This window comes from Neltuma alba, unplaced genomic scaffold, assembly GCF_004799145.2.
Source record: "Neltuma alba isolate B1F8T4 unplaced genomic scaffold, ASM479914v2 tig00013798_pilon, whole genome shotgun sequence".
Lineage (NCBI taxonomy): Eukaryota > Viridiplantae > Streptophyta > Magnoliopsida > Fabales > Fabaceae > Neltuma > Neltuma alba.
This window is the reverse complement of record NW_021637916.1, coordinates 1-68,649: the sequence shown is the minus strand read 5'-3', so window position 1 is coordinate 68,649 and position 68,649 is coordinate 1. Positions and strand designations below refer to the sequence as shown.

Here is a 68,649-nt window from a genome sequence, read left to right as displayed (position 1 = left end):
AAGGAAGTTTTCAAAATGTTCCCATGAATCAAATCTTAATTAGGGAATTAATACTGTGTACAAACTTTAAAATGCCAAAAAACAAAATTGTTACAAACTTTGTTTGTCAAACGCATTTCAACCTTCAAAATAAACTATTCTATCAAGACTCAAGGTATGCTTGTGTGCTAAAAAGCCAAAGGAACTTGTCACATTTTAAATTTTAAAACAACTTTATAATTATATCCCGCTATCCCAATCAATAGAGGCAATAATTCGCCACAGATTTGAATACAACTATAAACAACCGCACTGTTTTAAAAAAATCTTTTAGCGATTTTTAATTTTTTCCATGGTTTGGATTTTCTGCCAATGTCTTGTTTTTTTATTTGAAGAGGCAGATACTAATAGACCAATGTCATAAGCCGAATAGGATTTTATCATTTTGTTTAGTTCAAATCTTTCACATGAAATTTACTAAAGATGTCATATTTCACAATAAATATTTTAAAAATTTTATATCCTAAATTAAATATAATAATAATATTATTTTTACTACTTTTCACCCCCTTTTTTTTTGGGGTATCGACTTTCCACCTTTTTAACGAGTTATTATTATGCCATTAGGCCTAAGGCCATTACTAGGAAAGATTTTACACTTGGACCTTATCTTTTGGGCGAGACTAATGGGCCATGGTCATAGCCCATGAGGTAGAAAGCTGGCATCTTTGCATTGTCTTTCTCAGCAGAAAAGGAGAAAATAAAATGGGCTCGTAGTCTCTTTCTTCCCTCCATTCGCGGTCCACCTCAATCTGATTCTCCAGAATTCCAATTGACAGAAAATCTCCGGCTTCAAACTCCCACGGGCAGTGAGGTCGCTGACGTCGCCGAGGAGGATTTTGTTTGTCCCAGCATCTCAGTGGTCACAACTTCCCTCACTTGACAATTGGTTTGGGATGCATTGGCGATCAAGTTGGAGTTCATAGTTTTTACGCCCTCCTTGAATTCTGCCAATTGGTCGAAACTAGCGGTTTCGGTAACTATTGTTTGCATTCGAAAGTAGCTACTGAAACAATAATCACGTGGTCGAGTGTGATTTAGGTTGGTGGCTTTTTTGTTTTTCCTATGATGGGTTCAGAAGGTTTGGATTTGGATTTGCCAGAAGGAGATGAAAGGTAAACTGAATGGTTTGAAGGTGCAATGACTGGAGAGTCATTGGGTCTACGGACAGGGAGCAATGGATTTCTGCAACAACTGCAGAATGGGGTCACATCCCAGATTCACACAGGACCTGTACTTGTGCGCAGACCTTCAAAGACGCTTCTTCATTCCAGAGAGAAAGAAAGGCCTTGCCCTTTTGTTTGCCGACTTCTTGGTCGACGGAAGGTGGCAGTGCTGCTGATGGTTGCCCTTGCTCTTTTTGTTTTCGTATTTGGTTCCTTTACCTCTGAGAAAGGTTAGTATTCCTGCTCCTTATCCATGCCCATGAAATTTCGTCATCTAAACTTTGAATGGGATTAGTGTGATCATGAACCCGCTTAGGCATGGCATAGTTCTTGAGTGGTGCTAATATTTTTCTTAGGCGGATAATACCTCCGTCCATTATAGATTATTATTAGTTATTCTTTCCGTTCTACCATTTCCTGTAAAACTTTAACTATACTGATTGATGCATATTTCGAGATGCCATGTTTTGACTCGAGACTCCCCATCTCTTCTTTTCATGTCTTTAACTTAGAATGCTTTGGATTATATGCAGCTTTGAGTTTGTGTATTATATTGGGCTTTTGGTATTGTTATGAACTAGGTGCAGACATCATCAGAGAGATTCAAGACTCGCAATATTATGCCTTGTCTCGTTATGAAATTTTAAATCCTCTTGAAGTAGGAGAAAAGCGGCAGGCCATAGATTATCCTAGTGGAAGTTCCTCTCCTAGAACACGTAAAACTTCAGTAAGTCCTCCTTCTCCACCCTCTTCTCACTCAACAGGCAGAATGGGACAGTTTCCTACGTTAGGGCATCCATGTGATCATTTTGCAATTCCTCCTCCACCACTGAGTGGTAGGAGACGACCTGGACCGCGGCGTAAGTTTGATTTTTTTTGCCCTTAAGTTTTATTTTCAATTGTGAACTTAAAAATTAAAACATAATATCTATCTGGGGTTTTTCCAATGATCTGATACGAGCAACTAATAGGGCACAGCATTGTAAAATTCTATTGATCAGGTTCCTGCTTACTTCTATTTCAGCTTGTCCCGTGTGTTATGTTCCAGTGGAGCAAGCTATTGCCAGTATGCCAAGATTTCCATCAGCATCACCTGTGCTTCGCACTTTAACATATGTTCATGATGAAAATCCGGTAAAAATTGAATCACATGCTGGCTCTGAATTTGGTGGATACCCTTCTCTGGAAGATAGGGATGCTGCCTTTGATATAAAAGAGACTATGACAGTGCATTGTGGGTTAGTTATTTTTGCTATTGTTAAATGATTTTTTTGGGGGTTTGTCGTGAAGTTTTATATTCCTAAAAGGATTCGCGAAATCTCATTGTCCACTTTTGTGTTCAGAGATTCCTTTTCACCCTCTATGAATCCTACTTCTTTCCCTTGTTTCCTCTTTTCTTGCATTTTCATGTCTGGCGTAAACTCTTACCAGATTTGTCAAAGGAGGCAGACCTGGTCACCAGACCGGATTTGATATTGATGAGGCTGATATATCGATGTTGGATGAGTACCATGACATCATTGTTGCATCTGGCATATTTGGTATGATTGATGTATTCTCTACGCTCTCTTCACTGTGTTGTTTGCTATTTCTCATAGTTTCACCTTTTGCAGGAAATTATGATGTTATACAGCAGCCTAAGAACATCAGTAAGGAAGCAAAGAAACACATTCCTTTCTATATGTTCATTGATGAAGAAACAGAAATGTATATGAAGAACGCAAGTATACTGGATAACAGTAAGAGGGTTGGGTTGTGGAGGATCATTGTCATTCGCAAAGTTCCTTATGCTGATGGTCGGCGTAATGGAAAGGTTGATTGCATGTTTTTCATTCTTTCTCATGATTGGTATGAAATCTGAGTCACAGTTCATCAGAACATTCTGCATTTTCTATAATTTCTATAAATATTTCTCTTTTCAGTTTGTTAAACCCCAACGGTTTCTACTGTCTTGACTTTCTCCCATGTTACACCATAACCTTCTCCTAGGAAACGGACGCACTAGCAAATCCTAACAACTTTGTTATTGTAACTTACTGATAATCAAGCTGGGGTTATGATTGTCCTTGCCTGATCAGAATGCTGATTTCATTTAGGGATTATTTGCTATGCACTTTACTGGAAATGGAAAAGCCTATAATGGTGGCCGTAATTTTAAAAAACTATAAACCATAAGCTTTATTTGAAGGTCACTGCTTTTTCCTAATACAAAAAGGTAACTTTCGAATTAGAATAATGCCTAAAAATATGTTGATCAGAAACTGAAATGTTTAACTAGATTGTGGTACTAATGTAGATGATGCTCATACTTTATGCCTAGCTAGATTAAGTCGCACCAAAAATGGGTCTTTAACACCTTTGATCATCCACTCCCTACAAAATTGGAGGTAGTTGATGACGAAAGGGATTTTTGGTTCTTATCTGTTGACCCTTTTGTACATATATGTTTGATTAATTAATATATAATTTCTGTTAAAAAATAGGATAATGTGATTTGACAACTGTTAAGGCTGAATTATGATTCTTGGTTACTCCTTTTTTTTGGTCTCTCCACTTGCAATTATTTGGTTAATAACTTATTATTTGTGGTTGGTATATGATCAGTTACTGGTTCCAAAATAATCAGCTCGAATATATGCTTAAATTCGTGACACTGAAATTCTGGGGAACATGATTTTCAGCAAATCGATGTTTTGTTACTTAGGTTTCAAACTTCAAAGTTACAGAGCAGTTTTGAGTCTTGACCTGTTTAGACCTCGATTAATGCAAGATTTAATGTAATTTGGGCATCCGACACTGGATTTGTTCTTCCTGTTTGACGATGCTTCATGGTGCTTCTAGATGGTCACAGCTGCTGCATAAAATATAAATTTCTGCTGTTGTCTGCAAGGAATTAGAAGGGATTGCGTCATCAAAATGAAGATTTTCTTTTAAAGCACTGTGATTGTGTATATGTTGACCTCATATGTATTTGTTGCAGATTCCAAAGCTGCTTTTGCACAGGATTTTTCCCAATGTCAGATATTCAATATGGATTGATGGGAAACTCCAGCTTGTCGTGGACCCATACCAAATTCTTGAGAGGTGTTTGCCTCCGCCCTCCTCCCTGTTATTTACTTTCTCTCTATAGTTTTTCATGCCTTCGGTCCATGGAGTGGGATTAGCTTTTCTGTGTTCTCATTTGATATTGATGGGACGGGCTTGATTTTTTACTATCCTCATGTTTATTACATATATGGTATATGCTAAGAGGTGATCGATAAGGGGAATGGACAGAGTAAAAATTTGATGAAAAAAGGTCTTGAAAGTAAAGAAACGAAAACACTGAAGGATTGAATTTGCAACTGAATTACTCATTCTCCTCAGAATGAAATATGGTAGGAGATTTTGTAAACCCCATCTACTTGACAAGCGCTCTATCAGGTTGTCTGCAGGGTTCAATTATGGTCAAATATTATGTTATCTTAATAGGGCTTTTTATTGCAATCTAATGCATTTTGAACTTCCTTTTGCATGTGAAGGCCTCTGAAGTATTGATGATGGTAACTAACTCATTTGCAATCCTCCCAATTCAACATCCTTCAAACTCAAAGATGGCATTTTTTCAAGACGAAAGTTCCAATACTTTGATTTTTACTGTTATCAAAAGTATCCTCTTACCCTCAAATTTGATTCTCAAATGTATTTGTAATTCTTATCAAAACTTCCTTTGTTTCAAATCCAGTGGCTTGCGAAATAGTGATAGAAACATGTAGTTAATGCCTGCTATGTTAGTGCCACAATTCTTTATTATTGTGGTAGTTTGGTTACTTTGACAAAGTTCACTCTTCATATTGCTGCATGCAGTAAACTTTAATATGCATTGCTTGCTTCACAGAGTTGAATAAATTTGAAATTTTATTTCATTGGCTATGATTTTTCCGTAGTTTTGAACATGGGTGGACATTTGTGTGTAGTACTTTAATCATTCCCCTTTATTTAACAATAAAATAGATGTTGTTTGTGATGTTCACTTTTACTGCCTTTTGTATTATCCAGGTTCTTGTGGCGATCAAATTCTACTTTTGCCATTTCAAGACACTATAGACGCTTTGATGTCTTTGTTGAGGCTGAGGCTAATAAAGCTGCTGGGAAATATGAGAATGCTTCCATAGATCAACAAATTCAATTTTATCAAAATCACGATGGTTTAACTCACTATTCAAAGGATAAGCTTCCTATAACTAGTGGTAGGTGCAAGGTTGATTCAATACATTTTTGCACATGTAAAATGCATGATGTATTGAGATTATGCTGTTTCGTATATTGGCTGTTTCCATTTAAAATTGGACTTGTCATTGGTGTCTGGCATTTTGCAGATGTTCCCGAAGGTTGTGTTCTCCTAAAAGAACATATTCCCATTACAGATTTGTTTACTTGCCTATGGTTCAATGAAGTTGATCGCTTTACTTCTAGGGATCAGCTAAGCTTTTCTACGGTCAGAGACAAAATAATGGCAAAAGTTGATTGGAGTGTTAATATGTTTATGGATTGTGAGAGGCGCAATTTTGTGATACAGGTTAGTATTTAAATGGCTTACATGCTTCCATGTATTACCAATTATATACATGAGATTTTAAGCTGCCCAAGATATTCTCCCTTTTATCTTTTGGTTTCCAAGAGAGGAGTAAAAGATGATAACATCAGGGTCATCATAGTCAACGCACCTGTCAGTGAGCATTTTTGCTTGGATATAAATATTCTAATGTCGGGCTCAAGCGCATGAAATCATTGTTACCCTGCATAAGCTAGCCCCATGAGTTAAATATGCCGTGCAGTTGAACAGTTTGAAACTTATATATGCATTTAATTACCTTTTGTGATAAACGTGATTTTATATCTTCTAGAATCTGTATATGCCTCAATTCTGAAACTAATCAACTTTGTATTGTTTTGTTATTATAATTTCAGACTTATCATAGAGATTTGCTGGAGCATATGCCTCCTCCAGCCCCTCCAGTTCGTCGGCTACCTCCTCATCGTCCACTTGCTCCTCCTCGTACGAATAAGTTTCACACAAAGAAGAGTCCAAGGCGCACCAGAGGAGACAGGAGATCAAGTTCAAAGCACCATCGCAAAGTAGGAATTGTTAATTTATAACCACGACAATTTTAGTTCTTTTTTTTCACTCCTTTTTTTTTGGCCCCCTTTTGGTTTCTTTTAAAATTGTAAATTGCATTCTTTCCTGACGTATATTACCATTTTGAAAATGTTGATACCCGTTCTTTTTAAATGGTAATATGCCTCGTACTTGGCAAGTTCGTTGGAACCTTCTCAAATTGAAAAAAGAAGAGGGTTATTAATTTAGAGGTAATCTGTCTTTACACTGATGGATTAATTTTGCTCCTCAAACAATGTATTGTTGTATCTGTTGTGCATGCTCGAGAGTTTGAGCAAAAGGGATACTTTGTGTGTATTTCCTGGGGTTGAAAGAAATGAGGACTCAATCCCAGTGGGTTTTTCATGCTTTGTATGACAATAGACAACTTTTCAATGTTTGCTTCTCTATCCTTTTTCTACGTGCGTAGGCCTAAGGATTCTGGATAATGAATGAGATGATCGAATAGAAAATTTCAGAATGGTTGCAAATGTGTGCTTTAAAAGTTCGATCCTTTCAACTTTATAATGCCAAAGACACGCCCGCTTCATTACTATTGCAGGAACCTTAAACACGAAGCACTCAATTATTCATAGAAATTGGATTTGCTTATAAATGTAAGATTTTAATTTATATTGTTTCAAAATATTCTTATTGATTGTAAGGTATTTTTATCAAGAGATAATTTCAATACAGATAATTAAAATGATAAAATAAAAAGCCAATGCATTTTTTTTTATTAGTAATCAACTTAATTAATTTTTTTAATTTTTGAAAATTTATATTTAAGTTTTATATTAAAGATCGAAGGTAGTATTAATTTTATGCATTACTCGGCAATGAATTCGTTATGATTACCAAAACTTGTAATCTTACCTCAAAACGTGAGCTCTTCCAATGATCAAAATTTCCATAGACCAATTGAGACTTCCGATTTCAGCATGAAGGAATTTCCCAGCCGGTTCGATACTTCAAATGGAGAACTCCTCCTCGAGATTTTTTCTGTTTGTATTCAGTTTGCGCAGAATCTGATGGGGCTATCCTACAGCGACGGTTTTGTCGTGCCGTCTAATAGCGTTGCCGAACAAGCGTTCCTTCCTAGGAACTAGTTTCCTACTTCCTACACTTCGTTTTCTTGAATCCTGTTGTTCAAATATCCATTCCCTTTGTTTTTATTTTATTGTCCTTTTCCAAATAATAAAAAAATTGTTTTAGAGAAAATTATCAACAAGTAATTGTTTGAAAATTATGTTATTCATAAGTACCAGTATTAATGATTTTGTACTTAAAAAGTATTGATACTCAAATTCACGTGCTTATTATAATTTATGAGTAATAACATTTTCAAACAGATATTTATGAATAATTTTTCCTTGTTTTTATTTATCTATTCTTTTAAGAATTTCAATAATATATTCATGATTCCTTTTTAATTATATTTTCATTTATACTTATATTACTTTAAAGGTTTAATGCCCAATGAATTACTAAAGCAAATTAAAATGGTCAAAATAGGGGAGGATCGCACAGAGGAGCACTAGGGAAAACTTCCAAGAAGTCAGCCTCGGAATCTCAAGAAGAAAAAATAAAACTACTTTAAAATTTTACTAAATCAGAAATTTGTCTTCACTAATAAATTTTAACTAACGGTACCTTATGCTGACAGATATATATATATATATATATATATATTTTTACATTCAGGATAAATAAAAGGGAGGAAAAAAACAGATTAGAAGTATAACGCTGAAGATGAAATGAACGGACGTGATTCAATCACCACAACGTAGGTTTGGCGCCTAAAATAGAGAGACTGCAGTAAGAAACGGGTCCATGTCTGAATTCTCTAGTCTCCTTTTATTGCTAAGTGTTGAAGGCGTGGTAAACTCACAAATTTAGTTGTTGTCTTCCTTTCAGATTATGGCCATGGCTCCTCCACTTCTCTCCTCCTTCCTTTTCTTTCTTACGTGTTTTTTCTTCAACGTCCACTCCTCCACTGCCTCGCCAATCCATTACAAAGGCCACTGTGCTTCTATAGTCCCTGAGGCAAATGTCCGATATTACAGGTCAAGGTTTATCTCCGTCGATCATCATTTACAGACAGCTTATTTCACCGGAGCCGATAGATTTCTCGGCGCTAATCCTTATTCTCAGAAAAACTCAATCTTTCTCCGGCTTGGGCGCTTCAGAGAGACTGATGTCGCTGGCTTGTTCAAAGTCAGAGGATCCATATCAATTACAAGCATCAGTCCCTATTACCATGTTGGAAATTTCAGCTATGGTCGCTCGTCGTATTATAGACGTCGTCGTAGTTCTGTGACAATAATGCTTGATGGGTTCTGGTCTGAGTCCACGGGGAAGATCTGTATGGTTGGTTCAGGCAGTGATTATTCGAGAAGAGGTAAGACTCTTGATATAGATGTTGTTTTAAAGCTCAGCAATGTCTTCAGTTCAAGTAATATCAGTAGTTTGGTTAGTGGAAGCTTGGATAGATTGAAGAGGGGAAGATTTGATTTTGAAACATATCCTGTGCTTATGATTCCACGATTCAACTATGAGTTTACCTTGGATTCTGCAGAATCGAAAAATGAGTTTTCGCATGTTGGGATGGATGGTGATGGTGAGAAGGGCTTACCAGAAAATAACATAGACATGAAATTTTTCTGCTCATCTCGTGTTTGGGCATCAATTAGGCAGCTTAATTTGGAGTACTCTGGCGACTGCAATACTCAAGAGAATTGTACTCCATTTAGTGGGATTCCTGGGTTTTTACCACCTTCTATATCTTTGACTCTAATTGAATGTACTTTCACCAAGAAGAAACAGTTGAGGATTTTGATAAATTTTGGTAATCATAGTTATGAAGATTATGGTGCCAATGTTTTCAATCCCAAAACCACGTTAGTAGGAGAAGGTTGGTGGGATGAAAAGAAGAATCATCTGAACGTAGTGGCTTGTCATTTTCTAGGCTTGCCATCTTCATCCTTCTCTAGTGTTCATGTGGGCGATTGCTCAGTAAGATTAAAACTAAGATTCCCATCTATTTGGTCAATCAAAGACACCAGTACCGTTGTGGGGCAGATATGGAGCAACAAAACTGTGAAAGACCCTGATTTCTTCAAGGGAGTGACTTTCAGAAACGAAGATGATCAGAATGTAAATGTTCAAGCCTTAGAGTACGAGTACACCCAGCAAGACACAGTCAAAAGCTTGTGCCCAAGACCCAATGTCAGCAATAAGGGAAGAAGGTATCCAAATCCATATTCCTATAACATGCAATTTGATATGTCAGTTAGAGATTCCATCAGAAAAGTAGCCCAGGGTAACTCAGCTCCTTTATCTGTTGGTGATCAGTTCTATGACTTGGTACTTTCTACAAAATCGGCTACAGGCAACTTTATCACAAGTGGCTTGTTTAACATTAGCTACAAAATCAGAATGTCATTGTCTGATAATGGAACATTAAGGGACAAAAAATCTTTGTTCAGTATGTACAATGAGGCTGTGACGATTTCTGCAGAAGGAGTTTATGATGCAGGAGCAGGAAGTTTATGTATGGTTGGCTGCAGAATTCTTCCCCCATCAAATAATGTGATTCCAATGTCTCGTTCTGTGGATTGTGAGATTCTGGTGAAGTTTCGCTTCCCACCACTACACCTGAGGTCTGCAGGCTACATTGTGGGAAGCATAGAAAGCACGCGCAATAAATCAGATCCTCTTCACTTCAATAGTCTGGGCCTAAGTTCTGCTGCAATTTACAAGGAGGTAGCAAGAGAAACTGTTGAGAGAATGGATATGGAGATCATCATGGTTCTGATATCCGCCACTGTACATTGTGTTCTTGTGGGATTCCAGCTCTGTCATGTGAAGAAGAACCCTCAAGTCCTTCCCTTCATCTCACTTACCATGCTCTCAATTCTCACTTTGTCCCACATGATCCCTCTTGTTCTGAACTTTGAAGCTCTCATATCTCAAAATCACAATGCTAAAAACTTCGTTCTTTCAAGTGTTGCATGGCTTGAATCTAATGAAATAATAGTTAGGCTAATTACTATGGTAGCCTTCTTGATGCAATTTCGTCTCCTTCAGCTTACCTGGTCTGCAAGAAACAGCACTGATGACGTCACTCAGGACAGCCTCTGGATTGCTGAGAAAGAGGCTATGTATGTGACTTTACCATCATATGCAGTTGGCTTCCTCATTGCAATGCTAAAGGGCAAGGGCAAAAATAATCATTATTTGGCGGCAGCGTCTTCAAATTACCAGCAAACTTCATCTTGGGAGGTTTTGAAATCTTATGGAGGATTGGTAAATGATGGCTTTCTCTTGCCTCAGATCCTGATGAACATGCTCTCAAATATGAAAAAGGACGCACTTTGTGGTATATTTTACCTTGGAACTAGTTTTCTGAGGATACTACCACATGTTTATGATCTTTACAGGACTTCTCAGTATGATAGGCAATATAGTGGATCTTATTTGTATGCTGATCCAAGTGCAGATTTTTACTCCACTGCTTGGGACTTGGCTATTATTGTGGGATGCCACCTATTTGTTCTCGTTATCTACTTGCAGCAACGTTTTGGTGGTTCTTTTATTCTTCCTTCCAGATTTAGAGGGTCTGATACATATGAAATGGTGCCTACAGGGACGCAAGAAGCTGAAGAAGTTGAGGTAGAAGAAGGTACGCCCAAAATTTAGAAGCTATAAAGTTCTGTAATGGCAATATTACGTGTATGAATAAATTTGGAAACCTGATCGATGCAAGTGTTACTGCTTTTGCGGCTAAGCGGAAGTTTGGTTAAAAACCAAACCGTAATTTTAAAAATGATTTTACAGTATACGAAGTAGGGGTATGCATGGACCAGATTGAACCGGGTTTGTTATCAACCCGAAGTCTGGTCCAATAAAGACCTCGGGCTGAAAAAGACAGCCCGAGGTCTGGTCCAGTCCAGTACCAACCTGAGGTCGGGTTGGACTGGACTTGGTCCTCTGGACTGCCTGGACCAGTCCAAGCAGTCTAGGACCTAAATTTAATTTTTTAAAATTTTTTTTTCCTTTAATAGGAGACAAGATTGTAACTTACTATATAAAATTTTGTACATATTTTAATCCAAGTTCATCAAATTTAATCATTCTCTTTCATTTCCCATAATGTCATGTTTTCTTAAGTATCCTCATTAATATAGATCTTATTTGTAGAAAATATATACGTATGCTCATTACTTAGGAAGTTAATAAATAAATCTTGATTATTTGAATAGACAAAACCTTATATAGAAAACTTAAACCAAATTAAAATTATATAAATAATAATTAAAAAAACGGGCTAGACTGGACTGGACTAACTAGTTTGAGGGGCCAGTCCTTAGTCCAGTCCATCCCGATGAGACTAGTCCGGTCCAGTCTTGTCCAATCTGTTTCGGGCTAATTTTTCTAGACCGACTGGATGGGTTTGCTCGGGTTGGACCGGACCATACCGGACCACCGGGTTTTTGCACAGCCCTAATACGAAGTATGGTAGAAGAGTTTTTATCCTGATTGGCATAAAGACACTTTTGAAAAGTATTTGTTTGGTAACAAGTAAAAGTGTTTTTAAAAAATACTTTTCTGTAAAACCGAGCAAACTAGTCTATATATTTGTTTCGTATATCCTAAAAGTACTTTTAAAACTATGATTTGGTTTTAACATAAATATCCCGTTAAGTAAACCAAACACCCCCTCTAAACTTCAAAGTTTAACTACATGTGGATTAAATTCCGTAAAAGGTGTTTGCGAACTTTTTAACGCATGATATTATATTCAAGTGTTCATTTTTCATAGAGTTGAAAATAAGCTAATTTCGTTAATAACGTTGAAGTTTATTAGTATAAAAGCTTTTCTATAACTTATAAGTGAAATGTTGTGAATTCGATCGTACTCATAATTTGAAGCCGTTAGTATCTGCTTTCGATTCAAAAAGAGAAAAAGAAAATAAGCTAATTGTAAGAGGTTTTTATAGAAAATAAGAAATGTGTTTTCACACCGCATAATTAAACGTAAGTATTGAGTTAGAGTTATTTACCTGCCTACGTTAAAACAAACAACAACATAAAAAAACAGCAATTTATTGGAGTCATAACTTAAATTCATACATTCATTTATTTATTTTTATTCTTATAAATATCAATAATTTAAACTGAATACAAATGGTCTAATCCCCGAACATTTTCTTAAAGTCATAAAATGTTAGCGGACTAAATAACTAAAAATAAAAAAACGAGTTAAATTTTATTATTCAATGAATAAGTTGTAGTCGAGCCAAATCTTTAAAAACTAAAAGTGTGTTTAAATTAGCAATGATAAAACTGACTTTTCCAAACGTGAGTTAGAGTAAAGTCAATTAGTGTAATGTTATTTATGTGTAGATTAATTTTTATAAAAGTTAGTTTAATAAATTAAAACTTGTTTCGATAAGTAATGAAAAAGTAAGTTTAAATATAAAATGACTAAAAAAGATATCATTTTTCTCTAGACTAATTTTTCCGACTTATAAATTAATTTATAATCTAATGATATGCATAAATATTTTAGAGAGATCATATAATATATAATATAATTAAGTATTAACCTCTTTAAATTACTCCACTGAGTCTTACATTAAGAACATGGGACAGTATATCATATGTATATAATTTGATAAATTAAAGAAAAACAATAAATGAAAAAAATCAGATTATTATTTAAAAAATCAAATTATTAGATCACGAGACCCAATTAAATATCTTTATCTTTGTTTTCATTCTTATTTACTTTCTTTCTCCAGCTTGACACGTGCAAAAGCTCAATTTTTCACCGATCTCTCGCAACCAACTTTTAAGGCAAAAGTTGGTTAGGCATAGAGCCAAACCAAACAACCAATTAGCTCTAATTAATATTCAAAAGTCAGTTTTGCAAATTCCCAAGTACTTTTAGAGCTATCATCGCTAATCCAAATATATCTTAAATAATTAATTTTAAATAAATTACCATATTAATAAGAGGTTTTTTTTTGGGCAAAAAAAATGACCATCGTATGATCAATTTGACCCAAGAGAACTAAAACCAAGTACTTTTGTGCATAAAGACCTTTTTTTTTTTTGGCAACACTGCGCATGAAGACTTGGGGTACTTAAAATTTCAACAAAAAAATCGCGTCATTCGTAAACAGGTGACAATTTGCAATTTACAAAAACATAAGCCGGGAATATGATATATTATTGAGATATGTATATGATATTCAGATTCTTCAAAAAAATCATAAAGTTTCAAGGTCCCACAAAAATTAAAATCATCGTCAACTTATGCAAACGCAAACATCATTTGGGCTGCCCCTTCTCTTGCCTCTTAGTTTTTCCCCACTTTTTAAATATGTTTTATAATTTTTCAAAAAAATGGTACTCCTCCGGTCCTAATTATAAGACCCAATTGACTTATTTGAGGAGATTAAGGAAGTAAGTTAAGTTGGTTATTTATAATAAATAAATATGTTATTCCTAAAATATCCTTGCTAATTAAGTATATTGGCTAAAACTATCATTATTAGAAGGATTATCTTGGAAAAAAATGCATAAATATAAGAGAAAAAATGGATTGGGTCTTATAATTAGGACCAAATAAAAAGTCAAATTGGGTCTTATAATAAGGACCGGAGGAGTACATAAGATGATAAGATACTCCTCCGGTCCTTATTATAAGATCCCATTTGACTTTTTATTTGGTCATAATTATAAGACCCCCCCATCCATTTTGTCTCTTATATTTATACATTTTTTCAAGATAATCCTTCTAATAATGATAGTTTTAGCCAATATACTTAATTAGCAAGGATATTTTAAGAATGACAACACTTATTTATTATAAATAACCAACTTAACTTACTTCCTTAATCTCCTCAAATAAGTCAATTGGGTCTTATAATTAGGACCGAAGGAGTACAATTTTTTTAAAAGAATCGTTAAAAAAATTGCACCATTATTTGGTTATGGGATATCAAACTTTTATGTATTTACGTAGAATTTAACCATAAAAAGGATTAATATAATTTTTAGTCTTTTAAATTTGAGCTCATTTTAATTTTAATCTCTCAAATTTTAATGAAATTTCGTCTGTTTTAAAACGTTAGTCTTTGACAATGCAATAGTATTAAAATATGCTGAATTGTCATCAATGATGTTAAAAGTGGTGATGTGGACTTATTAGATAATATTTAACTGGATCTTGCGTGAATAACAGAATGCAGCACAGTGAACAACTCTTGAAAACTATCAATGAGGAAGAAAAAAACAGGTTTTCTTCTTTATCATCCATACAAGATTTAGTTAAATGCCATCTAGTGAGTTTACACCATCACTTTAATATTGATTATGATGTTTTAGTAGATTTTAAGACTATTACACTTTTGGGGACTAATATTTCAAGACAGACTAAATTCTAAGGATAAAATTATGATTCAAAATTTAAGGGACTAAAATAAAAATAAGTCCAAATTTAAAGGACCAAAAATTATATTAAAAATATGGAAAAAATATTTGCCCATAATCAGAAAATTAAGTGGCAGGACAAGGGGCCGCAAATTCGCATGAGCACCTTCTGAATCCTCCGGTTCCGTTTGCATTCGAGCCGAAGCTGCAACGACAAACTGGACACGTCAGTTTCTTCATCTTCAACTTCACCCAGCGCGCTATGCACCTGCAGTGAAATATATGGCCACAACGCGGAAAAACCAGACACTTCTCTCCTTTCTGGAAATCATCAATACAAATCGAACACTCCCTGTAACCTAATTCCACTATTTCTTCGCTCCCGAAACACTTAATGCTACCCTCCGCGTTCTTCGACCCTTCCTTCTTCTTTCTCCCGTCTCTTCCTCTTTCTTCTTTCCCCTTCAATGCCCTCAAGAATGCTTCCAGAAACTTCACTGCCTTCTCGTTGTCTTCTAGGTCTCTGCCCGTAAAGTCGAAATCCTCCATGTGTTCGATCTCCGGCTCATCTTCTCTGAACCAGAACTGTATGAAGGTGATCGAGGCGAGGCAGAAGATGAAGACGGCGAGGACTGGAGGAATAGCGAAAATGAAGCACATAAGCCTTAGGAGTAAGGCGATTCCAATGGCGGCGATGCAGGCCGTCGTCGGGTCTTCTTCCACGTTCACATTGTTATGGTCGTCGCCACCGTTGTTGCTGTGATTCATGGGAATCGTTGAGTGGATTTATTTTTGTGTCATTGATTTGAAGCAGATCTTGGAAGAGTACGAAGCTGCGTGTGAAAATGACAGTAATGATAGAGACTGACGGAGATGATTGGGGATGAAGAAGGAACGCCGATGAAGTCGCCGGAATGAAGATGGTGAGTCTCCAGAAATCAGAGTTTTTAGAAAGTTAAAATCCTGCAGGTTCATGAAAAAGGAAAATTATTGATTAACGTAACGTTTCCCCCCCCCCCCCCGGAGAGAACATTGTCTTAACGTAATCATAAAAATTAATAACATTATCGATCTATTTTTTACCTCACAATAACAAGATCAGTCTCAATCAATGCTTTTTAGGAAGATCATCAATAATATCAATTGCAATGCCAAGAGACACTTTTTAACGTGAACATTTTGCGCTTTTTTTTAAAAAAATTTATATGCAAAGGAAATAAAATTAAAATGTAACTTGTATTAAAAAATAAAAAGTAAAAAGTGTAACAGTTGGCAAAAAAACTTCAAAAGTGTAACAGACGGTATAAATAAGAAGAATATGGATCTGAAACCCGGATATACACATATTATGACAAACTTGAATACCCAAAAATAAATTATAATGACTCATATTTATTGCTTTATTAATACATTTAAAATTTGAACAAAACATTAGTAAGAAAAAAAACTTATTTCCCTCTCTAATTTACGTCGAAAACAAAATAAAAATTTATATTTAGGATCAATATCTATTTAATAATTAAATCATACGTTAAGGATTGGGGGAGTTTTGTTTGGTGCAACGATCTCTTTTCCGTCTGATGTGTTATGGTGATTCTTTCTTTGATATACAGACATATATGGGTCTCGATGAAAAACATAAGAGGAGTTTGCTTCATTATACTAGTATGCATTATGAAGTGCATGCATAGACGAAACCATGAAATTTATGATTTGAAGGAGTTGCGATGTCATCTCTTTATTTTGTGAAATAAAATCATTTCATTGTCTTCTAACTTCCTCTAATTTTTTAATTTGGTTTTAAATATAATACTAATACATTACAAATAACTAACTTAACTAATATCTTTAATATTTGTAAATTAATTATCCAGTTTTTATATAGTACCTCCTATCCTTAATATAAGATCTTATTTGACTTTTATTTTGATCCTAAATATAAAACCCCAATCTATTTTGTCTATCATAGTTATGCATTTTTTTCCTAAAAAAGTCCTTCTAACAATAGTCATTCTAACTAATACACTTGATTAATAAAGATATTTTAGGAAAAACAACACCTATTTATTACAAATAACTAATTTAACTTCTTTTCTTAATTTATTTAAATTAATCAACTAGCTCTCATAATTAGACAGAAGTAGTATTAATAAGAAATTTGAGATCGGCGCCGATTAAAAAAAATTTGCAACCGCCCACAATTTGATGATGAACAACTTACAACAGAGCTTGACCTCATGCACAAACAGGGACCAAAAAAAAAAAACATAACCTGTCTCTAACATAATCCCTACTTGGATCATGTAATGCAACCCCGACAAGTTGGGCACGTAAGCTTGGTGGCCAACCAACAATCTATGCAACTCGAATGAAACACATGATTGCACCTAGGGAAAACCTGACACAGTTCGCCAACCTTAAAGTCCTCCAAGCATATTACGCAATCCATACAATTTCTTGTCACTTCATTATTCTCATTATTATGCTCGCTTCCATACTTCACCAATGCCGGCAATTTCTGCATCGCCCTCAGGATTTCCCCTCTGCTCTCGTCCACCTCCTCCGAAGAATCCTCCATTAATGCTCCCACCATCACCCAAGCCTGCATGTTGCTCAGAACCAGAGCCTGAAACAGCGCCACCTGATGCTGCGACCGCGACGTATCGCCGTCGACGGGCATTAGGTCTGTTCCTTCTTCGACGTTGACGTCGCGATGATGGTAAATCCTGGTGTCGATGAGCCGGTAGAAGAAGCTGCAGAGAATGTGGTAGACGACGCAAAAGAAGAGTGAGACGGAGAAGCCGATGATGATGGTGGTTCGAAGATCGAACGTGACAGCGTATTGGCTGGTTTGAAGAGAATCTCCGATGATAATGTCGTCTCCTGATGAGGATCTGACGGTTGCGAGAGAATCTGAAAGTTGATCAGCCATTATTGTGGGCGTTTTGTTTCTGTAAGAGACGAATGCTTGTGCTCTCTGAATTGAAGTGAATGAAGAAGTTGGTTAATTTATGGGGTCACAAAAGTTTGTTACTTGGAAATCTGTCATGAGACTGCATGGGCTGTGAATGTTCTAATTATAGGTAGTTAAGGTTCAGGGGGAAAAAAAGTTTTATGATTTATCTTATCCATTTCTTCCCTTTGGACTATTTGGACACAGCTAACAAAACATATAAACAAAGGAAAGAGCAGCCTCATTCATTGATTGCCCTACTCAGGAGCTTAATAAAGGCTGAGATTTAGCAAAACTTAGCCATACACTTGCATGGCACATTAGCTGACAAGAATGATAAGGATCATATTAACTAACCATAGTATTGACAATTTGACATCCATCTGTTGAAAAAAATTAATCATATACTATTTTTTTTTTCACTTGACAACTCTCGTCCTTTAATTTCTTCGATTTGAATATTTTAATACTACCTCCGGTCCTAATTATAAGAGCCAGTTGACTAATTCAAAAAGATTAAGAAAATAAGTTAAATTAGTTATTTTTTCTAAATAGGTATTATTTTTCCTAAAATATCTTTACTAATCAAATGTATTGACTAGAACTCTTATTATTAAAAGGGTTACTTTGAAAAAAAAATATAAATATGAGAGACAAAATGGATCGGGATTTTATATTTAGGACCAAAATAAAAATCAAATAGAATCTTATATTAAGAACCAGAGATAGTACTAAATAGATGCCAGCCCATTTTTATATTACCACGACATTTTTCGCGGAGACATCATGGAAAAGTCAACGACCTTGTAATTTAGTTATGATAGGTTTTTGGAATTAGAAGTCACGAGTTTAATTTCATTTCTAACATCATGTTGATATTTGCCCTTTTAATGTAAAAGAGACATCACATGGAAGCAAACACATAGCTCATACGCGAAAATGTCCAGTTCCTAGGTTTACACACAATCCTACCCCACAAAGGAATAAAACGGAGGGGGAAAAAAAAAGGATGAAGATAGAGGGTATCACCAACAAAATCAGCCCAGAAGAGTCAGCCCAATAAGAAGAACCGACATAGACCAGGGTCTGGACGTCAACAGGCAAATATGGTCACTTTGAATACAAAGTTGTTCCTCTTGATAAGCTCGAACACACAGACGTCTCCTTCCTTCAGATTGTTGGCCCTTGCGAAATCGATCCAGCCCCCACACATTCGAACATTTGAACGCTGTTTAATACAGTTAACTGCCCATCGTTTTCCATTAGAAACCTGAAGCTTCACAGAATCAACTTTCTCCAGATGAGCTTTCGAAAATGCCCCAGGCACATCCTGCATCCATTAGTGAGCAGCGAATTAACGAAATTGTGAAAGAATCACATTCCTATATGGCTCATAGAATTTCCCTTACCATATAACGAGCAGTCAGATTTGGTGATTTTATTATTGCAGTAAAGGATGGTTTTTTTGGTTGGAAATTTGGGCAGCTCTTATAGCTCTCTGCTTTCTACTCAAAGTTTTCTTCATCATTTTGGAAGAACGGCCTGGCCCAGATCGGTTTCTCTCTTGCTTTCTTGAATTCTCGGCAGAATTATAACTTTTGTTGTTTCCTAGTTTTCCAGGGCTCAGATCATTCGCACAATCTATGTCGATTATTTCTTCTTGATCTTCAAGCTCATGCCTTTTGCGTCTTGTGTTGTAGCTACAGTGATTAAAGCTGGACTTTTTTCCAGGACATTTGGATTCCAAGTTCTGCTTCTCAGAGTTATCTTTGCATAGTGGATAGTGAATCTCAGCAGCACTCACATCAAAGATAACCAAAGAGAAGTGTGAATTGCCTTCATATTTAAACGCTAAAATGAAGCCAAATTTAATGGAGTAGTACTTCACAAATTCCCGCCAACCCTTGCCGAAGCACACCTCGTTTTCAGATTTCTTCAGTTCCATTCTCCAGATACAACCATCTGGTATACCAATCGTTGCCTCACCAGTAGACAGTTCATTCTCATATCTTCTTGCGAACTCCTTGGGAATTCTCTGCAGGATCATTCCTTTAATTAGTTAGATATTAAATCAATGCAGGTAAGACAAACTTCTGATAAATGTAAGAAAAAGGTTGAGCATTGGAATAGTCGAGCTCTCCATAGCCTTGTAGAATGAAATGGTTCTATCAGTTAGTTAGAATGTTCCTTTCCGGTTTCAGCGAGAGACAAAATCAAGAGGGAGAGACGTGTTTCAGAGATGTTCATCAAAATATAGCCTTTGGACACAAATGAAAATTATATCAGATAATCCTAACTTAATCTATATAAATAACTTGATTAGATTAAAAAAGAGTTACGTAAGTCAGTTAATAATTATAAAAAATATAAGATACCATAACCACCATCTTTAATATCTTTCTTTTTACTTCTACTTAATTATGCTTAAAAAAATATTAATAGGAGTAATTTAGAAGGAATTAATAAATATAAGAAATATTTCTTTGCATGCCAAAACAGAGCACGAACTTGAACAGAAAACAGAGCACTCAGTTTTCCAGCTTAAATTCTTGAACTAACTGACAAACACAATCTCTACTTCTCTTAATTAGTTTTAGGGTACGCAAATAGCCTAAATGCTATACGAAAAATACAATCTCCTGAGTTCCTATACTATTTGCTATATTTCATTAGAATAACAACAAGGAAATCACAACTCATTCGAAATCACACGCAACGAGCCCAATTCTTGTACTTTTTTTTTTTATTGCTATTCTATCAACTTTCCATGTGTTTCTTTCATTTCTCTTCGCATGAGAGGCATAAATAGCAACTATTAGAAGACTTGAGTAGGATCCTTAAGTTAAACACTGTGTAAGAAGGAGCCGGAGCCCTACTCTGCATTTTCTCGGTGTGTGAGCAGACAGAAAAGCGAAGAGTTTACCAGTTTTTGGGCACGAATAGTTTCAGGAAGTATGATCTTCAAGAAGTGGCTGGATTCAGCATCAGCCGGAGACCCCAATGGCCGGACGAAATTTCTACGGCGAGGCCCCATTGGAACGGTAAGTCGCTTCCACTCCAAGCTCCGCCTAGTCCTCGTATCTCAGAAGAATCGCAAGTGGCTTCGTAAACTGTAACTCTGTAGGATCGTCTTCTATAATCTATAGCCTACAGGCAGTAATAATAGTACAATACTCACTCCGACTCGTACTTTACCATCTGTCAATCAATCAAATGTCAACCCATCAACTGTTTTAAACAAAATAATTATCCCCGCTATGTGTAAAAAATAATCATATGCCACGTACAATTCTAAATTCTAATTATAAGAGTCAGTTGACTAATTTGAGGAGATCAAAAAAATAAATTGATTTGGTTTTTATTTTAAATAAGTGTTATCTTTTCTAAAATATTATTGCTAATCAATGTATTGACTAGAATTATTATTGTTAGAATAGTTATTTTAAAAATATATAATATAAATATAAGAAATAAATAGATTGAGATTTTATATTTAAAATTACAATAAAAATCAAATAGAGTCTTATATTAAGACTGAAAATAGTATTTAACATTGAAATAATATTTATTTTACTAAGACTCTTCATATTAGGTGTTGACTTCAAAAAAATATTTTTTATATAAATCAAGACAAATTTTTTTACTTATTAATCTCAAATTTCGTAAAATCTAAAATTATTTTAAAAAGTTAATCCAAAACCCCCTAGTTTCCATGTAGATTATCAAGAAAGCTATTATCAATTTACAATATCATCATTCATCTCGAGTCTGGAGATACAGCAAAACCTTTATAGGCTCATATTCTTTTTCTGTCGAATAAACCATTTGAGCATATGCATCTAGTCTAGATCACTTTATATTTGTAAATACATAAATCACTCGTAATAATCAATAAACGATAAAAATAATCACATAATAAAACAATGAAAACAGAGAACCCGAAGTGATGCCACCAAGCATACAAGATTCAAAAGGACGTTGAAATGCTGTGCTGCAAAGCTCTCTGCCAGAACCAGAACCATTCGAGTATTACAAGGCAGAGGAGTAGAAAGATGAAGAAAAAAGAGACAGTGTAATGATAATAACAAGAAACTAAACAAGTTTTCTGCGCATCTTCAACAGGAAAATATGGTAACTCGAAATATGTAGTTTTTCCTCTTGATAAGCTCAAACACGCAGACATCTCCTTCCTTCACATTGTTGGCCCTTGCAAAACTGATCCAACCCTTCCATATTCGCATAGATGTCTGGTTTTTAGCATAATTGACCTCCCATTTTCGTCCATTAGAGTCCTGCAGCTTCGTAGGACTCTTCTTCCCCATATTATCCTTCCAAAATGAAGCTGGCACATCCTGCAACAGAATTTACATTTGTTAGAATCGCACTAGCAAAGTGAGAAACCAATCACATTCATAGCTCATCCCGATTCCGCACCAGATAACGACGATTCAGATGAGATGCCCTTATTGTTACAGTAAAAGATCGATTTGCTGGTTTGAACTTCTGGGCAGCTTCCATAGCTCTTTGCTTTTTACTCAAACTTCTCTTCTTCATTTTGGAACAATGGCCTTGCTCAGATCTGTCTTTGTCTCCCGATTTACCCTGGTTTAATGCAGTCTCATCGTCTAGGTCAATTATTTCTTCTTCTTCTAGCTCATGCCTTTGGCTCGTTGTGTTGTAGCCACATTGATCAGAGCTGGATGTTCTTTTTGTTCTATGCTTCTCAGTCTGAGAGTTAATTTTGTAGGGATAGTGAATCTCAGCTGCACTAATATCAAAGATAACCACACTGAACTGCGAATTGCCTTCATATTTAAACATTAAAAAGAAGCCAAAACTGATAGAGTAGTATTTCACGAATTCGTCCCAACCCTTGCAGAACCAAACTTCGTTTCCAGATTTCTTCAGTTCCATCTTCCATATACAACCATCTGGAACACTAACTGTTGCCTCACTAGACAGGTCGTTCTCAAATCTGCTCACGAACTCCTTTGGTATTCTCTGACAGATCACTCCTCTACTTAGATTTGGTAAATCTTGATATTAAATCAGTCTAGGGACTAGGGAACATAACTTAAACAGTGTTTAGACAAATGAAAATAACATCACATACTATAAAGAGATGCTAAAACAGAGCACGAACTTGAGCCCAAAAAGACAAAACAGAGCACTGGCATTCGTAAAACAGAGCACTAAGTAACTCGCATCTAATTCGAAATAATACAGAATAACCCATCCCCCCCCGGGCCAAAAAAAATATTGCTACTGAAGAGACTTTCTCCGGATTTCTTTCATTTCCCTTCGCATAAAAGGTTTACATAGCAACTCTGAGAAGAGTTGAGTAAGGAATTACAAGTTAAACAGAGTGATGAAGCAGGTGGTGATCTTTTCTGCATTTTCTCAGTTTTAAGCAGAGAGAAAAGCAAAGAGTTACCATATCCTGGGCATGAATGGTTCCGGGAAGTATGATCTTGAAGAAGTGGCTAGGCTCAGCATTGGCCTGAGAAACCGACGGCCGGACACAGCTTCGGCGGCGACATCTCGATTTGGACCTCATTGGAGCACAAAAATGAAACTTCAACAAGAACCCAGTGCTCAACAAAGAAGAAGAGGAGACGGGTTTCAGAGAGAGAGAGAGAGAGAAACAAGAAACTCTAAACAGCAGCAGCCCAATAATAACTAGAGGATGATGATACGGTGGAGCCTCCTGAGCCCCCCGGAAGAGAAATGCAAATAGGAAAGAAGAAAGGAGATGAGGAAAGATGTTGATTGTTGGGTTTTGACAACAGGGAGGAAGCATCTAATGATTCATCTGCCAATGGATATGACTTCCGAGGGACGTGAAATGTCACTTTTCGTCTTTTCATATTTTCTCATTTAAAAACAATTGAGTTTAATATTTTAATTTTCATACAAATATTATTTTATATATGTATATAATATTATTCAATTATCAATCTACCCGGTCAAATCATAAAAACCGCGATTGTTTTTAAAAAGACCAAATGGAAACAAACCATGGTTTTAGAAGTGATTTTATAAATGAGGTAAATATGTAAAAGAGTTTATCTCGATTTACGAAAAAATATTTCTGAGAAACACTGTTCAAAGTATCCAAACACCCCTTAATATAAACTCGAGAATCTGATTATTTTTTTAAAAATATTTTTGACATTTGAAATAGTTTTTTAGAAATAATTTTTCTGATTTTGTGATAAATATATGATAAGGGTTTTGTCTTCACTTGTATAATAATCCCCAAGCACCGGTATTTTTTGTTGGTTGGACTATTTGTATTTATTTTGCATGCAAATCACGGTTTAGTGTGTCATCGAAAATAACCTGTCTCCAGATCACATTCTACAGATTTCTTTTAAATAATAAACAAAATCTGTGGATGATTTATAAATCTTAACTAAAATTTTTAAGTTTTTTAAGCCATCGGTTTGATTTCTTTTCCCACACAAAAGAGTGTTGATTTGGGATTTATGTCGAGGAGTGGGTCTTCTTAGGAATGCAAATGTCATGTGGTGGTCATTGAATTGAAGATTGGGCTGACAAATGAGTCGACTGCAAACCGGCCTGTTAACGCCCTAGAACATGACGAGTTGGATTGGAGTTTCTTCAACTTCTTAAAGGCGGGCTAAGGGCCCAAACTTGTGGACTGGCCATGTTATTTTTAATTTTTTAAAATAAAAATTATATTTTTGGTAAGTTAAAAAGGGAGGCATTTGAACATCAAAGACCTCAAGTGGGATGTCCTCGCTCCTAGTACGGAGGCGGCTAATCGCGGGAGAAATCAAGAATCAAGAAATTAGGAAGAAGCGAGAGCAGCGTCTTGCTGACCGGAGTCGTTGCTATTCTTCAGAGCCAACCGTTAAACCCTAATTTTCACAATATTGCTTGCCGCTCTGTTCAAGTTCTTGGTTATAATCTTCAATGGAGGATGAAAATTTTGACACCCCCAAATCCGTCCTTTACGAAACCCTGAGTCCCTTCTATCTTTCAACCCCCGACCAGTCTGCAGGTCCCGATGAACTAGAGCCCTATACTGTTTTCCGGAACGAAATTTCTCTGTCGTCCCTTCAATGTCCTTCGCCGGAGACTGCTGCCCCTGATTTCTTTTCTCTTGAAGTTGGCAATGATGATGTTTCTGAACGAGAATCGCTTTCCGTCCAATTGCCTGAACCAGTTGCAGCTACTGAACCGAAGACGCCGGCTCTTGTATCTGAGCCAAAGCTTGAGAGCAGTTGGTTTCGGGGAAACTGCAAGTTCAGGAGTCCCATGCTTCAGCTGCATAAAGGTAAGTAATTGGCTAGTTTTTGACTGTTTGGCTTTGTTTCTCCTTAAGGGAAACGGCTTTTAACTCGTGTATATCTTAAACATAAATCTGCAAGTATGACGGTAATGCATTTTTTTGGCGAATAGTCTTGAGGATAATAATAAGCCTTTAAATGGCTGCACTGTAACTCCTGGGTTTGGTCATATGTGTATGATAATTTGGCAAGGCATGAAATGTTGAGAGGAAATCGTTTAGTGAAAAGTGTTAATAATATTTTATTATATCTGATTTGCTAACATGTCTTGAAATATTTGGTCTGCAGAGATAGTAGATTTTTGTGAATTTTTGTCACCTACTTTGGAAGAAAAAGCTGCACGCGACGTGGCAATAGAATCTGTGTTTCAAGTTATAAAACATATATGGCCTCATTCCCAGGTATCCTTTTCTTTTGTCATCTCCATTTATTGACGTCATTACTGCATTGAGTTTAATTTCCTCTAGTGGGCTATTGAGTTGTGCTGGAGTTTTGCATGATTGTTTACTGCCAGGTTGAAGTTTTTGGGTCTTTCAGGACTGGGTTATATCTTCCAACTAGTGATATTGATGTAAGTTTTGTTGCTTCCCTGGTAGTAAAATCTATAACTAGTTCATATTTGAAGTTCCTTTGTTGTAATCAAATTTCTTAGTTTAGTTCTTCATCAAATCCTTCAATGTAGGTTGTGATTCTGAAGGCGGGCTTGCCAAGTCCACAGCTCGGCTTAAATGCACTTTCTCGGGCACTGTCACAAAGGGGCATTGCAAAAAATATCATGGTCTGGCCCTCTTAGCTTAAATATCAGCATTGTCATGGCTGAGAAAATCTAATGAAAGCATTTTTTCTGTTATGTACTCAATATGTTTCTTGCTAATCTCACACAGGTAATTGGAAAGGCTCGAGTGCCAATTATTAAATTCGTTGAAAAGAAAAGTGGTGTTTCATTTGATGTAAGGTATAGCCGTCTCCTGTAATTTGTGTCCTAAAATGGCTACTCTTGATGCGTCATTATAGATCTGTTATTTGTCTTTTTCCCATCTTGATGGAGTTTTCATATAATCTGATTAATAATAGTCAAATGTGTTCTTGTTTCTGATGACCCTGTTATCTTCATCATATGTGATATTGGATGAGTTGTTTAACTTGCCAGTTATATAATCTGTTAGCTTTGTTGAGTTTGGATTGCATGCCATCAGATATTGAGCTAAGGAAGTTCTTTTAAGAATATGAAGCTATATATCATAGTTTTGAACACTTGTATTGTATATTTGGGAATGGGAAGGATTTTCGTTCCATAAGTGATGCACATGTTCCATCTGAGGTTGCAACGGCCCTTTAGTATGGTATGATAGTTACATACTTAAATATAATAAATCTGAATTCACTTCGCATTATTTGCATTTCAATTAGGAGTCCCTTCTTTTTTCACTCGATTTGATTTCAACAATGCTAGGATACCAATAGGCAATAGCATATATAATCTCTCAATACTATGTCATACTAATCACTATAAATAATGTCACAAGTCATGCCCATATTACTCTGACATAGATGCTTTGTTGGTTACATTATTTATACACGTATGGTTGCTCTATTATCTTCCTCTGGGATTGTCATATTGCTAATCATTATGCACAGAATAGCAATCAAAATTCAAAATCCATTGTAACAATCTTTTCTTATTAACTGTAAATGCTGTGATTCAGTTTTGATGTGGATAATGGACCCAAGGCTGCTGATTATATTCAGGTATGTTCACTATTTCCACCTTCTAGTTTGAATATGATTTTTGTTTATTCCAGAGTTACCCAAATGGCGAGCCTATGATAGTCTTTGATGTGTGTGCAAGAGGGTTGATTATTCGCTGTGTTATTGAAGATTTTTTTCAGATGTTTGTTAATGTTAATTAATGGTTATGGTTGATCTTGCAGGAAGCAGTGGCTAGATGGCCACCTCTACGACCGTTATGTTTGATTTTAAAAGTGTTCTTGCAGCAAAGAGAACTAAATGAGGTCTGTGGTCACTTAGAATTCTTTTTCTTTTCTTACAACCTGTGTTCCAGTTTACCTGATTGATTTTTTTTTCCCCCTTTAAATTATGCAGGTATATTCCGGTGGGATTGGTTCTTATGCTCTCCTTGCCATGCTCATGGCAATGCTACGAGTAAGTGATTCTAAAATCTGCTTTCAACGTTCTCTATGGTTCTAGTTTGTATATTGGTGTTCGATGTGCTGCTGCCTCATTTAACAGATGATCTACCTATAGGCCAACTGTAATAAATCATGAATTGGTCTTTCTTCTGGAATAATGCAGTGTGTTATTTAGCATTGCATAAGACATCTGACAATTCTTTTCCCAGTGACTTGTCCTGTTTTCATAGATGTTGTTATTGTATGTGCTACAGAATGACCGTGAGAGCCATGTATCTGCAGAGCACAACTTGGGAGTCCTTTTGGTGTGTATCTTTTGACAGCAAGTTGGTTTATTTGATTCATGGGTGGGAATAGGTCACTAAAGGGTGTCTTGGGGATACTTCCAATTTTTAGGATGCTTCAATTTAGTAATTATTGCGGTGTTGTCAATATTGCTAAAAAAGACGTAAATTATAATCCTAATTTGCATTTTTAAAAACCCCCTTTGTGGGACACAGTGAGAAGTATATTTTAACACTTCTATTCTCTTATGCTGACTTTTTCCCTGGGTGGAAAATTAGGTGAATTTTTTTGATTTCTATGGACGCAAATTGAACACTGCAGATGTTGGTGTCTCTTGCAATGGGACGGGTACCTTTTTCTTGAAGAGCAAGAAAGGGTAATGACGAGACTATACATATGTTTCCATAGTGATCAGTTATATCTGCCATCTCGTGAATTAAAGCTGACTAAGTATTCCCCATTTTCATTTCTCAGGTTTTTAAACAAGGGACGACCAAGTCTTTTGGCAATTGAGGATCCTCAGGTATTCACTGAAGATTGTTTTGCTTTTTCTGTTTATTACTACAGTCCAATCACAGTCAAAGCAGTGAAACTTGAACATGGGTTATTATTATTGGTGTGGTTGACTGATTAAAGCTGCACTTCTGGCTGAATCAGGCACCTGAGAATGACATTGGGAAGAACTCGTTTAATTATTTTCAGGTTTGTTCCTTTTCTCATTTCTTGGTACATGGTGGTGTGATGTTATCTTTAAAAAATATTCTTCCAGTCCTTAACGTAAGAACTAATTGTTGAGTTGGTCTTAATCTTAAATGTAAAATCTATTTTTTATATTTATTAATTTTTCTTAAATTACTCCCATTGATAAAAAAAGGAAAGAAGGATATCAAGAAAAATGATTATGATATTTTAGAAAAAACATGTCATATCTCTTGTAATTAGCTAACTTACCTAATTTTTTTAATCTAATCAAATTAGTTGAATAGGTCTTACATCAAGGGCCAGATGAGTTTTTTTTTTTTTTTTGGTTTGGATGGGGTTTAAAAGGAGGGACTACATCCCAAGCACTGACTAATTCAAATCAGGGATTAAAGTCCCAGTGACATCTGAGAGGAACAAGAGCTCTTAACACAGATCGGGGCTTCCTTAGAACATAATTTTTAATGCTTAAATTGGGTATTTAAAAGTGGGGAAACCCATGCGAGTGGATTTTTCTTTCTGTTTTAAATGCGAAGATGGCACTGAGCTTCCTACTTCCCGCCCCGGCTTTATTGTTCCCCCTTCTATGTATAGCTCATTGTGTAACTCCCTGAAACTATGGCAATCTTTTCTGGAATTAGAAATTCATGTACTAATTGCTCTGCTATGGGCATTTTATTCTCGCAAGTTGTATATATAAAGAAGATGTTGACTTGATAATCTTTCAATGGGACCTTATTCTTGCTCCACTTTTTCCTTTGATCATATCCCATTTTTGGGTATCACATGTCCCTTCCTATTGCATTATCTAAATAGGCATATTTACCTATGAATGATGCAAAATACCTTGATTTGCTGCACATTTTGTGAGAAACATGAATGGTGTTTAAGAAGGGCTGGCATGGGGTTTCATCAAACTGAATCTGCAAAGCTTCGTTTCCTTTTTCCTATTGGTTTGAAGGTTAAAACAGTTAAACCTATCACTTTTCCTTCTGTTGAACCATCCATTTTCAGTGGTGCAGGATGTGGTTGATTGATGCAACTTGCGGATTCTTTCTGGTAGCCCGGACTGAAATTTAGTGCTTTTGCAGGTTAGGTCAGCTTTTGCATTGGCTTTCAAGACACTGACCAATCCCAATATCGTTCTGAGCCTAGGCCCTAATAGAAGTATTTTGGGAACTATAATTAGACCAGACCCCGTCTTGGTGGAGCGTAAAGGGGGTTCAAACGGGGACGTAACTTTCAATGCCTTGCTTCCCGGAGCCGGTGAGCCATTACAAGTACACTATGGAGACCATGATATGTTATGTAACTGGGATTTTGATGATGAAGAACCCCTGCCTCGGGGAGGAGATTCTGCTGGGGATAAAAGCACTTCAGGGAAGAAGAGAAAAACTCCATTTAAGGAAAATCCCAAAAAGAAGCTAAAGGAAAATGGGCATTTGGGAATTACAAGGAGTGGAGAGAATGTCTCGGGGAAAGAGAACGGTATTAAAAAGAGAAGTAGGAGAAAACAATGAAAAAGCGACAATTTTTTATTTATCAAGTTTTGACCGCAAGTGTTTTGAGATTTTAACTTGCACAATGAGGCATATAGATTTCAATCTGTTCGGTGTGACAGGAGCTGGAGGACACTTGTAAAGGGACTAAAGGCCAATGCTTGCGCCTGAAAGTCCCGAGTTGGTTCAACTGACTCCTGGATGTGAGCTTTATGTTTTCGCAGAGGCATCCACATCTGCAATTTTGGTTATATGTATGTCTTCTTAGTTCACTGTCGTCATACGTCCAATTATTTAGAGCAGGCAGCAGCTTCGGCATTTCTAGATGGAAACAGAATCGACTTGAAAAGCGAAAAGTGATATCCTGGGGAGATAGTGCTGTCCTTTGAGAATATTTTACGGACCAAAGCATTTGTACCATAGCGATGATTATTGTTGATGTTGATGATGTTATCGGCTGCTTTGTCGCATTCTGCGGGCAGTGTGTAAGATTTTATCTGGATGAGCATGGCCTTCAACTCAACTTCCGTTAAAACTGTTGAATCATGATTAAAACATTGAAATATAAATATTTTTTTTATTACGATTAATTTTGATTCAATTCCATGACATTTCCGTTATTGTTTAGATGTTAATAGATTTGACACGGCCCTTCCCCCCCTTTCCCTGCAGGTATGGCCTCTTAAGATTTGAGACGCACTACAGTAAGTATTCACCAAGAAAATTTTAGGGAGAATTACAGTGAGGTTCTATATAAGAAAAAAAAATTACAAAATAAGTTCTAGAGGTTGTTATTTTTTACTCTAGAACTTGTCATTCAGGTTGTTTTGGTTGTTATTAAACTTTTTAGTAGTTGTTATTTTTGAATGGGATTTGATTGTGTTCCTTCCAAAATTTTATGTGAAAAAAATGAGAGAGAAATTATTATGGGTTATATTAAATCATGCAAAGCTTTTCCACCTAGGTCAATAACTTGAGGCTTCAACAATTGAATTCGGATCACCAATTCAATTTTTTAAGAGAAATTATTATGGGTTATGGTCCTTCCTAGGGGTGTTCACAGTGCCCGTCCGCCCGGTGCGCCCGCCCGAGCCCGGGAAAAAAATGCCCAATTCGGCCCGAAAAAATGAAGCCCGAAAAAAAAAAAAAAATTTGTGGGCAGGGCATATCTCGGGCAGGGCCGGGCTACGGGCAGGGTGCCCTGCCCTGCCCGTTTGGCCCAGCCCGACATATTTTTTTTTTTTTAAATTAATTATGTCCAAAAACACTCTCCGGTCTGTCCCTTCCAGTCCACTAATGACTAATCCACTTGCGTCTTGCGCCCTAGTCCGGTAGTCCCCAGAGCCAAGCATCAGGTACAGCCAGCCCCTTTTCAAGCACCAACTCTTCCAGGACCTAATGAAATACCAAATCCTAATAGACCTAGTGAAGCTCCTACCCCTAACCCAACTCTTCCTGTTCAATCATCTAATCCTGTGCTTACTTCTTCTACTCCCACTCCCACACAAACAGATTCTATGAGACAAGAAACAAATGTTGAAGGAAGGGGTACAAAGAGAAAGGAAAGAGAAACTAAGCACACATCAGAGGTGTGGGAATACTTCGTGAGATTGCCAATAGAAGAGACTAATGGAGTGCACTTAGCAGCTTGTAAGTATTGTCATACTACTTATAAAGCTGATCCAAGCCGCCATGGGACAAATTCTTTACTAAGGCATATCCCAAAGTGTTCAAAGAATCCACACAAGGCCACTACAGATAAAAAACAATCTATGTTAACTCTTTTGTCGGGTCGGACAACTGGGCAAGGGAAATCTTTAGTTTCACATGTGTATGATGAGAAGCGATGTAGAAGAGCTTTGGCTGAATTTATTATTGGTGATGAGCAACCATTCAGAATTGTGGAAAAGCCTACATTTAAAAGATTGTTAAATGAGTTTGAACCTCGCTTTCCAATTCCTTCAAGAACAACAATTGGAAGAGATGTGTGGCAATTATACCTTGGAGAAGTTAAAATATTGAAGAAATTCCTGAAGCAAAGTGCAAAACGTGTTTGTCTCACCACAGATTGCTGGACATCAAATCAGAATTTTAACTACCTATGTTTGACAGCACATTTTATTGATGATGAATGGAAGCTGCACAAAAGGATTCTAAATTTTGTCATGATTGAAAATCATAGAGGTGATACTATAGGGAGGACCATTGAGCAATGCTTGCTGGATTGGGAGATTGAGAAAGTGTTCACTATAACTATGGATAACGCCTCATCTAATGACTCAGCTTTGGGATATCTGAAGAGGCGTTTGAGGAGCTGGAAGGGCTTACTTTGTGATGGTGATTATCTACAACTAAGGTGTTGTGCACACGTCCTAAATTTAGTGGTCAATGAAGGTATTAAAGAAATGAAAGACAGCTTTGAAGCCATTCGAAATGCTGTGAGATATGTTCGTTCTTCTCCTTCACGCTTTCTAAGATTCAAAACTTGGGCTGAAGCTGAAAAAATAGATACCAAGAGCCTTGTTTGCCTTGATGTAACCACTCGATGGAATTCAACGTACTTAATGTTAGAAGCTGCAATGAAATTTCAGAAAGTATTTGAGCGAATGCGTGATGAAGATGATGACTATATTTCATACTTTAGCTCAAGCACTTCAAGCTCAAGGCGTGATGCTTCTAGTTCTGCTAGACGGCAGCGTGATGATAACTTTTCTGGTCCTATTATTGATGATTGGAATAATGCTCGAATCTTCATCAAGTTCTTAAAGGTCTTTTATGACATTACATTGAAATTTTCAAGCTCCCTTTCTGTATCATCAAATGAATGCTTCCACCAGATTGCCCGTGTTCAAAAAATGCTGCAAAAGAATATCATGAATAATACTAATAACTTGTTGAGAGAAATGAGCACCAGCATGCAGGTGAAATATGACAAGTATTGGGGTCAAACCAATAATATGAATCCATTGCTGTTTGTGGCTGTCATTTTGGATCCCCGATATAAACTAGCATATGTGCATCATATGTTTGATCGTCTTTATGTTGATCCTGAAGTATCTTTGATTATGAAGGAGAGGGTCAAAGATTGTTTGTATCGGTTGTTTAATGAGTACTCTGCTGGGACTTCTATTGAATCAGGGACTATCTCTACAAGTACAGTAAGTGGAACTTCATTGCCTTCTTTTGATGATGATGATGATGATGGTGAAGAGGATCCAGGTCATAAGTGGTTAGAATCTATGAAACAAAGAACCTCAACAGATCCTCAAACTGAGTTAGATAGATATCTAGCAACAGACTCAAGAGATGAGATCCCTTCTGCAGCTGAGTTTGACATACTGTTATGGTGGAGAGCTAATTCAGAAAAATATAAAATTCTCTCTCACATGGCAAGAGATGTATTGGCTATGCCAGTTTCTACAGTGGCTTCTGAGTCTGCCTTTAGCACTGGAGGACGTGTGGTTGACCATTATAGGAGTTCTATGTCTTCCAGAATGACAGAAGCATTAATTTGTAGCCAAAATTGGCTACAACCTGGGCAATCAATGTCTGAATTTGTTGACAAGCTTCGTGAATTCGATAATTTTGATGAGTCAGAAAATATCCTTCAACTTGCTAGTAATCTTCTAAACCTCAATAATTCATATATATATATATATATATTACTTCATAATTTGGTGTGTAATTATTCTTTGATTTTTTTTTTCCTAGGTGTTGCTACATCTGGAGGGGAGATTGGTGATTGAAGGGTTATTTTATAAGCGTGATTGGCTAAGTTGGTAAGGTGCATCTATTCATTCTTTAAAATTTAGAAGTACATTTTTTTAATTGTTTTGTTTCTAATATGTTAAAGTTATAGTTATCTTTATTTGTATTTTTTCAGGTGGTCCATCTTTTTGTGGAAATTGTGGAGAGTAAAGCTTCAATTATAAAATTGAGATTGTCTTACTTTAAATGGATTGCTGATGTTATTTAATTGGATAATTGTTAAGATATGTTTTGGATGATTTCTGGATGATTTCACTTGTTTTGGATTATTTCTGGATGATTTTTATGTGTTAAAATGTAGAATTATAAAATGTAATTTTTAGGTATGGATAGAATTTTTTTTCCATGACATGAGAGCAGGGCATCACTTTCTGGGCAATGAAGCCCGCCCTGCCCATGCCCTGCCCATGCCCTGCCCAAAATGCTTAGGGCTTCAACGGGCAGGGCCGGGCATCGGGCTGCAATTTGCAGCCCGCTCTTACTTCGGGCAGGGCATCGGGCAGGGGTCCTGCCCTGCCCAGCCCTGCCCATGTGCACCCCTAGTCCTTCCATGGAGCTTAATAAGTCAGCCGTTTCATAATTTATTATTTTTGTTCCATAATTTCACTTTTGTCGTGTATAAAAAAAGATAGGGTGCATAAAATATTTTAGAAGAACAAATATAATTAGTTGGCGAAAAAAAGAAATATGTATAATCAATGTAATTAGCATAAAAGTGATCTTATTATTTAATGCCGTCAGATCTTAAGCACCAGATTATCACAATATCCAGGTTGACTTGCTCCCTCTTCTTACCGATGAAGCAGACAAAAGAATAATCATTCATCAATCAAACTAGCCGTAAGAGCCCATGGCTATTTGCTCATCCCCTTCTTCTTCTTCATCGTCCTCGTCTTCTTCTTCTTCATCTGAATCTTCCAACAACGCCAAGCTATGGATCTTGCATGGCATTGCGGCTGGAGTTGCAATCGCAGCTGCTGTCGGTGCTCGCGCTTACTTCAATCGATTTAAGAAATTTCGGAGCCGCGTTGTTGGCATCATACCTGCCCGGTTCGCCTCGTCCCGCTTTCAGGGCAAACCTCTCGTTCACATCCTTGGAAAGCCCATGATCCAGGTAGTCCCTTGCTTCCCTGTCTTTCTTATATATCCAGAAGACAATTTTTTTTCTGATGCAAAAAAGTTTTGATATTCGGACTTTAGTCATAGGAAATGCATGATGGCCAACGATCGCTCTTCTAAATTTAATAGAAAGTTAAGATTTTTGTTTTTTAAATGATATTTCTTTGTTCCATCCTCTGGGAAAACTTACATCCGTCTATATTACTTATATTTCAGCAAGCTTTTTTTTTTCACATAATCCCTCTATAATTATCAAGTAGTAACTGGCTCGTCAAATTTTATTTGGGGACACTAGGAAACAAAACCACATGATTTAATATAAACTCCTGGTTGAATTTTCATATTGAAAAATCACATGCATGGAGAAGCTACATCGGGAAAATGGAACTTATGCATAATAATTCTCAAACAACGATTCTAAAACAATGCTAAATTATGAGGACCATTGGCTTTTTTGCTCAGGTGCTATTTGGGTGTCCTGAAATCTGAAAAAGAAACAAGGGATGTAGATTTTTAGTTCGCTTGGACTAGCTGCCAATTGTGCTGCCAGTGGATGACTTGTATGATATATTTGTACAGTTTTCTCTGGTTAATGATGAAAATAAGCATGTAATCAACGTGATTCCACCCAAAAAAGATCTCCTGAGGCTTGTTGTGTTTACACGGAAATAATGAAATTTGTTGTTAAATCTTTCAACTATCGCACTCTACATTAATTTTCTTGGGAACCAGCTAAGCACCTTGTTTATGCATAATAAACTCATTGCCACTAATAATTTCAGCACCTTTTTACGACCTTTACTATTTTCGGTGATTTTCTCTCTGTTTCAATCAAAACTGATGAATCCGATCGTCTTTATTTTGCAGAGAACATGGGAAAGGGCAAAAATGGCTTCTACTTTGGATCATGTTGGTAGGTCTACATGCATAACTAATTGTAATACGCCATAAATAGTCTTCAATGTATTGGAATGCCTGCATGACTCCCTGAAAGTGGAAAGATGAATAAATACATTTGATTGAAGAATGTCAGTAGGTCTAGTTTTTTGGCACATTATTAGTGCGAATAGCTACAGAAAGGTAGATGTGTTGGTTTTTCCCTTTTTGATTTAAGGTATCATTCAGTTCAAATTTCATTATCATTTGTATGTCCTGTATGTATTGCACTTTAGGGACATTGGAGACAAAATATGCATTTACCCACCCTGGAACTGGATGGGTGAACATTTCATTTCAGTTGTCATTGTTTCTTCACTGGTTTATGCATATAAAGACTCTTGGTGGGCTTTCTAGGGGTAGAACTTCCTCAATGTTGCCAGTACCTGACTGCGTTGCATTGTTTTTCTTTTTGACTATTTTGGCTATTGAATTTCAGAACATCAAGCTTAGAACTGGATTGTGTTAAAGACAGTCCTTGATTGATAGTTTTTTCCTGGTCTTAGTTGTGGCCACTGATGATGAAAAGATTGCTGATTGCTGTCGACATTTTGGAGCTGATGTCATAATGACATCAGAATCTTGTAGAAATGGTAATCAGACTAATTCCTTAATATGTTTTGCCATTTTAAGCCTTCATATTTTGGAGCCATATTTCATGCCTGTACTCTTAATAGGTACTGAACGCTGCAATGAAGCCCTTCAAAAGCTTGAGAAAAAATATGATATTGTTGTCAACATTCAGGGTGATGAGCCTCTTGTTGAGCCTGAGATAATAGATGGAATTGTAAAAGCATTACAGGTAAGATATTATTTTTCACTTACTTTTTGAGACTGGAGAAACAGAGATGTTTTATGATCAGGTGATTCGTGTATGTCTGCCGTAGGTGATGATTATTATTTGTAATTCTCTTAATATAGTGTTTGGTACATCTTATCTTCGCATTGGAAGAACATGCCATTACTGGATTGATTGTCCTTGTGGTCACATTGAAGTTCATCGTGTTTCCTGCAGGCAGCTCCAGATGCAGTGTTTAGCACTGCTGTCACATCTTTAAAACCTGAAGATGCAAATGATCCAAACCGAGTGAAATGTATAGTAGACAATCGTGGTTATGCCATTTATTTTTCACGAGGACTGATCCCATTCAACAAGTAAGTGAATAATTAACGTCTTTATTTTCTGGTCTCAATTGTTTTTACGTTCATAATACATCTTTCTTTTCAAATAATTGTACAAATTTGAAGCAAAAATTACATTTTCAACAATAAGGATCATGTCTGTATAAATGATGCAGGTCAGGGAAGGTCAATCCACAGTTTCCTTATCTGCTTCACCTTGGAATTCAGGTACCAAAGTGGAAACTCACGGAAAAAATGTTCATCATAACATTGAATGCAACATGTTTATTCATTACTGTTATTTTCTTCATTTTGAATTACTAATTGTCTGTCTACCCGTTTGCCAGAGCTATGATGCGAAGTTCCTAAAATTATATCCAGATCTTCAGCCCACTCCATTGCAACTTGAGGAGGATCTGGAGCAACTTAAAGTCCTTGAGAATGGCTATAAGATGAAGGTACCCAAAATTCGAGACAAATCCATTTTGATTTATCTTTATATCACTGAAAAAACTTTACATATTTATTCTGAAATCGTTTTATATGTTCACCTGGTGGAAATCAAATGGAGTTAAAACTTAACAAGGTCAAGTGCGGTTGCCATTAGAATCTGTCAGGCGTCCTACACAGCTACACCATCTGGTCCCCAAGTTTTCTGCATGGCCTATAAAACGCCTTAGATTTTTCAGGTGCCAACAACCAGGATAAGCTATTAGATGTGGACAGGATTCTTTTATTGTTGCTGTATCATGCGTGCACTTAACAAGCATTATAGCTTTTGTTTATAACTTTGCAAACCCAGTTCTGGGTCAGGAATTAGGATGCATCGGACTGCAATGGTATTGTTGTTCAAATATAGTAAAATATTTTGCATGAAGTTACTAAAAGGAGTTCCACATTTGCGTTAAATGGTGCAAGATCACAATTCATTAAATGCCGTTCTGGAAGTTAGGTTGCGTTTAGGAAAGCTTACAATGACCTTTTCTTTTTCCCCCCTTTCTGATATCACAAAGCTGATCTTCTTAGCTGTGATCATAAGCACCTCATGGTGCTAATCAGTCACATGATATCATGTATCTCGCACATCACCTTTAGCATGTGCCTATGTTAACTTTCATGATCTCGTGCAGGTAATAAAAGTGGACCACGAAGCTCATGGTGTTGACACTCCAGAAGATGTCGGCAAGATAGAATCTCTTATGCGTGAGAGAAACTTGTCCTGAACTCTCAACATTCCGTGAGCTCATCTACATGCAGCTATTTCTGTAATTTTCCCCGTTCTTCTCATGTTTCCTTCAACATAATGGAAGTGTTTTGATTTATAGATTATGTTGCATGATTAGCATCCTGGTAGGACTGACTAGGTTTTCATGTACTCCACAGGAACGGGAATCTCAACTTTTGATGCATACGGTGGGTTGGTGTAGGAGGTTGAGGACTACTTTCTTTTCTTTTCTAGAGCTATTCCTTGGTTTGGTTTTTGCCATGTTGTTCCTTTTCTGCATCTGTCGGTTGTAAAAGGCTATGTTAGTCTTGGCTAAGCAGTGTCATTGTACAAAAGTCAGGCTATTATGTTATATTAAAGTTATATATTTGATTATTATATTATCTTTATTTTTGGTGTAGTCACCTAATTTCCGTAGGATGAGAGCCTCCAAGTGCTTTTAGTGGTTCGTATCCGGAACTGAAGTTTATTTCTAATTATTGAATTCAATAGGTTATGAATTCGAGATATATTCCTGATAACTAAATTATGCGCTTAGGCTGAACCAAGAATAATCTATCGCTGGATTGGACTAGATAAAGAACTCATACTGGTTTCTACCCGAAAATACAAGAAAAAGAAAAAGAGAGAGAAAAAGTTCATCATTTTTCTTTTTTGGCAAAGAATAAATTCACCATAAGTTAACCGATAATTAAAATTATGATAAATGTTCTCTAGATAAAGCCATAAAACATCTAAAATCACCTTAAACAGAGTTTTATTTTGATCATGTATCAGTACATAATTAAATCTAGAATCCTTAAAAGCACCTAGATGCGGTTATCATTTCGTTTTCATGTTTTTCTGGTTCAATGTTGGTTTATATTTTTTGTAAATTTATTGGTTTATATTTTTTTAAAAGATTTAATTCTTTGAATTCTCAAAAGATTTAATATGGATAAAATTAAAAAAATATTAATTTTTAAATTAACGAGTTTTAAGGATTTTTATTTTGATAAAAAATATGAGTGATTTATAAAAACGATTGCATGGAGTACGTAACCAGGGAGACAAATTAAAACATGTTATTTTAAATTGGTATTTGATATATTGAGGATAATGATGATTATCAGTATCACTGTTGGCGACGCGGCACCATCCTATTGGGCCACGTCAAACAATCGGAGGGACCACCTGATCCATCCCTGCATCCCCTCGTCCACACAAGCGGAAAAACTCCGATATCTAACAAAACTCGTTCTTTCAAAGCATCTTTCTCGCTGTACGCTTCCCACACTCCCAGTTCTTCACTCGCAAGCCCCTGCTGGAGCTCCGATCCTCTGCTTCAATGGCTACCATAATTGAACCGATCGCCGTTTCTCGCTCTTCTTCTCTTCCTTCCGCTACTTTCTCTCCCATCACGGCTTCTTCTATCTCTTCACTTCCCGGCCCTAGGACCTCAGCCAAGCTCCCGCGCTACGGTGGCCTTAAGCTCAGACCTATCGCAACGAATCGTTCAAATGGGTCACTGAGTTCTATCTCGAGGATCGCTCGTCGCGGTGGACGTGTCGTTTGTGAGGCTCAAGATACTGCTGTGAAGGGTAAACTTGTTATTTTTGTTGACAGTTATTTGTTGAATTTGTTTCTGATTGTTTCAGTTGGTTGATTTTCGAAATAATATGGGAAAAGAAACTTAAATATCTCCTTTTTTAAGTTTAGATTCACACTTTGTTAGTCTTTGGGAGGGTAGAATTTATTGTACGGAGAGGCACTATGCATACCCGATTACCTGCAAAAAAGTAGTTTTCGATTCTTTGAACATTATTGAGATAAATCCGTGAGTTTTCTTATAATCTTTAGAAGTAGATATATGGGCTTTTCATTGATCCTGGAAACTTATTTTGAGGAACGGCTGAATCCATTGAACGTATAATACTGACACTAATTGTTTGACGATTCTGGTGGGTATAGTGAAAGTAACATGTTTAATAGGGTTGCGTACTTGATATAGATGAGGTCTTGCTTCTTCATGATAAGTTCAATTGCTGTGATAGATCCTCTGAATAGATTTCCTTTCTTTTCTTTTGTGATGCGATCTCTATTTTCATGGAGAGACAAGGGGATAGATGACACGCTATTCAAGATTTTTTACATGTTTGATGGATTTTCTGCTCATGTAGCCATATAGAGTTTTCTTTTGCGAGGTTTTTTGTGCGCTCCTTTTCTTTCGTTCTGGCACCTGCTTGTTCCTTGAACGGTTAAAATATGAAAGAGGTGGTGATGCGTATTTCGTATATTTTAATGGGATTTCTTATATATTTCTACATTCAGTTTATCTCTTCAAGATTATTATGGTTCAACCAGAGATTAGAAAATCGGGCTTCTGTTCTCAGTTGCAGAGTTCTCATCCTTTTAGTAACTTCGGAAAAAATAGGTAGCTTGCTTTAAGTTCCTTAATAAAAAAAGCACTACACCGTACGTACCATCTAGTTAGCGAGCATTTCTTTGCAAAGAAAGATCTTGTTATGATATTCCAATCTGAAATAGTTTCTTCCAACTCTGCTTCATTTATCAAGCATCTAAGCTTTCCAGAATTCTGCCTTTCTTTCTCGTCATTTCAATTATAAGAATGCATGTAGATCCTTATGATATCCTTCTTTACTATTCGAAACCTTTTTGCTTATCTCAGTAGAATCTAACTGAAGTCAAATATTTTGTGTTTTCTTGGGGACATGGCAGCTGGTCCTGTTACTGATGCAAATTGGCAGTCCCTTGTTCTTGAATCCGAGACTCCTGTTTTGGTTGAATTCTGGGCCCCATGGTGTGGGCCCTGCCGTATGATCCATCCCATAATTGATGAGCTGGCAAAGGAATATGCTGGGAAGCTCAAGTGTTACAAAGTTAATACTGATGAGAGCCCCTCAACTGCGAATCGGTATGGTATTCGTAGCATCCCTACTGTGATGATCTTCAAGAACGGCGAGAAGAAAGATGCAGTTATAGGCGCAGTGCCAAAATCAACATTGACCACTAGTATAGAAAAATTCTTGTAAGGTGGTAAACAAAGAAGGCCTTTGCTGGAAGTAGAGCTATTTTTCTTTTCAGCTTCTTCTTACCTGAAACCATGTCTCATGTTTGGATTACTGAGATACTCACGTATGCTTCTGTATAGTGATCGGATTCTTTTTTAATAAAATAATCATCATTGTATTAGCATTAAGTAATTTCAGTACATGTTTTAAATCTATTTTATATGTTTAGCTATTTTGTTTGTTTTTACCTTTTACTGAAGATTCTTATGAATGAATATTACCGTGGATGTGTGGGCCTTATGCATATGAACTGAAAAAATGCTCAGTCTCGTGATATAACGAAATGGATTATCACAAGAGAGTTGTAGCACAGTCGCATGTCACATCCATTATATATAAATTATATGGAATTGATAAATCTGAGTTTGATTTTTGCTGTAAGCATTTTCATTCTCTCAAATTTCTCCCAAGTTGTTACTGACGAAAAAGAAAAGAAAGGAAACTCTCCCACGTGTACCAATATGTTTCCTTTGTAACCAAACAAATGCTTTAAAATAGATTATTGGGATTGATAATATCAAAAGCTTTGGGGATTCCTTTTTTTTTTTTTTTGCTTGTTAAAATATTATAAAATAAGCCAGTTGAAAGAAAAGAATGATTGTGTGAGAATTTTGCCGGTGCTTATATATATGGCGCAGTGGCGTCAGTCCATCCCCATAAAAAATTACTACCCTCTCAAATATTTTCTTTTTACATTTTTCTTCATACACAATACTGAATTGCTTTTTTTTCTTTTGGGGCCTGTGTATTACAGTATTACAGTTATTGGCAGAATTACAAAAGACGCAAGACTTTAGAATCTTTACAATACTAGATCTAATACTTAATATAATAGTTAGCTAACTAATTTAAAAAAATTAAAAAAAATTAGTATAGATGGTTATTTATAATAAATACATCTTGACTTCTTTAAACTACTCTCCTTAATCATGTACTATTGGAATCATGCCTTGGTGATGAGAATCTTTTATAATTAATAAGGATATTTTAAATAAAATGTAAGACAAAATGATCTTATGTTGAGGATTAAATTTAATCCGCAACTGGCTTTTAGATCAAGGAATGAAAGTAATAATTTATTTTTCTTATCATCACTTTCTTACAATATCGCCGTGATAATTCATTTATTGCAGAAAAAATTAAATCCTAGAAACTGTGGTTCCGCAGGTCTCGAAACTTGATCACACTTCGTATTGACCTTTTATTATAAACCAAGAGAAACGAAAAAGAAATTTTTAAAAAAATTGACCACACCTATTTTCAGTACTGATCACTACGCTTGGCCAAAATCTTTGACTCCAATTTCCCTCTCTAAGCTCTAGAGCTTTGTCACAAGGAAATCTCACACCATTTCGGTTTGAACGAGATTAAATCAACATTAATCTAAAATAAGAGGCTCGTCATGAAACAATTCGCGAGAGAATTCTTTCCGAATACAAGATCCCACAAGCCTTGAACATGTCGTTTGAGTTCATCCTCTCTACCTTACGAGCTGGTTTCGTATGATTCCCCTGCCTTCTCACTTTACTTTATTCTAAAATGCTTAAAAAAGATCCCAATTCCAAACATCAACAAGAGAGATTTGAGGAAATTTTTGCACATGCAGGCCATAATAACATGTGCTTTCTTATCTTGCTGTCTCAAAATTCCTTTGTCCAGCCGTACTTTGCCTCCGTACTTGACAGAACGTGTAAAGAAAACGCGTTTCATTAAAATCAAACTTCCTATCTTTCTATCTATTTCGGAAATTTCGTAGATCCATTTTTATTATAATCACCGACAAACCGCCTCCTCAACCTATAAAACAAGCCACTCCCTTCAAGCACTTATTCATACATACGTACATCCCCTCATTTGATTTCCCAATTCCAAGACATTTTAACAGAACAAGTACCCACAATTCTGTTTGTTTTCCTAAGAAACATGGGGCCTCTTATGATCATTCCTTCTCGTTTTCTCTGCTTCATTTTCCTTGTGCTCAGTGCCTCAAGCCTCCACGTCCACGCCTTAGCTTGGCTTCATGCTCATGCAACCTTCTATGGAGCCGATCAAAGTCCCACCGCCTTGGGTAAGTCTTCTTCTTCAGATCCACATGAAAATGAAACTCACTCTTATCTTTCAACTCTCTGGAGACAAGATCCAAAACACAGATATAAATATGAGCTTTCTATATCAGTACAGTCGAATCTTTAATTCCGACGCTGATGAATTCTCTCTTAGTTCTTATAATGAAGTGGTGTTTTGATTATATGTGTGTATGTGTGTATGAGGCAGGAGGAGCATGTGGCTACGATAACACGTTTCATGCTGGGTTTGGAGTGAACACAGCAGCAGTGAGTACGATGTTGTTCAGAGGTGGGCAGGCGTGTGGTGCATGCTACCGAGTAATGTGCGACTACCGGGCCGACCCTAAATGGTGCCTCCGGGGCCGGACCGTCACCGTCACGGCCACCAACTTTTGCCCTCCGAACAACCACGGAGGGTGGTGCGACCCGCCTCACCACCACTTCGACATGTCCATGCCTGCTTTCTTTCGCATTGCTCGACAAGGCAACGAAGGCATCGTCCCTGTCCTTTATGCAAGGTAATATAATTATAATCATCATACATAGTAATTAACACTAACCTACGTGAATGTCGAACTCAGTTTACATCCATACATATGTACGAGGTTTAATGTGAAAATATGTTGCAGGGTGGGGTGCAGGAGAAGAGGGGGAGTGAGGTTTACGTTGAAGGGGCAAGGGAACTTCAACATGGTGATGATATCGAACGTAGGAGGGAGTGGGGAAGTGAAGAATGTGTGGGTCAGAGGGTCCAGGTCAGCAACGTGGTCCCAAATGCATAGGAACTGGGGGGCCTACTGGCAAGCCAACATGGACCTTCGAAACCAAAACCTCTCCTTCAAGCTCACCTTGTCTGATTCCAAATCTGTTCTCTTCTCCAATGTTGTTCCTTCCTCTTGGTCCTTCGGCCAGACCTTTGCTTCTCGCTCTCAGTTCTTCTAACGCTCCCAGACAGTATACCAAAAAAAAAAAGATGGGTCTCACGAAGTGACGCCCATTTTTCACTTCACCTGGGGATCTGTGTTGCTTCAAAAAAAAGCAGCCAACTTTTTTATGGCTGCTAAGGTTTTATATATACATATATGTGATCTACGTTTTATTATTATTATTTCTTTACTTTCCATATGATTCAATAAGTTGGGGGAACAATGTTATCGCCCTCTGGTTTTAAATTTATTATTTTGTATCTGCAAAATCAAGTGTATCTCTTTATATATATGGTCCAAATTGTTGGGAGCGTGATGAGTTGTCTTCTTGTTATACTGCAAGATGATGAATTATTGAGTTTACGGGAATCAGAATTTGCCAATGGTGCAATCAGAGAAGATATATTCATTAATGGTCAAACTTATTAAGCTCAAGTAGCACTCCGTCCTCGCAAAGAATTCAATTTCATGAAGCTAAAATCACAGTCTAATAATTGGCCTGTTTCGCCTTAATTATTATGTGGAGCAGGGATGGAAACGGGTCCAATGAGACGAGGCATTGCCCAAATAGGTCTAAATTTCTAGCAGGAATATAAAGCTTATGCCTGGACCTAAATTCGTATACAGTGTTTTTTTCCCCCAATAGTTTTAGACTTCAGCTTGAATCTTTACAAAGCCTAACAGGCCTAAAGTCTTTTTAAAGATCTGCTTGCTTTTAAAAAGACCTTATGTTTCAAGCTTAAAATACCACAAATAAACTTTGAGCCTACTAAAGTTTACACAATAATTAACTTTTAATACACTTAGAAACCTATCTATTTTAATATATATTAATAAAATAAATTTTAAAAATTTGATTAGGGTAAACCTACGAGCTTTCAGATACTTAGCTTATTTACCTTAAAATGCTTCTGAATAGACTTTGGGCTTGACCTATTTGCTAAATAACCCAGACCATATGAGGCCCCAATCAAGTTAGGCTATAGGCCCCAATCAAGGGCCTAGCTTTTTTTTATCCGTGGGCATGTCACGCTCCCCCAAAAACATCAAAAATTAATAAAAGAAGGAGGTCGAACATGCATAAACACTGAGACCAGCTGGTAAAAAAAAAAAAAAACAACAACACTTAGACCACATTTCGTTTTTGAATAGTAAAAAAAAAAAAAAGTTTTAGAAAACTCAAAATTTGTTATTTATTCATCTTGAGCGGTGATATTAGGCAAGAAAATCAAGATAAACAACTGTTTCGTGTGTAATTCAAAAATATTTGAAGGTAAAATTTAGTTTCTTCAAACAAGTCGGTAGGATTTAGTACATAATCACACAAAATGTTGAATCCTACGGATACCCCTATATAAATTAATAATATCAATACAATTTAGAGTAATTCGGGTGATAAAAATGGGATAAGATGTAAGGACAGCCTCAGATTACAATCTAACCAAAAAAGAAAGTTAAAAGTCATGTTTGTCTTCAAAGTATCTGTGAAAAAATTGTGAGTATACGAAATTTTTTTAATTCAAATATTATACTCTTTTGGTTCTTAATATAAGACCTAATTGTTGAGTTGATTTTAGTTCTAAATATAAGACTAATTTTTTATATTTATCAATTTTCTCTAAATCACTTTATAGATATTCCCTCAACCATAATCAAGTAGAAGAGAGAGAGAAAATATCAAGAAAGATTATTATGATATTTTTTTTAAAAATATCATATTTCTTATAATTAATTATTTTTTTATAATTAACTAATTTTTTAAATTTTTTTAATCTAATTAAATTAATTAAATAAGTATTATATTAAATATGAGAGGAGTATTATGATTCGATCGAAAGCTCGAGCAGTCAGCAAGTAAGAAAGAAAATAAAAGGGACAAATCCCGCCATACCGGCATACCCTACCGCATTTCTGGCGAGCTTGGGCTGTTAGCTGGGGCATCACAGAAGAAGCCCTGCTTGAACATTTTTCATGTACATTGACTGCTTTCTGGAGATGGCCGCTGCAATCTTCTTCACAAACCTTAAAAAATCTTTGAACTTGACTAAAAAATTTATACTTTCAAGACCGTTCTCCTCTGCAAATGTGCAGCCTGCTACTAACAGAAGAAACCTCCCCTCTAGAATCATTCCTCTGGGAAACCCTTCCATCAGCTTAGTCCCCGTTCTTGATCAGTGGGTCGAAGAAGGCAACCCCGTCCATGATGGCGAGCTCCGGAGCATCGTCAAAACTCTTCGTGGCCGCCTCCGCTTCAAGCAAGCACTCGAAGTGAGTCTTTCATTTGGCTTAGGATTTTCTTTCTTGTCGCTGAGCGAAAACAATAGGGTTTTTAATTTTATGTAATTTATGAGGTGCATGTTGAGGAAACCGAAGATATGGCTAACCAGCCATACTCTGTTTAATTCTGATTTTCAAGTTTTGTGTGCCATGATGTTCTATTGCTGGTAAAGCTGCTAAAGTGAACCAGACCTTAGTCGTTAGGTTCTTTGATGTCATTTCGAGGTAAGAAAAGGGGACTTCAGTTTGTTGGCGTTTCAAGCTGGAGTCTTCATCGGTTATTTGTAACACATGAGGAAAATTGTTGGGAAAACACCGACGTGGTTAAGCGGCATTTGTCTGTTTCAGTCTGAGAGCATCCATAAAACTGTAAACTAAGTATGAATTTTGTTATATCTCCTTGTTGGGATGGCAAGTGAAAAGAGCAGTGAATTTAGTTTTTAATGGTGGTTTGAGCTATGAGAAATTGATAATTCCTGACTTTGTGGTTAGCAGTAGCGAAAATAGGATTGTGAAAAATGAACGATGGAAGTACAATATTTATATTCTCCAAATGCAGTGCCAATTTTCACCTTCTGATTTTCACTCCTGCCCCAGCCTTTGCCCGGACAAATAGTTTGTGCGAGGCTGTTTTGTGCAGTTTATTCTGGTAATCCTGTGATAGGGACAAGACTATCTGTATCCAGTGTACAGAATTAACTTATTTCCAAACAATATTCTTGGGTTGGAAATTTCTTCTATGATGAGGTGATTGGTTACTGTTATTTTTTTGTGCTTGACAAGGGCGAGCTTACTTTTACATTGAGATATTCATTCTCAGTTCATTATGAATTGGTGATATCATGAATGTTACATATGAAACTGAAGTAAATTGCTTGTTGGTTCATGTGTTAAATAAGCGGCCGCATCACAGATCCTGAGTACTTTCACCGCATTTTAACTGAGAAAAGTATGCATGGTATCACCAAAGAATGATCGCTGAAGGAAAAGGAAAAGCGAAAATTATTATTTTTTCAATGCATTCCATTTATTCCTTGATATTTTATTACTACTGAGATATCCTCAACATTGATTACATGGTTTTGTTACTTCATCTTATGGATGACTGTTGAAACTTTGATGTCTTAGGTTTCTGAGTGGATGAGAAGTAAAGGGCTTTGCCAATTCTCACCTGGTGACCAAGCTATGGAACTGGATCTTATTGGTAAAGTACGAGGCCTGGAGTTTGCTGAGAATTATTTTCAAAACCTGAGTGATGCAGACAAAACTGAGAAGCAATATGGTGCTCTTTTAAATTGTTATGTCAGGGAACGCTTGGTTGATAAGTCACTCTCCCTCATGCAAAAGATTAAAGACTTGCGTTGTGCTTCTGTTCTGGACTATAACAACATAATGTGCCTCTATATGCACACAGGTCACCCTGAGAAAGTCCTTGATGTTTTTGCACAAATGAAAGAGGATGGAGTGCTTCCAAACGATTTTAGCTACAGGATTTGCATAACTTCTTATGGTGCCAGGTCTGATCTTGGGAATATGGAGAAAGTATTGGAAGAAATGGAAAGGCAAAGCTACATTTTCAAAAGTTGGAATGTATATTCAATGGTGGCCAACTTCTTCATAAAAGCGGGTCAGAAGGAGGGAGCTCTGATTTACTTGAAGAAATGCGAGGGTAAGGCAGGCAATGATGCGCTTGCTTACAACCATCTGATTACACACTATGCAAGCCTTGGGAATAAAAGAGCAGTGTTGAGAATATGGGATCTGCTGAAAGCCAGATGTAAGAAGCAAATTAACAAGTATTATATCAACATGCTGGGTTCTCTGGTGAAGCTAGGAGATCTTGAGGAAGCTGAAAAAGTGCTCCAGGAGTGGGAATCGTCAGGTAACTATTATGATTTCAGGGTGCCAAACGTCCTCTTGAATGCTTATTCTCATATGGGAATGATTGAAAAGGCTGAAACATTGCTTCAAAGCATGACCAGTAAAGGTAAGACTCCAATCCCCAATAGTTGGTCTATCATTGCTTCTGGATATGTGGCCAAGCAGCACATGGAGAAGGCCTTTCAGTGCATGAAGCTTGCTTTGGCTTTAAGGGCTGGGAATGAAGGTTGGAGGCCAAAGCTTGACGTCATTTCTGGCATATTGAGCTGGGGCTCTGATCATAAAAATATGGATGAAGTAGAAGAATTTGTAAATTCTCTAAAAACTGTGATTCCCATGAATAGGGACATGTATCTCTCTTTGCTGAAGGTATATGTAAGAAGTGGGGAGCAAGTAGATGAGATTTTAGAGAGAATGAAAGCTGATGGTGTGGTGTTGGATGAAGAATTGGAGAACATTCTTAGCTCAAAAGCGAAATAATTATTAATTTTGTTATTGTTAAGAAACATTAGCAGAGATCGTACTAGTCTGCTTGATGTTGGCCTCTATTGAACAAAACAGAACCGCTTCTTGTGCACCAACTTAATCAAGGCAATCGAATTTCGGACACACTGAGATTCTTACGCATCAGCTGGATTTAGTTCTTAAATATAAGGAACGCATTTAGAGGGTAAGAAAAAGAAGTGAGCAGAGGGGAGGGCCTAAAATTTATTCATTATATTTTTTCCATATATATATTTTTTAATATATATTTATCCACTCTATGCATGGACTAATTCTAAGGAATCAATACATCATCAATATTGTCATATCCTTATCTAATAAAATCTACACAAAAACATATTATTCATAAGCATTTAGCTTGTTCTTTAAAAATTTCTAGCAAAGAAATTCTCACAACAAATTGTCTGGGTTAAATTTCTTTTTAGTTATTTGAATAAAATTTCTGGACAAGTATGTAATATGTGATTTTTTTGGAAAAAAATTAATGTTGTAATACTAAATTTATAAAATTTAAAAAAAATTAATGTTGTAATACTAAATTTATAAAATATTAATTATTTTATTATGTATATTAAAAGAAATTCAAATTGAATTCTTCATTTTGTTCGAAATTTCGATTGCGCTTGTTGGGCTTGAGCCCTAAGTCTATCAATTAAAAGAGTCACACTACTTAGGAGCTCCGAGTCGTTCCATCCTGCCTTTCATCGTTGCCGAGTTATCCACTCAACTCGCTCTGACGCTCGACTCACTCGGGCACCTGAAGCTTGGAGAGTTGGAGCCGAGAGAGAATGTCTTCGGAGAAAGATAAAGACGATGTTCCGGTTAAGAGGAAATCTAGGAAAGAGCGAGAAAATTCGGATTTAGACTTGGAAAATGATAGAAAGGATAATAATCATTCGAGGAGGAGAGTGCGAGAAAGTTCTGGTTCGGATGGAGAACATGACAGGAAGCACAGGAAGAGTGATAGAAGAAAGAGAAAATCACGGATTCGTTACAGTAGTGATGAATATTCCGATTCCAGTTCGGACTCTGAGGATGATGAGTCCGAGTATTCAGGTTCTGATTCGGAGTATTCGGATTCCGAGTCGGAAAGCTTGGGTTCTGAGGAGTCTGAGAGTGAGGAAGAGAGAAGGAGAAGGAAGAGGAAGGAGAGGAGAAGGAGGAAAGAGAAGGAGGAAGAGAGGGAGCGGAAGCGAAGAAGGAAAGAGAAGGAGAGGATGAGGCGGAAAAAGGAGAAAGAGGATAAACGGAAGAAAGAGAAGAAGAAAAAGAAGAAGGAAAAGAAAGAAAGGGGGAAGAAGGGTGCAGTCACGAATTCATGGGGAAAGTATGGTATTATCAGAGAAACTGATATGTGGTAAGTGATTAAGGTTTTTCTTTTGTCTAGTTGTAAAATCTCCAATGAAAACATTTGCTTTTTGTTGAAATTCATAAGATGTACATATCATGTGATTTCGTATGTTTTTCTTGCGACTTGCGAGGCTGTGTGTGATCAGGGAGGTTGCTAATATACTTCAAATTGTAGCCTACTGATTGTGAACATTTTGGGTGGATTGTAAGGTCCTGCTGTTATTTTTCTTGTGGAAAAGCTTTGATTTGTTTAGACTCTCGTTTCAGGGCATCAGTTACCAATGCTTATCACAAGATATTTTAGATTGACAGCCGTGAATGTTCGGAGGCAGTAAATTGTCAGACAAATTTTATTGTCGGATCATTAATAACCAGCACTTGTAGCTGTTATTTCTTGTGAATTAACCCTTCCATCATCTGTTCTCTGATTGATTTTCTGAATATTACAGGAACAAACGACCAGAGTTCACTGCATGGTTGGCAGAAGTAAAGCAGGTATTTATTCTGTTCTTTTTCACTCTGTAAATAACAAATGTGATGTTACCTCTTAGCTGTTCATTATATTTGGTGCTTTATCCATTTTGCGGGAAATTAGAAAAGTTGATTTTTTAACATTTCAGATGGAAAGCTTTTCCATATTCTTCACATGAAATATTGTTATTGTTTCCATGATGGTGTTGATGATCAAAATTGTACGCCTTAGCAAATTAGAATACATTGCTTTCTTTATCTTCTAAATCTATTGCAATTATTCTTTTTCCCTTCTATTGTAGTTTACATTTGTGTCATGTTCATGTGGAATATCTAATATGATTGCTGGCGTTTCTTAACAGGTTAATCTGGAGAGCCTCTCTAACTGGGAGGAAAAGCAGATGTTCAAAGAGTATGTGCATGAACTTTGTGTCTGTTATCTATACATGGTCTTTTTTGATAATGAACTTTAAGATGCATGCTTTATTTTCTTGCCCTTTAATTGGCTTATTGATTCATTTTGTATGCACGTGCTAAGTTTTACATTCAATACAATGTTAAGTTGATTGTTTGTTTTCTGTTCAATTGCTTATATGCAGGTTCATGGAGGACCACAACACAGCTACCTTCCCCTCAAAAAAGTATAGATCTTTACCATTAGTTCAGCTTATTCAAATTGATTTTTGCATAATTTTTGTGCTCCCTTTTATTCACCTGTGGTTCTAGCCTGTGAATTTTTCTGGTCCTCCGTTATTTTCTATACTCGAACCGAAATATATATGTACAAGGTGCATGTTGTACAGTGCATGAGTGGATTTAAGATTGCAATATCATAAACTAGTTTATACATTTTTAGGGTTGACAAATGCTCCACATTCTATTTGGCAGGTACTACAACCTTGATGCTTATCACAGGCGTCAGATGGAAAAAGAGATGGAAAGAGGTTTTAAGAAGGCTGCGGCAACAGAACGTACTGTTTTTAATGATGAAGAGCAACGAAGGTATGCCTTGATTTTAATTTAAATTGGTTTTATTGTTGCTGTCTTTTTTCGCAAGTTACATATGTTATTTTGATCTGTCTGCTGAAGAAACCAGCAATATTGCGACTCGTTTCAATTTTTTTTTCCCGTAACAATTGATTGGTAACCTAGCATCTCTTGTGCATTCTCAATTTTTTGTAGGCTGATAATTGTTTCTCATCTACATGATTCTGCCATATATTAAATGCCTTGAAATTTTCATCACTACAGTGGACAATGACACATATCAAGGATGTGATTGGTGTGCATGTATGTCTGACTGTGTGCCAATTAATTCTATATTACCTAGGCCCCATTCTATATTTAGGCCAAGGGAATTATGTTTAAAGGCTTCTGTTTTTGTGCGCCTATATGCATGCAAGTTATGAATTAACCGATAAGACCTCTTAAATGTTAGTCCCCCTGGCAGTCAAACAGTTCCTTGCGGCACACACAATGCTAGTCTCTGCTGATCCTGATTTTCTTGCTCGATTCTTGGCTTTAATAATTGATTTCATTGCGCTTGCAGGCTAGAATTACAGCAAGCACGTGAAAAGCACAAGGAAGAACAAGTGCTAGCCTTAAAGCGCTCCATGCAGAGTGGAATGGTTTGTTTTCACGAAGTTTCTTTCAAGCTGATTTCTAGTAGTTATTCTAGTCACTCATTTGATCCTTAGCTAAGTCATTTTTCCAAAATTCTTTTGCCATGAATTGCAGGCACAGGCAATGAAAGAGCAAGCTCAACTCAGAGAGGAAATGGCTTACCAATACAAGCTTGGAAATTTTGAGGTAAGGAGTAGAACCTAAGTTCTATTTGAGGCTTATTCATCAGCCTTTGAAAGGCTGTCCTACTCAGTTGCCATTGTTTTCACTGTAGGCTGCTGCTGCTATTCAGAGAAGATTGGACCCTGATGCCGCCATGTAATAGTAGTTGAATTATGTACTCGGAATCAGAGGATTAGAGTTAGATGATTTGATCACGGTCGTGTGAGTATAATGAGGATTTTCTCTCTTTTGGATCACTCGGCTTTCGAAGTTGCATCCGTTGAGGATGTGTTACGTTTATGCCAACAGATGAGGTGTAATTGCGATGTAACGATTTCACATAATTTGCATTTCACTTGAATGAATTTGTGTTCTGTTCACACATTCAGACCTCTTCCAACGGGAAGTGAAATCAGCTCATTGCTCGCGATAAACCCCTCATGGGATCAACGATGAATCGCTTTTCTATGATAATTTCAAAGTTTACAATATTTAGAGGGAATGGCCTCTTTAACGTGGATTCCCCCCCCCCCCAATTTACAAGATTTGAACCATGAATTTTGCTCCTAAGGAATCGATTAGTATTAATGATTTTTTGTACCAGTTCATGTTCCATGTTGTCGTTGAGTCAAGATATATTTAATTAATTTAAATAGATTAAATAAGTTAGATAAATTGATTAATTATAATAAATGTGATATAATTTTTGTAAAATATGTTACTGTGCAACATATTACATATCAGTTTTATATGTTATGTAGATTAGATTGAAAAAATGATAAATATTAAAAACAAAAGGGTTTAACATATTATATTTAGGATTAATTTAACTCTTCAAATAATTCTTATACTAGAAATTGGAAGGAGTATGTTAATAAACTCGTAATGCATATAAAATTCAGTCGGTATTAATAACATAAAAATTGAAAATATTTTTATTTAAAAATATATTGATAGAATTGTATAAAAGCAAATGTAATTTATAAAAAATTAAGAGGGAATGCTGGGATGGATTTTTTTCCCCCCCTTTCCTGCCTAGCAAGCCGGGATGGATTTGTTTTGGGACGGTCATCGTGTGAAGCTAGAATAAGAACTTTGAATAATTCTAACGAGAAACCCCTGACACCTAGCTTTCATAGCTCAGTTGGTTAGAGCACCCGTTTAGTAAGCGGGAGGTCTTGAGTTCGACTCTCAATGAAAGCAGTTTTTCCCATTATTTCATCATGAAAGGCCCATTGCAAAAACATACACTTCGCTATTTGGCCCAAAGAAACCACGCGGAGGTCACTTTCTTAAGTGCGTGTCTATCAACTTCAATGCACGCGTCCACTTCATTTGGCCTTTTGATTATCGCCCTGATGCTCATCCCTTCATTTCTTTTCCATACCATCAATTCTCTAACAGCATTTTGGAGCAGTTGTACCTACCACGGCTCTTGTAGAGTTCTCCTGAGCTGGTTATTCCCCAGAAAATAATACGAAGCCTCCAAAAATACCCAATACTTCATTTATAGGGAAATCATTTGTGTCTGTCAGAGTACTTGGAGGGAGATTGCCCTTTAGCCCTTTAATTATTGTGCTTCTCCGAAAATATTTTTTAAAATTATATTACATAATTTCATGCTATATAGAAAAAATGTCCAGTTATGATATTAAAAGAAATGGAGAATTCCAATAAGGTCCCCAAACACATTCATAAAAATGTCTCATAACAACTGAGAAGCTTATAATAAATTTTACAATAAGAAATGATAAGTTTTAAAACTGAAAATAACAAATTTTAATTGATACTTAACTTTTTAATAATTACTTTCATTCTCTAAGACGTTACAATAATTCCTCCCATAAAAAAACGACGTGCAATAATTATTTTAGTTTTGTGATAGAATAATATTTATTGCTGTGAACATAACAAAAATATTACTAAAATAATTAATACAATAATATCATGTATGATTTTTTTGTACAAGTATTATAATATAAATCATACATGTTTCCTGTGAATTATTTAAAGACAAGATAAATAAGTTGTAATGTTGTATTATATTATTATTATTTGTGATCTATAATAATATACATTGCACGTATTTTTTTTTTTAATACTCTTAACTTCAATCCACACTTCATTATCATCTAACATCAGGGTTGCATCTTTTATGTGACCCTATTTTCTTAATGTCCTCTATTTAAAAAAACTGAACGAAAGTTAAGATATTATTAAATCGTTAAAATACACTAAACGTGATCACTAATCAAGCCAAGGAACCAGGTCAGAAAAAATAAACAAAACAAAACAAAGTGGGTTGGAATCCTATTTTAAAACTACTACTTTGATTTGATTTATTGATATTATTTCCAGCTCAGTTCTTACTTCGCTCGCATTATCGGCGACTGAGGCCACCTTTTTTGCGTGCGAGTCGGTGATTCCCTTATAGCATATAACGCGGGAAGAAAGCCGGATCTGTGTGGGAGATCTGAATCTGCAATCACATCCATGGCTTCCAAGCTCGTAATCATCATAGTCTTTATCTTGGACTTGATAGCTTTTGGGCTCGCTGTGGCAGCTGAGCAGAGAAGAAGCAAGGTGAGCAGTGTTAATATTTCGATCTCACTGCTTTCTTCCTTTTTCCTCGCTACCTGATTCGTTTCTTTCTGCGTTCGAAATAAAAATCTGGGTCCTAATGTTTTGCTTGATTGCCGAGAAGAATGTGGAAGGGAATCAAAGAAACATCATCCCGAACCTTATTTCTTTCGTATTAATTAGATGGCTCCCTAGTGTGATTGAGTAAAGGCTTCGAAGAATCTCTTATTCACTTGTGAGTTAACTCTCGGTTCACGATGAAGTATGATTTCTTTGACCAGAGTTGCATATAGATCTCCAGGACTTTTTTATGCTTATAGTCCTCCAGATTTGTTCATGTACTCCTCTGTCCTAATTATAAGACCCAATTGACTTATTTGAGGAGATTAAGGAAGTAAGTTAAGTTGGTTATTTATAATAAATAAGTATTGTCATTCCTAAAATATCTTTGCTAATTAAGTATATTGGCTAAAACTATCATTATTAGAAGGATTATCTTGAAAAAAATGTATAAATATAAGAGACAAAATAGATTGGGGTCTTATAATTAGGACCAAATAAAAAGTTAAATGGGGTCTTATAATAAGGACCGGAGGAGTATATAGATATCCCGCTGTATTCTAGAAGAAATGCTTGATACGCTGGAGGGACTAGTCTGCTATGCACTAAATTGGTTTATCATTTCTGTAGCCAAAGATCTAGTTTCTTAAATGTTGCACTCAATGCTTCTGATGTCACAAGTAATGGTGATCTCAATTCTTCCGAGTAAAAAAAAAAAAATTGATACTCTATCTGGGATGCCATTGAATTCGAGTTCCTTAGCTCCTTTTCAGTGCAATAATTGCATTTTTTTCCCCTTCTTCTCGTGTTTGTCGGCAGGCCAAGGTTGTTCATGACTCGGATTACAATTATGATTACTGTCGCTATGATTCTGATATTGCAACTGGTTTTGGTGCGGGCGCATTTCTGTTCCTCCTGATCAGTCAAATCCTCATAATGGCGGCAAGCCGTTGCTTCTGTTGTGGAAAGCCTCTGAGCCCCGGAGGTCCAAGGGCCTGTGCAATTATCCTTTTCTTAATCTGCTGGTATATGATCATTCTTCACAGGAATACTTAGTCTCAATCAAATTTGAAGATAAGAGTTTCAGTTTCCTGGTACCTTTTGTTGTATTGAGCTGACTGTTCTTCTTTTTGCTACTGTCTCAGGTTGTGTTTCTTCATAGCCGAGATATGCTTGTTGGCAGGATCAGTGAGGAATGCTTATCATACAAGATACAGGACTCTTTCGGACATCGACCCAATTTCTTGTGCAACCCTTCGGAAGGGAGTTTTTGCTGCAGGTGCTGCTTTCATCTTGTTCACTTCCATAGTCTCGCAGTTCTATTATGTCAGCTATTCAAAGGCCAGGAACAGCTTCCAGCCCTATACTGGCCGAGAGACTGGTGTGGGTATGGGAACCTACAAGTAAGCTTATTATTGATACAGCATTAGATATTGACACTGTGTGGATTTTCGACCCTGTAATATTTGTTTATTCCGTTCCAAAAGTCAGCTGTGTTAAAGGTTTTAGTTTAGCGAGTGTACCAGATAAGGCTTGCAGTCTAGGATTCTATGTTGTCGATTGTTGTTACTGTTGTTGTTTTGGGCCTTTGAGAGCCTTTGTTCCCCTGTGACATATGTTTTTTTCCTTTTATGGCAGATACCTATAAACAAGATAAATTTGTTTTTCATTCCCTGCGCGAGCATATAGAAGTAAGGGCAGCCCCATATAAAAGCCAATGGGGCAATCGCCGCCACCAAAATCTGTTGATTTCTAATGTTATGTCTATAATATATATATATATATATATATTTATAAGTTACTTTCAATTTTTTTTACAGATGAAGAAAAATTTAAATTTTATCAACTCTCATTTAATATTCGATATCTTTTTAACTTTATTCCAATTTAATATAAATTATACCTTATATAAACAAAATCGACACAATAATAAATAAAAAGTAAAATTGTACATCTATATAAAAAAATTTTCTTAGTGTTTTATAAGTATGGCTAAAAAAGGTCTTCTTTAAGTGTTCCTAATATATATTTAGCGATATTACTTCTAATTCCACCCAAACTTTTCTTCCATACTAACTCAACCGACGGAGATTACTTAGAGTTTGCATAGATATTGCATAGAGATTCCGAGTTATTGAGTAGAAATTACACGGAGATTGAACGAAAATTGCAGAGAAGTTAATTTTTTAAACAGCACAAACACAAGGTCCAAGAGAATTCAATTGCGAAAGGAAACAAATCATCAATATAAATAGTAAATGAAGATTCTTGTATATCAGGAGAAATTAGTTCGTGGTGCTGAAAAAAGAATCTAATGTTTTTTAAATATAAAAAATCATAAAGAACACATATGATGTTGCAATATTTGTATTTTTTTTTCCCCATAAAACGATCAAATACCAAAAAGTAAGTACAATATAAAAAGACAACAGCACATGACAAACATCAACTTATAAAAAGATTCACAAAAGGATACGTCCAGCAGCTCGTATTGTAAGATGAAGGCTGCAGATCAAGATGAAGATACACGCTGAAGGAATCACCTCGTAAAAGAGTAACAACTGGCATTTGCCTAACAATAAGTAGATTAAAAAGGGGCACTGCAATTATGGATATAACACTCCAAATACGACACCTTCATAATTGAACACCGCCTTCAACATCCTTTTTAATATTCGTATTCTTAACGGTTGTATGTTAAATTTTTAAAGCTATACATATAAATATATGTTTCCCCCACAATCTAGAACCTTTTTAGGTTCGTTAGCACTTAGCAGCCACTTACCTTGTTTGATACGGATAGCTCGTTCGTTGCTTTTGGGACACTTGTATGAATTTGTGCCTTTAAAGTTGGGATGGGAACAGTCTTGGTGATATTTACGAGCTTTTTTGTTTTAAAGGAAAAAAATTTAACTTAAAAAAATAATGGAAATGACTTTTCCTCGACCCTAAGAATTCTGACAGTCCCAACTTGCCGAGAGACTTTCTGCCAAGCGAGTAATTTGTATTGGAGAGCACAAAAGCAACTGAAATGGAATCTCTTTTAAGGTAACAGTGAGGGGGAAAGCACAAACAATTGGACGGCCTAGTAAGATGAAAGAAGTACGAACGAGCAAAGCTAAGTCACATAATTGGACTCCAACATAGGCCCTTGCCCCCATAGGCCTGGTGCCCTTTGTTTAACTTGAAATCCACAGTTGAAGAATTAATAGTTCCTTGAATAATCCCACATTATGTTCTTTTGTAATGATTATGATTAACCTTGTTAATTAATCATACCTATGATTAACCTTATTAATTAAGCAATTGTTTTAATCCCATAATTACTGCAACAAAATTTTCAGCAACAACAATAAAACAAGTTTTATCTCGTTAATTGAGGTTAATTATATGAATCATGTGATATCATTGTGTTCTATCAATGACTAAATTTTTTGATAAATTGTTAACAAAAAAGTTTCACTCAATAACTCTGTGGAATGTTCACAGTTTTTTTCTACTTCTTTTTAAAAGAGTTCATACTGCTTAATTTATCATTCTCAGTTTTTACCAATGCCTTCAGTAGCTAATATTGCAGCTAATTTTGTGAGGAATAATATTAAGGGGCAGCTCTCTATAAAATAAGAGGGGGCTGTGAAGAGGGGCAGCCCCATAGCATTTATGTGGATGTGTGTCTGTTTCTTGCTGTTATAAATTGAATGGGAAGAAAGAGATAGTACAGTGCACATGCAGGCTTTGAAGAAGGGCTTTGCTTGATTATTGAAAGCTTGTCCTCTTCTCCCTTCTCTTGTACCACACATGCTCCCCCGCTTAATCTATGCCTATTTGACATCTCATACCTATATATCTTCTTAATTTAGCTGTAAAGTAAGCATTTAATTCAAATTATACAAGTTATCAAATAATAGTTATCTAAAAAAAATACGCTTTCTTGTTTAGGCGCACATCAAAAAAAAATTTGACAAGTCCAAATATAATAAATGGTAGTGTTTACATTGTGAGTCATGATGGAAAAAAAAAGCATCTTTAATGAAAATGGGTTTTTCATTATCAAGAAGAAATTTCTTAATCTAATTTTTATTTTAAAACTTAATTAGAATGAAGTGAGATTCATTATTTATTACTACTTTCAGCCCTTAATATAAGAACTAGTTGATTAATTTGAATAGATTGAGAAAATTAGTTAAGTTAGTTATTATAATAAATATGTTGTCTTTCCTAAAATATCCTTGTTAATTATACATATGAGCTATAATTATGATTTGATGAAACATTTAACATACACAACTATTATAACAACTACTTTAGAAAAAATAGATAAATATAAAAAAAAAGTAGATTAGGATATTATATTTAAGACCAACATAAATGTTAAAGTAGTTTTTATATTACTCAGATAGTATTATTATTATTATTAAGCTCCAGTGATGTTCACATTGGTTTCTCAAAAGAACGATCTGTAATGCAGAGTATTTAGCCAAGCTTGCATGCTTCGATATCTTTGCAAAAATTCTTGCATTTGTGTGCTTGTGCTGTTGCGCATGTGTGAGTGCACACACGCACATGCGTCAATAATTAATTATAATATTTATTATATATATATATTTAGCAAAACTATTGAAAACTAACATTTTAAATGCTTACCACTTAAGCATGTTATTTGATAGTTCAGATGAAATTTAAGGGTCTATTTGGAACAGTTTATAAATAGCTTATAAGTTGCTTTTCAATAGTGATTTACAGAATGCAAAGTAAATATATGAGAAGAGTTTTGTTTCGACTTACGTGAAACGTGTTTATAGGGGATTTATATCGCTCTACCAAACGGGACCTAAATGTACAAAGTGCTTACATGAAATAGTAAACTAAATTTTTAGCTCATTTGTTGCAATTTTTAGACTGTAGTTTCAAGTTTATTGGCATGATAAAGGTGATTAGCTTCTCAAGAAACCCGTAATCGGGAGATCTTAAACTGCATACAATCATACACACATATAAAAAGAATACTGTGTCTTCTGATTCTAAATATAATATCTGGTTTATAGTATAGATTTAGTATTAGAATTGAATCCGATTAGCTAGTTCAACAGAAAAAAAAAACCATAATATAATCCGGCCTGGGAATATCTATCAAAACCGATGGAGAACCATGCAGAATTGTTTTTGTTTTTTTATTTTCTAAAAATATAATTTTCATTGAGGTTGGTTTAATCACAGCTCAGTGAATCAATAATCCGACTAATTAATTTATGATCCGATTCTGACCTTATTGATATGTACATATAAAGAGAGAGTTTTCAATATATTAGTTGTTCACTTACTATTCAAAAGGGAAAAAAAAGGGTCATATATATACGTTCTAGGAAGCAACCCATTAATTAATAAAATAATTAGAACGTAATAGAATTATCATGAAACACATGAAAGGGTTATTCAACAGAAGTGCAAAATTATGAGCAACTTGCTCGATCGTCAACATCAAATACACACACAAACACTCACATATCTTGCGAAATCTTGTAATCTCAATTATATGCAGTCGTGCCAATTATTAAGTGTTGGATCTTAATTAATAATTAAGTCCAACTTTTAGGGCATGTTGCATTATATTACCATATAACATGCTTCTTGCTTTACTCAAACAGGCTGTTTAATTAGAAACAAATCAAGAACATAAGAATTAATTATCCCAACTCCAGGGTCAGATAATTCCATATGACTTTGGGTTTAGCCAAATGCAAGTGTCAATAATTTTAAAAAAAAATCATTAATCTAAAACTTGATGACGTGATTTTAACTTGAAATTAACTGAACTGAATTTTTCACGTTGTGAATGAAAAATCGGTGAAAATTTTTTGTTAGAAAATTTTATTGAGAAGAAGGATCTGATCATATGTTTTTGTACATAAAAAGTTTCGGCATTCTGTACAATTTCATTTACAGAAAATAATATACTCCTCCGGTCCTAAATATAAGACTCTTATATACTAGTGTGTATAAGAGTCTTATATTTAGGACCAGAATAGTAATGTTTTAATTTAGATTTCCCTAATCAAAAAAAATTTTTAAGCAGAAATTTTTTACCAGTTTTTCCAAAAAAACTTTGCAAGAAAGTAGTTGCCACAAATCTGTCATCTCTTTTGTGAGTGTCTGTATAACGCACATAACATTATCTATTCATTTAGTTTTATTTATAAGGCATTTTTACTAAGTTTTATATAGATAAAAAAAATCTTAAATCACATGAACTCTTAATTAAAATATAACAATTTTACAACTTTATCTCATTCAATATATACATCATTAGAAAAATAACTATCGGTCTTATAATAAATTAAAAATAAAATAATACTATTTCTGTGCTAAATACAAACTACGGTCTTTATAAGACCCAATTTGACTTTTTATTTGGTCCTAATTATAAGACCCAATCCATTTTCTCTCTTATATTTATGCATTTTTTCCAAGATAATCCTTCTAATAATGATAGTTTTAGCCAATATACTTAATTAGCAAGGATATTTAGGAATAACAACACTTATTTATTATAAATAACCAACTTAACTTACTTCCTTAATCTCCTCAAATAAGTCAATTGGGTCTTATAATTAGGACCGGAGGAGTATAAAATAGGTTTGACATTTAGAACGAAAATAGTATTAATACTAATATTACACACAAATTAAAACGTGTGTATGAATCAACGAAACGAGCCGTTGAGGCGGTCTCATCGTATTAATTAATCAGACAAAACAACACGAATCGCAACAATCTATGGCATTGGAATTATCTCTGAGTTGTTTGGCGCTGTGCAATTTGAACACCGACGATGACCTGAGATGTCTTTTTTTGGCAGCAACAGGCACCCTTGTATTATTCTTTATTTTTACAATCAACCCCAACGACGATAAAATAATTTCACATTTAGATTTCCCATGTTGTGGATATATATATATATATATTACACACATATATATACTGCTCCCTCTTCAATATCAATTGCCTGAATTTTCTATATCCCATTATCTTATATCCATATCCTTCACCACCTTCACAGTGGAACCATTCTTTTTTTGAATTTATTTGACAATCATATGAATTTTCCTAAAATACTTACTAAAATATAGGCCTTCATCAGTGCCCTTATTTTTCCTCTGCCCGCGGGTGGGGAAATATGCTTGGGGTCATATGTGTTTGACTCTTTTGGGTTAAACTAGATCTGATAATAAAAGTTCGATTCACGAATCCGCCAAAAAAAAGCAAGTTATGGTTGCTCAAACCAATTTACCTTCACCTCAAAAAATCAAACCCGTATCACCATAGCTTGAACCCGTGACGTGTTAACATATATTAAAAAAAGTAGAAAAAGGTATAATTTTGACGGGTTGGAAAGTTCAGCCAATCACCAAAGTATACAGGACTTTTCAATTACATGTACTGAGTAACTTGCATCTTGTCACAGACCAACTTGTAATCTGCAAGTTGGCCTGTATTACCAACCCTAGTTTAAACTTTAAATGCATGGTTTACTATTTATGATTTATCATGGATAATTTGATTTGATTTATTATAATAATAAGATTTATAATTTATTTAACTTTGATTGTTAGCTTCATCCCACGTAAATATGAAATGTAGAGGCCTTTCATACAAATACAAGAATAAGGTTTTTCATGCCCAATATCAACTTTTTTTTTTAAACAAAAAAAATTATGATTGTTTGAAGAATAAAATCATGAAACAATCAAAATATCCAATTTTGACTTGCCACCAAATATCAACCGCAAGTTATCCTCATACTAGTTCTAGTTATCATGTTTGAATAAAATCTTGAATTCAAATATGACATTAATATATTTGTGTATGCCATAAACCTTAGTATTGTTATTCCTAAAATATCCTTGCTAATTAAGTATGTTGGCTAAAACTATCATTATTAGAAGGATTATCTTGGAAAAAAATGCATAAATATAAGAGAGAAAATAGATTGGGTCTTATAATTAGGACCAAATAAAAAGTCAAATTGGGTCTTATAATAAGGACCGGAGGAGTATATATATATATATTACACACATATATATACTGCTCCCTCTTCAATATCAATTGCCTGAATTTTCTATATCCCATTATCTTATATCCATATCCTTCACCACCTTCACAGTGGAACCATTCTTTTTCTGAATTTATTTGATAATCATATGAATTTTCCTAATATACTTAATAAAATATTGGCCTTCATCAGTGCCCTTATTTTTCCTCTGCCCGTGGGTGGGGAAATATGCTTGGGGTCATGTGTGTTTGACTCTTTTGGTTTAAACTAGACCTGATAATAAAAGTTGGATTCACAAACCCGCCAAAAAAAAAACAAGTTATGATTGCCCAAACCAATTTACCTCCACCTCAAAAAATCAAACCCATACTGTCACAGTTCGAACCCGTGTTAGCATATATAAAAAAAAAAGGAAAAAATATAATTTTGGCGGGTTGGAAGGTTTAGCCAATCGGCAAAGCGTACTGGTTTTTTCAACCTGTACCGAGTAACTTGTATCATGTCACAGACCAACCTGCAATCCGTAAGTTGGCCTTTATTACCAACCCTAGTTTAAACTTTAAACGCATGGTTTACTATTTATGATTTATCATGGATAATTTGATTTGATTTATTATAATAATAAGATTTATACTTTATTTAACTTTGATTGTTAGCTTTATCCCACGTAAATACGAAATGTAGAGGCCTTCCATACAGATACAAGAACAAGGTTTTTCATGCCCAAGATCAACCTCTTTTTTTTTTTTAAAAAAATGATTGTTTGAAGAATAAAATCATGAAACAATCAAAATATCCAATTTTGACTTGCCACCAAATATCAACCGCAAGTTATCCTAATACTAGTTCTAGTTATCATGTTTGAATAAAATCTTGAATTCAAATATGACATTAATATATTTGTGTATGCGATAAACCTTAGTAAAATGCGCGGTAGGTACCAGTAGTTTTTTTGCGGCCATATGATCTAATATAGCAATGCAGTGTTCTGAGTCAACTTCCTTTCAAAGAGGCTATTTTTTGTTTGTTTGAATTTATTCAAATTGACACTTGCAAACTAGTTCCCATTAAACTAATAAAGATAAAATGTGTAGTAAAATTAAACAATAAATTTTTTTTGTATTCTCAATTATCTGAATTTTAAGTCTAAAACTATTTTAAATTTGAAAAAAACATTCATCGCTTTATAAATTGAGATTGGCTTGTTACTAGAAGTTAAAAAGGGGAAAGAAAAAGGAGGAGACGGTGGCGTGTGAGGAATGCAAGGTTAAGTTTGACCAAACCAAAAGAAGAAGTCAATGATTGCATGACATATGGGAAGGGGAATGTCACGATTGGGATAATAATATTCTATTTATGCCTTTCTTTTCAGTTACCACTCACTACAAAACCTTGGACAAGCAACCTTTGCCTTTTCTCTCCAACATGTTCCCCCCTCCTTTTCATTTCTCATTTTAATATTAGTATTCTTGTTCACTAATGCCATCCAACTTTTTCCCCCAAAAAAAAAAAAATTCCTACCAAAATTTACCCACATACACGTTTTTTCAAAATAACAAAAATGTCATCCGAATAAAATATGTTAAATTTATATCATTAATCCCATCAATTTTGACAAAAAACCATGCCTATCACAATTTGTCATATTTACTGGTAACAAGTGGGAGACGCATTAGTCACGCCTTGATTGCTCTTTGCGTGTGTCCTTGTCAAGTGTGTCCATAATATAATTCACATTTGGAATTTGGATTACATATTTGCTAACTCAAGTGTGAATGGGCTATCATATTTCAAGACGCCGTCTCTGAAATTTTGGTTGCGATTTAGATTGTTTTTCTTTTTTTTTTTGCCAACGAATACATATACTATTATGAACAACCACAAAATTACAAGCAGATCCATTATCAGAATGAAGCCATGGTAAAAATAACTAATCGAAACGCAACAAAAGTATACAATGTTAATCCTATTACTCCTCGTATCCTCAATATAAGACCTACTCAACTAATTTGAATAGGTTAAAAATGTTAATTAAATTAATTAATATAATATATTGTTTCTAACACACCCGAAGCATATTTTTTAGGGATAATTACAATCAAGTCTCACAGAAAAGAAATAATTATCAAAATGTCCCAATAACAACTTCAACAGCTTATAATGACAAGTCTTATAGTGATAATGACAACCTTTGGGACTTGTTTTTTAATTATTTTCCTTACTTGGGACCTCATTGTAGTTCTCCCTATTTTTTAATTCCCTTATTTCCTTTTCTATTTGATTATTGTTAGGGAAATATCAATAAAGTTGATTTAGAAAAAATTGATAAATATATCAATTAGGTCTTACATATAAGACCAACATCAGCTCTCTGATTAAGTCTTATATTAATGACTATTAGTTAATAAAACTTGCAGTAAAAAAAATAAAGGTTTTTGTTGTGATTTGGATTATTATTGTGTATAGTACTAGTTCTATTTAATGGTTAACGAATAATATGCTAATGGAGATGCTAATAGAAAAGGCCATATGCATAATGCCGTCTAAATATCATGGTTTCTCCCATCAAATATTATCTTTTCAATATCAAAATGAAAGATGCCACTCACTATATTACATGCAAAACATAAATAATGAAACAATAGATGATATTCTTTTATCTTTGACGAAAATATTTCTTCACTCGTTTTTCCTTATTGACGTGAGACTATTTGTCTCAAAATAATTTAAATACTTCTCTGCAATATACAAAAGTCTATTCTCGTTTTTCTTTACCGAATTAATATATCATATACAAATTGAATATGCGAATATTATTATTTTACTCGCATTATACTCAATAGAAAAAAAAAAATCAGACTGCAAGTGTTGTGCTTACCTATGAAATAAAATGAGTAATAATCTTCATGACCTACAAATAATGCATGTTCTTGTTTTATAAATTTTATATTATGATAAAATATGCAATTTTCTACAAAACTTACATTTTTGTTTGCCGTCAACCCCCTGCATTTATATTTTTTAAAATAAAATATAATTAACGAAAAGTTGAAATTAGCGCGGGTCTCCTTGCTGGATTCGCCGTACATGCTCGTTGCTCGTACTTTTTAACCCTGAAGTTTCCAAACACCAGTTATATCGTAATGACGAGAATCGGTTAAAGTTACGAGTTCCTCTGAAACAGTAAGAACTTACAAGCTAAGCATAACAATAGATTTATAATTGCAATCAACTAAAAAGCAATTGGCAATTTGGCGGTAACAATAAAAATATGACGAATCTGTGTCATGTAAAGGAATTTACTACTCCTTCTTCTTTATTTTATTTTTCATCTTCATCCAAAGAACCAGAAGAAATTTCTTCGTTTCCAGTTTCTCAGACATTTTCTATTGGAATTTGGAAAGAAGAGGACGACGACGTCCTTCACATTCTCTCTCTCATAAACAAAAACAAAACAGTGTTTGGCGAACTCCAATTCCCCAACACCAACACAACCCGGCATAGGGCTTCGTTCCAGTCCCTCGCCCCTCACTCTCATTGGATCTGATTTCTAATCCAAAACCTCGCGTAGATTCATGTCCTTCTTTGTCTGATCGCCTCGGTTTTTCCATTTACGTTCTCCAGATTGAACTTGAGCGCTATAGTTTCTGAGGAATAATATCACCTTGAGAATCCTGGTCCGACCCGCTTGTTTTCTGGGCATTTTCATTGAGATGGGAATGCCCAATAAACAATGAGCAAAGCAAGGGACGAAGAAGACGAAGAAGAGCGCTTCTACGAGTCTAATGACCGTCTAGTTTCGTCCTCTTGCTCCTGCTCCACTTCCAACTCCGATGACGACGACAACTACAATGGCTCCAGTCCCAACTCTCCCAATTATGGTTCGGGCCAACCCTTCCCCGTACCCAAATTCCCTGAAGCCATGTGCAAGTACGATGTTTGGATCTCCCAACCATCGTCGGTTTCTGAACGCCGGACCCGTCTTCTTCGCGAGATGGGTCTCGCCGGCGACCCGTCATTGTCACGGGGGAAGGCTGCTTCTGCCGATGATCTTAGAGAAATAGCCGATGGAGAGTTTGGCCGATCGGCTTTTACCGATCACTTGAGTCGCCAAAAACATGGTGAAACTTCTGGTTGCACCGCCGGCATATCCCGATCGAAATCCGACGGTGGCACGGATCTCGGTGACTGGCAAGAGTGTACTGGTCAGTCTCGTCGTCGGCATAATAAGTCTACTTCTTCTTGTTCTTCAATTCTTTCTATTCGCTCGGTCACTTCAGAGAATGGCTCATATGTAAATTGCCGTAATCAAATCGTTAAGTCGAGGTGCGGCAATGGCAGCGGATCCCCGATTGCTAATGCCGCCTTCCCCAGTAAGCCTCCTTCAGGGAAAAATTACAGAAGGTTAGGTGAAATCCGAAGTGGCTACTCGAACTTGAGCGTGGATTTCGGCCAGTTTTCTGTGGAGCCAGTTTTGGAGAATGCAGGTCGTGGGGAGGTGGAAGTGGAGGAGGGTGCGAACTGTAATGGACTTGACAGGGCTGGTGAACAGGTGTGCACCATAAGAGATCTCGATAATGGGAAAGAATTTGTAGTCAATGAGATTAGGGAAGACGGAACGTTGGACAAATTAAAGGAAGTGGGAACTGGAAGGCAGTTGACCATGGAGGAGTTTGAGATGACAGTGGGACATTCACCAATTGTTCTAGAGTTGATGAGACGACAAAATTTCGGGGAGGGTAACAAGGACAATAGGGATTCAAATGCAAATGTTACTGCAAATGGCGGTAGTGGAGGTGGTACGAAGATAAAGAAGAAAGGGGGTTGGTTTAAGAGTATAAAGAGTGTTGCTAGCAGTATGACGGGTTACAAGGACAGAAGGAGTAGTGATGAAAGGGATAACTCGTCAGAAAAGGGTGGGCGGAGGTCAAGTTCTGCTACAGATGAAAGCCAAGATGCTTGTTTACATGGACCTGAAAGAGTACGGGTCAGGCAGTATGGAAAGTCATGTAAAGAGGTTACTGCACTCTATAAAAGCCAGGAGATACAGGCTCATAATGGATCTATATGGAGCATTAAGTTTAGTTTGGACGGGAAATATCTTGCTAGTGCAGGTGAGGATCGTGTAATTCATGTGTGGCAAGTTGTGGAGTCGGAGAAGAAGGCGGAGCTGCTAATGGAGAAACCTGGCCACGGGAATATGAATACGTTATTTGTTATGAATGCATGCACTGAACCAACCCTGCTATCTCCTAGCCATCCAGAGACAAAGAGAAGGGGGAGGTCATCCATCAGCAGAAAATCATTGAGCTTGGACCAGTTAGTGGTGCCAGAAACTATGTTTGGACTAACTGAAAAACCTATTTGCACATTCCAAGGTCATGATGATGATGTACTTGATCTATCTTGGTCCAAATCTCAGGTTAGCTGATATAATAAATGTAAATTCCAACAATGTGTTCAATATCTGAATATATCTTAGAGCTATTCAGTCTTGTATGAAATTAGTTGATGAATTAGACATTGTATATACACTCATAAAACCTTGCAGCGAGGGACAGCTTATGGATTTTTAGTTGCATTAGAATATTGTTATGTACTGCTATCTAGTTGCATTTTTTTCATGTTAATGCTGAAATACATTCACTAAATTTACTTTAGATAGGGGTTTGGTTGAGACTATTACCCTTATTATAGTGCCTCTGATGTTATTGCTAAATTTGAAGAAGACAAGGATGGTATTTGTACACAATCTAGCACTGCTGCTTTAGT

The 68,649-nt window shown here is 35.8% G+C and overlaps 12 protein-coding genes and 1 non-coding gene across 14 annotated transcripts; 11 read left to right on the top strand and 2 right to left on the bottom strand.

Annotated features, from left to right (window-relative positions):
- Positions 1-864: 864 nt before the first annotated feature.
- LOC114739182 (uncharacterized) lies at positions 865-6,750 on the top strand. Of its 2 annotated transcripts, none has more exons than XM_028927232.1 (9): positions 865-1,435; positions 1,793-2,065; positions 2,230-2,443; positions 2,637-2,746; positions 2,819-3,018; positions 4,186-4,289; positions 5,244-5,434; positions 5,564-5,763; positions 6,156-6,750. In XM_028927232.1, exons 1-9 carry the CDS (start codon positions 1,180-1,182, stop codon positions 6,342-6,344), a joined length of 1,737 nt encoding a protein of 578 aa, XP_028783065.1. In that variant the 5' UTR covers positions 865-1,179; the 3' UTR covers positions 6,345-6,750. The 2 variants fall into 2 exon arrangements, with proteins under 2 accessions (XP_028783065.1, XP_028783064.1); XM_028927231.1 differs by having other exon boundaries at positions 1,787-2,065.
- Positions 6,751-8,268: 1,518 nt separating this feature from the next.
- On the top strand, positions 8,269-11,043 carry LOC114739193 (uncharacterized). Its single transcript, XM_028927244.1, has one exon. It carries the CDS (start codon positions 8,269-8,271, stop codon positions 11,041-11,043), a length of 2,775 nt encoding a protein of 924 aa, XP_028783077.1.
- A 3,867-nt stretch (positions 11,044-14,910) lies between these two features.
- Positions 14,911-15,552, bottom strand: LOC114739192 (E3 ubiquitin-protein ligase At1g12760-like). The gene has a single exon (XM_028927243.1). It carries the CDS (start codon positions 15,550-15,552, stop codon positions 14,911-14,913), a length of 642 nt encoding a protein of 213 aa, XP_028783076.1.
- Positions 15,553-19,178: 3,626 nt separating this feature from the next.
- On the bottom strand, positions 19,179-20,771 carry LOC114739191 (putative B3 domain-containing protein Os04g0346900). The gene is made up of 2 exons (XM_028927241.1): positions 20,661-20,771; positions 19,179-19,772 (listed from the first exon to the last, which is right to left on the bottom strand). The coding sequence occupies exons 1-2, from the start codon at positions 20,769-20,771 to the stop codon at positions 19,179-19,181; spliced, it is 705 nt and encodes a 234-aa protein (XP_028783074.1).
- Positions 20,772-24,566: 3,795 nt separating this feature from the next.
- On the top strand, positions 24,567-30,229 carry LOC114739194 (terminal nucleotidyltransferase 4A-like). Its single transcript, XM_028927245.1, has 13 exons — positions 24,567-25,040; positions 25,342-25,454; positions 25,568-25,624; positions 25,736-25,831; positions 25,938-26,008; positions 26,760-26,802; positions 26,985-27,065; positions 27,157-27,216; positions 27,458-27,508; positions 27,767-27,864; positions 27,963-28,011; positions 28,146-28,190; positions 29,279-30,229. Exons 1-13 carry the CDS (start codon positions 24,677-24,679, stop codon positions 29,705-29,707), a joined length of 1,557 nt encoding a protein of 518 aa, XP_028783078.1. The 5' UTR covers positions 24,567-24,676; the 3' UTR covers positions 29,708-30,229.
- A 3,995-nt stretch (positions 30,230-34,224) lies between these two features.
- Positions 34,225-38,239, top strand: LOC114739189 (3-deoxy-manno-octulosonate cytidylyltransferase, mitochondrial). Its single transcript, XM_028927239.1, has 8 exons — positions 34,225-34,568; positions 35,441-35,486; positions 36,016-36,102; positions 36,187-36,311; positions 36,525-36,664; positions 36,808-36,859; positions 36,979-37,089; positions 37,762-38,239. Exons 1-8 carry the CDS (start codon positions 34,305-34,307, stop codon positions 37,852-37,854), a joined length of 918 nt encoding a protein of 305 aa, XP_028783072.1. The 5' UTR covers positions 34,225-34,304; the 3' UTR covers positions 37,855-38,239.
- An 867-nt stretch (positions 38,240-39,106) lies between these two features.
- On the top strand, positions 39,107-41,055 carry LOC114739188 (thioredoxin 1-like). Its single transcript, XM_028927238.1, has 2 exons — positions 39,107-39,436; positions 40,575-41,055. Exons 1-2 carry the CDS (start codon positions 39,184-39,186, stop codon positions 40,886-40,888), a joined length of 567 nt encoding a protein of 188 aa, XP_028783071.1. The 5' UTR covers positions 39,107-39,183; the 3' UTR covers positions 40,889-41,055.
- A 1,795-nt stretch (positions 41,056-42,850) lies between these two features.
- Positions 42,851-43,935, top strand: LOC114739190 (expansin-A12-like). The gene is made up of 3 exons (XM_028927240.1): positions 42,851-42,995; positions 43,202-43,511; positions 43,623-43,935. The coding sequence occupies exons 1-3, from the start codon at positions 42,851-42,853 to the stop codon at positions 43,933-43,935; spliced, it is 768 nt and encodes a 255-aa protein (XP_028783073.1).
- Positions 43,936-45,867: 1,932 nt separating this feature from the next.
- Positions 45,868-48,557, top strand: LOC114739186 (pentatricopeptide repeat-containing protein At4g21705, mitochondrial-like). Its single transcript, XM_028927235.1, has 2 exons — positions 45,868-46,187; positions 47,325-48,557. Exons 1-2 carry the CDS (start codon positions 45,891-45,893, stop codon positions 48,555-48,557), a joined length of 1,530 nt encoding a protein of 509 aa, XP_028783068.1. The 5' UTR covers positions 45,868-45,890.
- A 700-nt stretch (positions 48,558-49,257) lies between these two features.
- LOC114739187 (RNA-binding protein 25-like) lies at positions 49,258-52,571 on the top strand. Its single transcript, XM_028927236.1, has 8 exons — positions 49,258-49,938; positions 50,381-50,426; positions 50,765-50,814; positions 51,002-51,043; positions 51,291-51,404; positions 51,952-52,030; positions 52,140-52,211; positions 52,300-52,571. Exons 1-8 carry the CDS (start codon positions 49,370-49,372, stop codon positions 52,345-52,347), a joined length of 1,020 nt encoding a protein of 339 aa, XP_028783069.1. The 5' UTR covers positions 49,258-49,369; the 3' UTR covers positions 52,348-52,571.
- A 745-nt stretch (positions 52,572-53,316) lies between these two features.
- Positions 53,317-53,390, top strand: TRNAT-AGU (transfer RNA threonine (anticodon AGU)). Its single transcript has one exon. It is a non-coding gene; the product is annotated as a tRNA-Thr (tRNA).
- A 1,202-nt stretch (positions 53,391-54,592) lies between these two features.
- Positions 54,593-56,498, top strand: LOC114739185 (uncharacterized). The gene is made up of 3 exons (XM_028927234.1): positions 54,593-54,770; positions 55,647-55,852; positions 55,973-56,498. The coding sequence occupies exons 1-3, from the start codon at positions 54,681-54,683 to the stop codon at positions 56,232-56,234; spliced, it is 558 nt and encodes a 185-aa protein (XP_028783067.1). The 5' UTR covers positions 54,593-54,680; the 3' UTR covers positions 56,235-56,498.
- A 9,702-nt stretch (positions 56,499-66,200) lies between these two features.
- Positions 66,201-68,496, top strand: LOC114739183 (WD repeat-containing protein 44-like). Its single transcript, XM_028927233.1, has one exon. It carries the CDS (start codon positions 66,611-66,613, stop codon positions 68,306-68,308), a length of 1,698 nt encoding a protein of 565 aa, XP_028783066.1. The 5' UTR covers positions 66,201-66,610; the 3' UTR covers positions 68,309-68,496.
- The last annotated feature ends 153 nt before the right edge of the window (positions 68,497-68,649 follow it).

Bases quoted from the DNA above. Each gene is read 5' to 3' on its own strand.
- LOC114739187 (XM_028927236.1), top strand. From the start codon at position 49,370: ATGTCTTCGGAGAAAGATAAAGACGATGTTCCGGTTAAGAGGAAATCT. The intron at 50,427-50,764 runs GTATTTATTCTG...GTTTCTTAACAG, and splicing joins GGTTGGCAGAAGTAAAGCAG to GTTAATCTGGAGAGCCTCTC. The intron at 52,212-52,299 runs GTAAGGAGTAGA...TTTTCACTGTAG, and splicing joins ACAAGCTTGGAAATTTTGAG to GCTGCTGCTGCTATTCAGAG.
- LOC114739183 (XM_028927233.1), top strand. From the start codon at position 66,611: ATGAGCAAAGCAAGGGACGAAGAAGACGAAGAAGAGCGCTTCTACGAG.
- LOC114739182 (XM_028927231.1), top strand. From the start codon at position 1,180: ATGACTGGAGAGTCATTGGGTCTACGGACAGGGAGCAATGGATTTCTG. The intron at 2,066-2,229 runs GTAAGTTTGATT...CTTCTATTTCAG, and splicing joins GAGACGACCTGGACCGCGGC to CTTGTCCCGTGTGTTATGTT. The intron at 3,019-4,185 runs GTTGATTGCATG...TATTTGTTGCAG, and splicing joins ATGGTCGGCGTAATGGAAAG to ATTCCAAAGCTGCTTTTGCA.
- LOC114739188 (XM_028927238.1), top strand. From the start codon at position 39,184: ATGGCTACCATAATTGAACCGATCGCCGTTTCTCGCTCTTCTTCTCTT. The intron at 39,437-40,574 runs GTAAACTTGTTA...GGGACATGGCAG, and splicing joins TCAAGATACTGCTGTGAAGG to CTGGTCCTGTTACTGATGCA.
- LOC114739185 (XM_028927234.1), top strand. From the start codon at position 54,681: ATGGCTTCCAAGCTCGTAATCATCATAGTCTTTATCTTGGACTTGATA. The intron at 54,771-55,646 runs GTGAGCAGTGTT...GTTTGTCGGCAG, and splicing joins CTGAGCAGAGAAGAAGCAAG to GCCAAGGTTGTTCATGACTC. The intron at 55,853-55,972 runs GTATATGATCAT...CTACTGTCTCAG, and splicing joins ATCCTTTTCTTAATCTGCTG to GTTGTGTTTCTTCATAGCCG.
- LOC114739194 (XM_028927245.1), top strand. From the start codon at position 24,677: ATGGAGGATGAAAATTTTGACACCCCCAAATCCGTCCTTTACGAAACC. The intron at 25,041-25,341 runs GTAAGTAATTGG...TTTGGTCTGCAG, and splicing joins CATGCTTCAGCTGCATAAAG to AGATAGTAGATTTTTGTGAA. The intron at 27,217-27,457 runs GTAAGTGATTCT...TATGTGCTACAG, and splicing joins TGCTCATGGCAATGCTACGA to AATGACCGTGAGAGCCATGT.
- LOC114739189 (XM_028927239.1), top strand. From the start codon at position 34,305: ATGGCTATTTGCTCATCCCCTTCTTCTTCTTCATCGTCCTCGTCTTCT. The intron at 36,103-36,186 runs GTAATCAGACTA...TACTCTTAATAG, and splicing joins ATCAGAATCTTGTAGAAATG to GTACTGAACGCTGCAATGAA. The intron at 36,860-36,978 runs GTACCAAAGTGG...CCCGTTTGCCAG, and splicing joins TGCTTCACCTTGGAATTCAG to AGCTATGATGCGAAGTTCCT.
- LOC114739190 (XM_028927240.1), top strand. From the start codon at position 42,851: ATGGGGCCTCTTATGATCATTCCTTCTCGTTTTCTCTGCTTCATTTTC. The intron at 42,996-43,201 runs GTAAGTCTTCTT...TGTATGAGGCAG, and splicing joins TCAAAGTCCCACCGCCTTGG to GAGGAGCATGTGGCTACGAT. The intron at 43,512-43,622 runs GTAATATAATTA...AATATGTTGCAG, and splicing joins GTCCCTGTCCTTTATGCAAG to GGTGGGGTGCAGGAGAAGAG.
- LOC114739186 (XM_028927235.1), top strand. From the start codon at position 45,891: ATGTACATTGACTGCTTTCTGGAGATGGCCGCTGCAATCTTCTTCACA. The intron at 46,188-47,324 runs GTGAGTCTTTCA...TTGATGTCTTAG, and splicing joins GCTTCAAGCAAGCACTCGAA to GTTTCTGAGTGGATGAGAAG.
- LOC114739193 (XM_028927244.1), top strand. From the start codon at position 8,269: ATGGCTCCTCCACTTCTCTCCTCCTTCCTTTTCTTTCTTACGTGTTTT.
- LOC114739192 (XM_028927243.1), bottom strand. From the start codon at position 15,552: ATGAATCACAGCAACAACGGTGGCGACGACCATAACAATGTGAACGTG.
- LOC114739191 (XM_028927241.1), bottom strand. From the start codon at position 20,771: ATGGGGCCTCGCCGTAGAAATTTCGTCCGGCCATTGGGGTCTCCGGCT. The intron at 19,773-20,660 runs GTAAACTCTTCG...ATGATCCTGCAG, and splicing joins CTATTCGTGCCCAAAAACTG to AGAATTCCCAAGGAGTTCGC.